The sequence below is a fragment of the Semicossyphus pulcher genome, unplaced genomic scaffold, assembly GCF_022749685.1.
Source record: "Semicossyphus pulcher isolate SPU_LCO1_2020_fin unplaced genomic scaffold, fSemPul1.0.p SCAF_11, whole genome shotgun sequence".
Lineage (NCBI taxonomy): Eukaryota > Metazoa > Chordata > Actinopteri > Labriformes > Labridae > Semicossyphus > Semicossyphus pulcher.
The window spans coordinates 26931003-26991950 of record NW_027211615.1 but is presented as its reverse complement, the minus strand read 5'-3'; the positions used below and the strand labels follow the sequence as shown (position 1 = coordinate 26991950).

Below are 60948 nucleotides of genomic sequence, written 5' to 3'. Positions count from 1 at the left end.
GATGTCAATTTAATAGTGTATAAATAAAAAAGTAACAAGGTAAGAATTTCTATTAACTGCTAGGACACATATGTGCATATTTTTCTGATTTGTTACTGACTGACAAATGCCAAAATGTTTGATGAGTTTATTAAGTAACTTTGTGCATGTTTTTTTTATGCATGGTCAGAGTTGAGTAACGTGGTCACCTTGGCATTACACAAGCCTGGTGTTAGATGTTAGATAAGTTCTCTGTTCTGTAACTTAGCCAACTGAGCTAGCCCTCGGTGTGGAGAAGAGGTGTGTCGGTGCTGCTGTGGATTCAATGGTCTCCTCGTCCAGGGTCCGTCTGATTTGGCGTCATTTTGTAAATAATAGAATGGGAGACATGGCTTCTAAAGCCCAGATGCCGACTCCAGAGACTGCCCTACCCGGCCGGACTGATAGCAGCATCAAAGTCTCCGGTAAGACTGGCTGAGCCAGGGATAGCGTTAGCATGTTAGCGTTAGCTTCCGTAGCAAGATCATGTAACATGACACAACCAAGTTAAATAACAACCCGATATCATTAGCTTGGTGGTTTATTTGAGGCTCTTGTTGTCTTTAGCTAGCGTTCGCTGTATTTCGTTGCTTACATGAGACGGAATATTCAGTTACGAAGTCGTACATAAGTTTTAAAGAAACGTCGATATAGCCACTAGCACCTGCTGTTGCTATCTTCACTGATGTGCTACTATCGCGCATGCGCATGTCTAAATATTGACAAATTCACAGCCTGCAGCAGACGCGGATGTTGTGGTGCATAATATCCGTGTCAGAGTCTGACAAAAATCTTAAAATGAACAGAATATTTTAAAGTCATTGATTTTCTTCTTTTAACGCCTTTAATTCACATCTCCGCTCTCTCTACCACAGCATCTGCCTACCCGACATTAATTACTATAGTCTCGTAGCCATTTGATCCTATGTTATCTGTCATTACACAAAGACGTCACAAAGAAATAGTTAGGCTACTACAGTCAGAGGGCCTTTATGTCATTCAAATTACCAATATACATTTTAGAGTTTAGTTTCTTGCTCCAAAATGGTGTTGAAGTGTTTTTTTTACATCCTTGTTAGAATGACACATAATGAAGCAACAATACGTAATGTTTTATTTTTGGAATCTTGCTTTTATCAGTCATATTAGAGCTTTTCTTTTTACAAGTTTAAGTGAAATCAGTCAATTCCAGCTGCAGATTTTTAGAACACAAACAAATATAGACGTGCTGCAAGAGTTTGACTCATGGAATTATTGAAGGCCTGTTTTGTAGGCTTGTGCATCACTTTTTTAGGGTCCCCTGCAAACCTTTTCCATTGTCGTTTGGCTACGTGCATTGAAAAATATTTGCTTTAGATGAACACTGTTTTTCCAAGGACAGACTGGTTTAAGGGGGGTACCAACTCAGTGGATGGTCGGTCAGAACAGATGAGTGAAGGCAGGGAGTTCCAGTCAGATTATTTATTGTTTAACTGGTTTTCTGATGAAAGAAAGGAGTAACAAAGGACATTTTACAATACATTATAGTACCCAAACCATAAATTATTATTATAACATAAAAGTAATTCATCTTCATCACTATTAAAGTATAAATCTAGCATTAAATGATCAATTACTAACACAGGAACTAAATAAACCTCACAAATAAAGCATAAACTGCATAGGATACTTCAAACACATTTTAAGGAAACTTGCATATCAAACACAAACCTGAGGTGAGGGGGCATCCACATGCAGCCAGCCAGTTCCATTGTTCCCAAAGAGCTTGTCACAGGTGAGCTGGCTTCCCTCATTAGTTTTGAAGCTCCGCCCATTCAGGAAGTGGAGAGACAGGTAAAGGAGAGTCAGAGGAGAAGGAGGGGATTTTCCACATGCTTTGCATTGTTTTGCAACGCTGGCACAGTTGTTTCCTTTAGTTTAGTGTGTTGAGTTCTCAGGTCCACCCTAGTATTTGCTGTGAAATATCTGCTTTTATTGTCTGTTGTGAAGCACTCCATCACCTGTATTGAAAAGTTCTATACAAATAAAGTATTATTATAAATCTTGGTACGGAAAAGTTATGAATAGTTACATAAATCTGTCAGGATCAATATTCAAAGCAACAATGAAGTGCATGACAGTGGTGCAATATATTTTTACACATGTCTAACAAACATTTTTAAGGATCTTAATTCAGTAATTATCCATACCTCTGTTGATGTATTTATCTATTCTTAATGGTAACTGTCACTCTTATATGTAAATTGAGTTTTCTGTGTGTTTAAACCAACCGACAGCAGCACTAAGTTGGCTTTCGGGGCAGTTGGCACCAACCTGCCCCCTCTTCAGTACAAGTGGGGGCGCTGAGTCTTGGCACATGATGAATAGATCTGCACTGGCACTGAACAAAAGACACAAGACACACACACACACACACACACACACTGGCCAACCTTTAACATTAAACTGAAACATGACAGTATGAAGAAGGTTGTTCAGAGATGTTTTGACTCGATATTTGAGTTCAGTTTTACAGAAGTACTGAGTTAAATGTTTGAGTGATTGTAAATCTGTATTTTAGATTTAAATGGGAAGAATTTATCCAAAGTGTGTTTTGTATTTTACGTGAGGGGGTTGGACGGGGAAAGGAGGATGTAGGAGTGGAAGGGTTAGGAGGGCGTGGGTCCATTTCAAAAAGACTATTGGTAAAGATGGATGCTGGATGGATGGATGGATGGATGGATGGATGGATGGATGGAGGGGTTCAGACGGAGCGGCAGACACTCTGGAGCATCGCCAAAGCTTCTCGGGAACGCTGCCCAAAATCCAGAGAGACGGAAAAAGAGCGAGGGAGCAGAGAGGGAAGGAAAAGCCATGCCTGCAGTGGAGAGACTTGGCAGGGCTTCCCCTCCTTTGTCTGTCTGGCTCAGGGCTGCAGCGCCAGAGGAAATCAAGAGATGTCCAGGCGTGGTGGTGGAGGTGGTGGTGGAGGTGGTGCTGGTTTATTGGGACAAGCTCTGCCTCGGATCCGAAAACAAGGGAGGAAAAGTTCTTTCAAACGGCTGAAAACTCGGCGTCTGAAAAGGCTTTGGGAACCAAAAAACAAAACAAGCGGTCTTCTCTTTTTGAGCGATATTCGCCATTGGAGTAATTGGACCTCAGCGTGTTTTCGGAGACAAATTCGACCTTTATACTTGGATAAGTCGACCTGTAATTTTAATTGCATTCATTTGTTGTTTTCGGAGAGTCAGACAGCGTCTCTGAACTGGACGAGGACGGACATCAGAGAGTCTAATAGCAGCCAGATGAAGGCCAACTCAGCGCAGGGCAAGAGGTTTGTGTGTTGCTTGACTACATGGAGTATTCTTTAAGTGTTTTGGGAAAGTGTTTTGTTTATTAATCTTGATATACAAGTTAAAAATGCTGAGAATTGTCTGGTATGTGCCTTTGTTTATGTGATGAGTTGTTTGGTCTGGAAAGTGACCCTGAGGATGTGAAGCAGGCCGAGCCAGGCCAGAGGACCTGCGTGAAGACCAGAGCATTGGTCTCCATGTTGTTTGATCTCTTGAATGTCTTTAAGCAGGTCACTTGGCTGCTGCTGAGTTGGAGCCATTTGGATTCAAGATGCAGAACTGGGATGATAGATGATTGTGTGTTTAAACGTTGACAAAACAATCTCATTTTATGTTCCATAAACGTTCTGGAGCTTTTAATCGCATCACATGATCTCAAAAAGAGTTTGCCCAGTTGTCTTTGAAGTGTAGGTGATTTTACTTTAAAAGCAGTATTTGGCTGCCCTCTTAAGTTGAAACATCATTGTTGTTTCACCCAAGACCACACCCAGGTTAAACATTCATAATTAATAGAAGACAGATTCAATTAAAGGGTTTATTTTATGTTTTATGTGCAGCACATTATATTTATTTGGTGTTAAGTTCATCTTCCACATTGGCTAAAAAGTTGAGATATAAACTTTTCTTAACTTGGAAACAGCAAGTTGACAAAACAGTCCGACCAGAAGGTGTTTGTAGTTTATAGATGAATATATCATAAATAAAGTGACCAAAGAATCAATTGATATTTGATGTTTGATGAGGTTGGTGCAAACAAAGTTAAAATTGGATTTGGTATAGTTTGCTGTCTTTTAGTTATGTAACTTTGTGAAGAGTCTGGATGTTTGACCAAGATCATAAATGTGAAATCACCAAGGTGTCCAAGGTGCTTTCCTTAAATCGCTTGTTTTATCCACCTAACAGTCATATACACAACAAAGAGAAAAAAGCATCTGTTCCATTAGAGAAGCTGGAACGAGCCAGTGTTTGGCTTTTGGGTTGAAACACTTTCCTCCCATCTAATACTTAATTATTGAGATTTCAGCTCTTTTTTAACCAATGCTTTGTTCACCTTTACATTTCCACTGTCCCAACTTCAGCCCCAGTGGCATACAAACATGGTGTTGTAGGTGTTAAAAGAGTAGGTTTCCGTTTTAAAATGTGTCTTATTTGCCACTTAAATGTAGTAACAGCTGAAACATGTAATAATCAATACATTTTTTTCATGCCAAATCAGGCTGATTGGTATCAGAGGTGTTATTAAGTTTGATCTCGTAGCTCCTGGTTGGGGTCAGAGGTAAACAGTTAAGTCCTATTCTGATGTTTCCTGGTTTTTATTGGTCCTAGTGGACATTTATCCTCTGCCTTTTAATGAAGAAGTTAATGTCACCTTCTCCAGTGCAGATGTGTTCAGACATCCAGCAGCTGCTCTGTTAATTAGCAGGTGTTCTTGTTGCTGTAAATCATTTTTATTGCAGTATGTTGTGGTGGAAAGTGTCATTTTCACAGAATATTTGGAGGCTGATGAATATCAGGAGAGATATTATGCTAATTGGTATCAAGTCTGTTTATAAAACATTAAGTTGTTTCTTGGCACCATAAAGTGTTTGCTAAAAACAGCAGCTCAGTGGAAGCCAAAAAACAAAAAACCTTTTGGTCGTCTGTTTTGATTCTTTCCAGCTGAAGTCCCTGTAACAGTTTGTTCACTGAGCTGCAGCTGGTGAATCTAAAGTGTTTTTAAGTGGACATACTCATTTCTTTGTCTTCATTATGTAGCACAGAGGCAGAGAAAAAGTAGAAGTGGAAAACGATTAATTATAGTGTTGTGACCGAATAAAAGACAATTGACCTTTTCAATAATTATAATTTTGATGACAAACCAATCCAGACAGTCATTTATTCAGTGAAAAATACCAACCATTAGCTTAACACGGCTTCTGCTTCTTTCTTTGATACTGTAAATTTAACAGTTTTGAATACCAACAAGAACACAAAATGTAGTTTTAAGACGTGGTGAAATAGCATGGAATCATTAGAGCTGTTGTTTTCATTGCTAAACAACCACCATGGTGGGTGAAAATCTGTTTTACTATCACTTTATTCTCCTGAACGAGCTGCAAGTTACGTTAGCTTACGTTTGCGGACTTCCTTCATCACTGTCTGATGTATTCAGAAGTGTTTCCAGAATTTCTCAGGGTTATACTTTGTTTGAAACATTTGGGATATTGTTAGTAAACAACTCTTCAAAATATACTTTACTTTATTTCTTTATGTCAGACATATAGGTCCATGTCAGCATTAAAAACACAATACACAAAAGACAAAGATAACAACAGAGGGATAAAGACTGGAATAAAATCATTACAGTTTCTGTGTTGATGTGGACAAAGGTCCAAATCAAACATCAGTCTAGTCTATGTTAGACATTTTTATAAATTGTTACCTGTTATACATTTTAAAGTAACAATCTCTAAGATTTCAATTTTTGTGCTCTTGAGCGCCTCTCATTGGCGGTAATGGGTAAATGTGAGAGCATTCTTCCCTATTTCACAAGATGTCTATGGCTGGCTACCTTTGTCATGGTTCTAGGAGAACTCTTGATTTTCCTCGCTTTCCTTTTTAGACTGTTTGCTTCATCTGAGCGTCGAGTTTGTTTGTTCTTCTTTGGATTTTCACTTCTTGTTGAAGTTGTATCTGTAGTCATCCATCTTTTCTTTGTTTGTTCAGTCCAACTAGATTACCGTTTCCTCGCAATGCTTACAGAAACCGAAACAGCAGCCGCTTAGCTCCGCCTACCCTCTCTGACAGACCAACCACTGCTGGGTGATGGAAAACTCATCACTAACTGGGCGCCACTTGTGATTTTTTGCCACGAATGTCGCCACCGACACCCAGTCCATAAAAATATGATATACTGCAAACACAAAGGCTTTCATCAGTGGGCCATAAGCTCAATCACAATTGTGTTACCTCATTCGGTGAAAGATAGAGACTTAACAGACATTTATTTACATGAAAATCTTTGAGATTATACCTTTAAAGACATGACTTTGGACTCTGTTAAAAACAGTCAAGTCATTGTGAAGTATTATAAAAGAGTTGACTGAGACATCAATTATTATCTTTATAAAAATGGAAATAATAACAGTCTCAACCTGCTGTTGATCACCAGATCCACAAATTGAATCTTCCATGGTGGGGCAGAACTTTTACTTGTGACAGATTATTTATATTCCACAGATGAGGTGAAATCAGGTGAAGCTTGTGTTGTGAACCTCACATCTCCTCCACCTGTTAAACGACTCACTGTGCAGTGTTATCAGGGTTCAGGCCGACGCTCCTCCATCCATCTACCTTTGTCACAGCCGTTACAAAGACACACAGAGGGACCCCAGTGAATGAATGTCTGTTTGTGTGTGATCCCATCAGCAGAGCTCTTTGTTGTTTACACAGTGGCCCCATAACCTTGACGGGCGTTTAGGGGAGACTGTGAGAGACATAACAGATGAGGTAGACCTATTGATCAACAGAGAAAGAGGAAGAGAGAGAGAGGGATAAAAACCTGGAGGGAAAGAGAGGCTTAGTCTGAGCGGTTTGCAGTGTTGTCACTTAGATATTCATCGTTAAATCTGTTGTATCAGAAAACACAAGCATTAACGTAGTAATGAAACCAGTGGTCGTTAATTGAGCATCCTGTTGTTTCGCCTTGCAACGGTCGACATCGTATTGACTGACATCTTGTTTGTTATACTCTTTGGCTTTTAAGTCACTTATTGTTAAATTGCTAAAATCATCACTATTTGTCTTAAAACTTAACCTAGTATCATGGATAACGTTAGCTGGGAAAGTTGTTTGGCAAGCTAGCCAAGAAACATAAGCACTGAGATATGCTAGCTACAACGTAAACTAGCAAGCAAGCATGGGTTAGACTAAGGTTAGCTAGCTGTTACTCGGCTAAGCTGTATGGATCTGGTGTTAGTTGCGATAGCCAAACTACCAGACAATCAGACCCCTCTGGATGAATAAGCTAAAGTCATCAACTGTCTATAAGTATTTTGCTACCATGGCTATCTTGTGCGCATTAGCCAGCAAGCTAACAAACCACACGAAGGTCTCTCATGGATTGTAAGCCTCAGATCTTTTTCTGATTGACACCAAAAGTGATCTTAAAGGAGAATTAATATTGGACTTACATTTTTTTAATTTGTTTAACAAAAGAATTACTGTTTCCCTGTTTATTCTGGATGTAAATAAACACAGTTAGCTGTTTGCTAACTTGCTAACCTTAACTTTAGCTACTTTGTGACTTGATAATGTGAGTTTCCTGCCTCCCAAAAATACGTGTGATGCATTAAATATCCTACAAAATAAAATTGGTATAATTTTCATACCAACTTGATCCATAATGTAACTATTAGCCATCATTGGTGTAATGTGGGAGATACATTTGTTTTAAAGTCTTCCTTCTATGCGTCTCCTTCTTGAGTTGTCAGGCTCAGTCAGTCTCTCTAGTGGGCTGAACTGACTCAGATTCAGTTTTTACTTAAACTTATTTACAATGCAAACTTTCATCTCTATTCATGCAGTGCTAAAGTGCTAGCTAGAAGCCTACCTGTAGCTTTAGTTTAAACATTAAACACACCATTTGATGTCCTTTTACAAGGGTGCTTAGATAAATGAATGAACACACTATGTGGTATCGTATAATACATGTATTGATGTTAATAAAAGCCTATACACATGATGCAGTAAACAACATCTCCCCTCATGTATTAAATATAACTAATCCTGTGCACCACACATTAGCATCAATATTTTCCGCAGCACAAACTTACAGTAGAGGACGTGTGCTTGCAAAAAGCCATTACTTACAATATATATTTATGTACCCAGCAATTTTACAGATCCCATGTCTGAAAGGGTCTAATCAGTCCACGTCTTCTAAGTGCAATGTGCATTAAGTACTATTTCCTGCACCCCGCCGTCCTACATCATACACAGGCAGACACACTTACTCTACTAATGGCTCAGAGTGATCGATCCAGTCAAAACCTCATAGACACACACACACACACAAAACACACACACGCACAAACATGCAGCCTGTGGTGACGTATTAACCTCAACCACCACTTTAATTACACACACAGATGTCAATCAGGAGCTTCAGAGGTTTGTGAAAGGCGAAGTTAAAGACCCTTTTAAAATATCAAAGGTGTAGGGCAGGCTATAATTCAGCATTTTTATTGCGTGCACCGTGTCACCAGGAAAATAAAACCCTCTAAGCAGGGATTCCCACTGTTTTCTAACTAACACTAACATTAATCTTCAAGGGGAAGAGGAAATGTGGCGACATGGAGTGTTTACTTTTAGTGGTTACACCTGCAGCGCTCATAGGGCCTGAGGTTGTGTGTGCCGACAGGAAGTAGGAAGCAATGAGCTTTAGCTTCCAAAGTTACTGTCACCGAGCTGATCACGCTGATTACATTTGAGCACTGTTAGAAATGACAGATGACACACGGTAAACTTACCCACAAGTTTATTTGTACGTATTTTTTAAGGAAACGTGTCACTCCAACTGAACTAGCTCTACTTTTTCATGCAGGTGTCAGAGTCGATGAACCAAGCGTGATTAAAGTAGGAGAGGGGTTTTGTTTTGTAACAGGAAAATAGACTTAAAAGTCCCAAATAAAAACACGCTGCATCTATCTGGCATAAGTTCCTGTATTTTTTTTAAATCGCAAAAAATATCGCAGAACAAAAAGTTATCGCAATGTCACTTTTTTCTAATATCGTGCAGCCTTACTCATAGTTTCACATACCTAGTTTTATTTTATTACACATCCATGTCATTAATCCACCCTTTACTTTGTATACTCGGCCCTGTAATTAGGGCTGAACCATTTTGAAAAAACATCTAATTGCGGTTTTTATGTCATTATTCTCCTTGTCAGTGATTATGGTGTGATTTTTGCAGGAATCTGTACGAAGCGAAGACATTTGATACTTTCATCTGTGTATGATGTGTAGGCCAGAGCATCTCTGCAAAACACAATATTTAAATTAAAATGGTATTAGTATAAGGGCTGCACGGTAGCCCAGTGGTTAGCGCTGTCGCCTCACAGCTAGAAGGTTCCTAGTTCGAACTCGGGTCTGGACGACGTGGGCCTCGCACTGAAACGTATTCACTCTTTCTTGCCTGTATTTTCACCTGATCTTTGAGGCCCAGGCCCAAGCTTTTATATGTTTGTGACGACCAAAATGCAGAGCTTTTTTTTTTAATGACCAAATGAACTGGCTTTTAATTGACTATTAGTTTTTGTTTGAGGAAATGTGGCAATTCATTTTCAGAAAATGACTCGTAGGCAGTCTGAAAACACACGAACCAGTCGGAGAAAGAACACCAACATCGGCACCTTTACAACGTTCCAATCACCAGCTGGGCATATTTTACATTATAAATACTTGGATTAATACTGACAAGCTAAAGTTATATTTTGAATTCATCTTAATGCACTGAACAATTTCCTTTTTTGCATAGCGGCCCGCACAACCTTCATGAAGCTCAAACACTTCAGTCCTGCATCCCTTCAACAGCAACCTTGACTATTGTGTCTGAAGCCCATTGAAGCGCTCTGTTTCTCTAACAAACTCTTAATTTATTCATAACTCGATGATGTTAACAAGTACACGGCTTCCTTGAGATGTCCCGCGTGTTGTGAGGCGTGCGCAGAAGGCTGTCAGCAGCAGAACAATAAGCACAACGCTGATGGTCGTGATGATGGGCAGTCATAAAAACCATGATGGCAATCAGAGGAGCTGCTTGAGAGGCTCAGAGAGAGAGAGAGAGAGAGAGAGAGAGAGAGAGAAAGAGGGGGAGAGAAAGCAGGGGGAAATAAATGGAAAGGAGAGACATGGGTGGAGGGGGGAGATGTAAAAGGAGGAAGATAAGAAAAGGGGGGAGCAAGAGGAGGATGAAGAACCAGGCAATCAGAGAAGGAGAGACGCAGGAGGAGAAGAGGGTGGGGGGAGGTTACTTTGTAGATTTAATTGCAAAGCAGTTGAGGCAATCTTTTCTATGTGTGTGTGTGTGTGTGTGTGTGTGTGTGTGTGTGTGTGTGTGTGTGTGTGGAGACTCTCCAATATCCCCCAGCCAGACATTAGCTGCACTGTTTCATTCATCACTGTCAGGTCTGGAGCTCCAGGGTGGAGGAGAAAGGGGGGATTCCTGGACGTTCAGGCCCGGGTTGGAGCTTCCTTGCAGGGCAGGGCAGCGATGTGGGGTCCAGGTTTGGGCAAATTTCCAGCAAGTAGGGAGAAAGACAGAAGCAGGAAGTCAATGATATCTCTGACGTTGATTATAAAGATGTTTTGTTGTATGGTAGTTATAATGTGATTTTAATAGTGTGAATCAAATCAGATCGATATTTTAGCCCTACCTGCAATGGCGGTGGGTCGATCTAAATTTCGGGAACTATTGTTTAGATTGTCATAAAATTTGGTACAACCTTTCATCACTCCCAGACGATGAATCCTACTAAATTTTACTCCATGAGGTTGACAATTGGCGGTTCAGAGTATCTTGACAACTTATGGTTGGATTGTAGTGAATTTCTTTTGTAGTGAGACGTTCGAGGCCTCTTGGCGATACATTTGCATGACCATGAAATACCAGACTACCATGATGTTTTTGTTTTCTAAGTAAAATGTCTTGGCAACTAAAAAATGTCTCTTTATTAGTGGTTTGTAATAACTTTCATTGAGTTTTTATCGAGTGCTATCATCAGATAAATATTTCACTTTGTTCACTACTGTCCAACCAGGGCAGCTGTGGCTCAGAGGTAGAGGGGGACGTCCTCCAATCAGAAGGTCGGCATTTAGATCCGTCCATCTATACCGCTTATCCTGTTCAGGGTTGCCGGGGACCTGGAGCCTCTCCCAGCTCTCATTGGGCGAGAGGCGGGGTTTCACCTGGACTGATCAGCAGTCAATCACAGGGCTGACACATAAGTGCCCGATCAGACAGAACGCGTTTTAGAAGCTGGGGGCTTTTTTGTCATTGTTTTCAGTGAGAGGCTTTTTGCGCGCCGCTCTGTGTGCCTCGTGTTTTTGAGGAAACGTTTTTTCTCATTGTCCAATCGGATGAAAGGCGAGGCGGGCCTTCTGTCAGTTTACAATAATAGCGGTTAGGTTAATGACAGCTATGATTCGGTGGTTGCCTTAACAGTAGAAAAAAAGGCCTTTTAACCGTAGGCTTCAACAAAAAAGGCAGTGCGGTGAGCCTTGCGTTTTACAGCCTGCAAATCGGCTCTGTCTGATCGGGCCCAAAGGCCTTTTTTTCCGCCTCTAGCTCCGCCGTCATGCAGCCTTTGCCATTTTACATTGGACCAAGCAACGCCAGCGTAACACCGCCCCAGTGTGTGTTTTTACTCAGCTTTCCAGTGTTGCTGAAGCAAAACGTGTGCATGCTTCAAATATACACACGCAGACGCCGCTTCGCCTCTGTTACACCTCTGTTACAACCTCAGAGGTGGAACGACTTCGCCCCACCATTCTGCCTCCGTGCGTTTTACATAGAAGATGGAACGTAACAGGCGTTATAATCCCGCCTTGAACTGCCGGTGTATAAGGGTCTATAGAGACAGACAACCTTTCAACCTAACGAGCATGTCAAGGAGAAAACCCACGCGCGCACGGGGAGAACATGCAAACTCGACACAGAAGGGCCCCCTACGTCCAAACCAGGATGCGAACCAGGAACCTTCTGGCTCACCGTTTAGATCCTGCATGTCTAAAATACTGATCTCCAAAGTGCTCCCAAAGGCACGGCCTATGGTGTGTAAACATGTGTGAAGGATTAGTTTATCAGTTGCACTTTAATTGCTGAAGGGGCGCTGGATTAGCTCTGCAGTTAAAGCACGTGCTACATGTATAGAGGCTACAGTCCTGCATGCAGCGACCCCAGGTTCATCTCCAACCCTCGGAGTGAGCAACTTAAAGATGCTACTCAAGGAAATTTGCCAGTTACCATTTACAGGACCTGTTTCAGTCGTCTGTGTCGCACACCTGATCGAACAGACAGTTTTACTCGTCCTATATTTTATGTGCAACTTAAAGCTTATTTAGAAAACTCTTGTCATTGCATATTTATCTCTCTGGTCAGCGACCTTAATGACATCCCTCCTCCTCCTGTGTCCTCTTGACTCTCAGTACGTTTCAGTTTTCGTGTTTTATACTTTGAGGTTTTTGAAATCTTTGTACGTAAACTTGTTCTTTCTGCTGCCGTAATGGTTTTCATTGTGCTTGTGGTGAACAATGGAAGAAAGAAAACAAGTGAAGAAGTAAAAAAAGATAAAACAGCCACAAAAAGACAGTGACGCAGGAGCCTGACTCTGCATTTTATCCCCATCAGTCAGCGCTGTGTGCCGGCTGACGCAAACAATGTTCCCTGGTTCATCTTTGGAGAGGCAAAATACAGTCTTTGTGCAACAATTTATCCTCTTTTATAGGCAGAAATGCAATGTCTTTAAGTGATGGAGTATAGCGACTTAATATGGCAAATAAATAAACGCAACATTTTTTAGTTTAACCTTTTATTTTGTGTTTTTTATCATCTGCGGTTTCACTCGAGGAGATTAAACCGGGATGAAGGACGTGATGAAAGGACAGGAAGGCGAAACAAGAGTGTATCGAGTGCTGATTGGCTGATTCTGGAGCAACTCTTCATGCCTCACACACACACACACACACACACACACACGCAGGCCTGAGCTGAAATAGAGCAGCACTAATGGAGAGTGTGTGTGTGTGTGCTGCAGATGTCACCATGGATAGAGGCCTGCTCTCTGATCAGGCTTATTATTGTGACAGGATTCAGGGGGCTGTGGAGGAGACTGGGAGGCACGCTGGTTACTCACACACACACACACACACACACACACACAGACGCACACAATCGCACACACACTTGTACCTAAAATGAAGTGGCTAGCTGTTTTGATGTGAAGTGTCCTGAAGTGCTTTCCAACCTCTTTCGCTGCTCTTTACCGCCAAAATAAAAGCAAATTAGTTTCCAGTACAAACAGTCAGAAACTGGCTTTATATAGTCGGTTATAAAGTACAAATTTTGCTCTCTAAACCACCTAAAACAAGACTTTTTTTCCCTGTATTTAAACAACAACATAAGTGTCAGTTGTGCAGCGTGCGAAACAGGATATTTTCACTTTTTACACGCCACATCCTCAATATTTTCGCAGCTTTTTAGTCGGCTGAAAAAGTGCGAATGCAAGGTTAAGCAATGCTGTGAAAATACAAGAATCCTTGAAGTCACATACACAAACACACACACAGACGCACACACGTGCTCTTGCATGCGACCTCACACAAGAATATGAATTCAATTAATCAACAAGAAGCGTTGTTATCATTCCCAGAGAGATAAAGGCGACCGCGAGAACCGACATTTCAAAGGAGAGCAGCGCGGAATAATTACTCTCCAGAAAAATACCTCCGTATATACAGAGTGTGTGTGTGTGTGTGTGTGTGTGTGTGTGTGCGAAGGAAAAGATAACTGTAGAATATTAATGAATGTTTTTGTGGAGGTATTCATTTTCTACCTTTCTTCCTCGTGTTTGTGAAATTACTTATCCGTCGTCGTCGCCTCGTCTGAGGTTGTTAGGGTATTTGTGCTTTTAATATATTTTACTTTATTTATGAGGCCGGCGTACGACAAAACTGTATCAGGGAGAGCTTGAAAGCTGAAGAAGAAGCTGACTGTTCCCAAAGGGATTTCAGCTCCATGGTTATAGTTTCTCTGGCACTTGTGGGAAGCGTTACGGAGACAGCAAAATAACTAATTAAGAATAAACTTGTCAGAAAAATGAACACTTGATAAGAACTAACTATAATGACCATGTTTGAGGAAAATGTATTTTTGTCGTTTATTTAGATTTTATAGTTTGACTCATGTCCCATCTGTTAACATGAAGGAGGCGGGCTTTATGACCTGTACTGCAGCCAGTCAGCAGGGGGCGACAGAGAGGGTTTTAGGGAGACAAAAGCATTTTATATTTAAGCAACATCACACGAGAGGGAGGGATATTCAGTCCAACATCACGACCTCAAGTGTGATATTACTTTTACAACAGTTATACAAGCAGCAAATAGTAGTAAACAGCAACAATCAACAACAGATTATTTTTTGTTCCACAACTTAACTGAAACTGAACTTTTGTTGCTAAGCAACACAAACATCCTCCTGCACTCTGTGTCTACAGGTTACCACAGATCAGCTGTTTTTTATTACATTTATCTGTATGTTTTAATTTATTATCAACCAGTGAAATAAGAGTCTGCTGTGTGATTCAGAGGTACCAGCTTGATCAATGTAGACATACACGGTCTGGTGTAACGTAAATTAACAGTATTCAGAACACCGGGCTGAGGCGGAGAGATACACACAAGCTGTGTCCCAATCCAGCGGCTGCAGCCTTCGGAGGCCGTATTTGAAGGCCGGTTGCGTCACAGAAGGGCGTCGAAGGCTGTCCCAATTCGAAGGCTCCTTCAGCGCCCTCCGTTACCCCGGCCGCAAAGGATCCATCGGGTGCATCCTTCGCGGCCCACCGTATCCCGAGATGCATTGCGCCCTAATTCAAATGAAATGGCAGACTTTTAAACGGCAGAGGAATACACTTTAAAATGCAACAGTTTTTGGTTTCAACTCAATCAAATAGCAAGTGTTACACATGTTTAAGAAAATGAAAGGAGCCTTGAAACAAATAATCTTTAAAATAAGAGGTTAACTTACTCAACTTTAGTTATGCTAGCTAGTTAGCCCGCTAGCTACCTGTTGCTAGGCGACAGGAGCAACGTTTGGTGGCGTAAGGGTAGACCAGAACGTCTCAGTTCAGTTCGGCTTTAACGTCTACGCAGGCTGTGAATGGAGCATCCTCTGTGGACCGCCTCCTTCGAAGGCTGCAGCCCGTGGACTGGGACACAGCTACAGTGAAAAGTTCCAGTGATGTTGTTCTGGACTGCCTCTTGTCCAATCAGATTACTTGGTCGGAACTAACTGTTGTATAATTTTGATTAAACAAATATGTTAAATAGTGCACTTTCAGATGTTTTGATTAAGTTGAATTTTGAGCTTTTGACAGAGGCAGGCTAGCTGTTTCCCTCTGCTACCAGTCTTTATGCTAAGCTAGGCTAACCACCTCCTGTTCCAAGCTCTATAGTAAATGCATACATGAGACATGAGAGTGGTATTGATAGAAAGAAAGCAAATATATCTCTTTAACTATCATTTTAGCTTCATACGTTTCTGTCAGTTCCTCCCTAAAACAGGCAATGTAAATCTTCTGACTTTTTTAAAAACCACCGTCTCTCTCTCGTTGTCCAAATCCCTTTGATCTTTTTATAGGTACCAAATCTCATACCAAACTTTTGCAACCTCTGTGTTAATGTGCTTGTATATGCAATATTTAAAGCCCAGTGAGACTGAATTACCAGACAAAATCTAATAAGTTTTCTCCATGCAGCACCAGCCGAAGTTTAACCCACAAACTCTGCAAAGGACTCTCAAAAAAATGCTCAAAAATAATATTTTAAATGTAAGTGTTCAACAGATTTACTGCAGCAGAACAGATCCAAACTCAAACTTGGATGCTGCTGCTGCTGCTTCGGTGGAAAGCTGAGCACAATGGAGTCTTTTTTCAGAGTCAAAACAAATCCTCAGAAAGCTGCAGAGCCTCGAAAAATTCTCCCTGAAGAAATTCAAATGAACCAGCAAATATCGATCAAAACATTGTGGTTTCAGCAGCTCTGATTCGGCTCTTCACAGAGAAATAAACTGTACAGGTGTGTGTCAGCAGAAATGTGTGTTCATTTCAGAGCATACTGTACAGGTTTAATCTGCATCCTCTGCCTCCGTCTTTTGTTTTATCCTTAATCATACTCTCCACGCACACACACGCACACACACGCACACACAGAGCTGTTAGACTCATTAGTATTCTGTCTGGACGTATTGTCTTTCCCCACTGACATTTACATTTAAATTGTTTATCTCTCGTTTTATGCGTGTGCGTCTGTGTGTGCGTGTGTGTGAAGCAAGTAATGAACATGCCTCCGCTGGTCCCTGAAGGCAGCCATTACGAACACACACAGAGGATGATGTGGGAGGAGGAAGGAGGAGGAGGAGGAGGAGGAGAAGTGTTTGTAGGAGAATTAAGAAGCAGGATCTTCATTTTCTTGTTATAGTCATGGAGATGTACAAGTTCTTGAAAGCTGCTGATGTTTTGTGGCGAGGCCTTGTTTATGACTTACTTTAAATTCAGTCACTTTCATGCCAAAATCATGAATTCCAGGTCGTGGGTGTTAAATTTAAAGTACCTTTTTAGTGTGTTAGAGCTGTACTTTGATGATGGGACTCCTCAACTGAAAGACCTCTCACTCAAATGTAACTACTTTTTATTATATACTGTATAATTCTTTGTTTTAAGTTAAAGTGATAATCTCAAAGATCACAGTTTCTTTCTCTTTGGCGGCACCTGTGGCGATAAACGGTAATTGCAGGAGCACACTTCCCAGATATCCAGACAGTGCTGCATGTGTGACGTCCACGGTTGGCTCCGGTTGTAACTCTTGATTTTCCTGGCTGACGGTCGCTTTCCTTTTCAGACTGTTTGCTTCATCTGAGCGTCGAGTTTGTTTCTTTTTCTTTGGATTTTCACTTCTTGTTGAAGTTGTATCTGTAGTCATCCATCTGTTCTTTGTTTGTTCAGCCATAGTAGATTACTGTTTACTCGCAACACTTGGAGAGAGCGGAAAAGCAGCCGCTTAGCTCCGCCTACCCTCTCTGGCAGACCAACCACTGCTGGCTGATGGAAAACGCGTCACTAACTGGGCGCCGCTTGGGATTGTTTCCCCAAAAGTCGCCACAGACACCCATAGGCTCAATCACCATTGTGTTACCTCATTCAGCGATAGATAGTGACTTAACAGACATTTATTTCGCTGACCGCCGTGGTCAGCCCTGCACATGGGTCTGTATATGACTGACTGACTGATTGACTGAGTGAGTGACGGTACTTTCAGAGCCATAGAGAGAGAGAGTAGCGACATTGCAATGGTGGATCATGGAGCATATTGGACCTCCACTGACGCGACTCTCCGTCTACACGGCTCTGGATACTTTGTTCGGGGAGTAGGCGGGGCTGCTCCTCAGCTGCTCGTCCGCTGTCCTCACCTACGTCCGCAGCGCGCACCTGCTATCAAACACGTTGTCATCGGCCTCATGAGGACAGTCCTTGTAACACATTGCCCACAAAAGCGCACATTGACCTGATGTGGTCAGCCACATACCTGGTTTTGACCTAGTCTTGTTTATATAGCATCTTTACAGCAATGAAAGTAGATTCAAATCAAGATGAAATAATGTCATGTATATCATCTATTGGTATGAAACATGCTAGATAAAAACGTAAATATCTTTAATGTGAATGTGAGTGTGAAAGGTTGTCTGTCTCTGTGTGTCAGCTCTGTGATTGACTGCCGATCAGTCCAGGTGTAACCCCGCCTCTCGACCAGCTGGGATAGGGTCCAGCCCCCCTGAACAGGATAAGCAGTATAGATAATGGATGGATGGATGAAAGCTCTTGTTATGAACTATTAGTTACATCTATTAGAAACTTGCCAGTATGACTGTAAGGAACTGAAGCTAAGTGGTTGTGAGTCATTTCCTCCCCAACAACACCAAAGCAGGATGGGAAACGGCTGCAGCGCTCCAAGATGTTCTGCCAGTTTGTCTCCGTCTTCCTGCAAAAATAAAAAGCTTCTCATGTAATCAGACAAACAAAAGTGACTCACAGAGAGTCAGATGATGTTTGTGTGCAGGATTCAATAATCTGAGTGCAGTAAATATACGACACTGAATCTATACTGCGAGTAAAGATGGAGTCGGCCTCACTAAACCAGGCTTTACTGTGTGTTAGACGGCTGCTGATTGGTTGGCTGTCTCCATCTGGCTGCTTTTGTCTATAGGCATGCTGCCCCACACAACAATTACGCTGCCATGCATGAAGATGGTGTGTGTGTGTTTGTGTGTGTGTGTGTGTGTGTAAGAAGAAAGGGGAGGGCGTAAGGAGAGGAGGGGGGGGATCCAGATGTTGGGTTCATTCTCATTCTACCCCATCCCATTTATTTTAATCCATCTCCCTCCCCCACAGCATTGTATAGCCAGCCATCTGTACACACACACACACACACACACGCACACGCACACGCACACGCACACACACACACACACACACACACACACACACACGCACACAGCCTCCAGCTCAGCCAGGTGGTTGGGTGGCCTCAAATGTGTCCTCGTGCACCTCTGGCTCCGTGTTGATTGGAGTGAAAGCAGCTCGTATGAAATTAAGCAGAGCTGCTGTTAAAGTGGGTCACTGAGTGTGTGTGTGTGTGTGTGTGTGTGTGTGTAAGGATTGCAGTAGTGTATTTTTTTGTTTTTCAGCTGTGGAGTCTTATGAAAATTTGATGTGCAATATCTTGTACATGTGGCGAGCTGTTCGAGATGTAGGACATTTTCTAAACTGAGAGTAAGGGGAGAAATTAGACGCAGAGACGCCTTGATGCTGTTTCACAAGATTTTGCTCTGTAAAAACTCGACTTTTACACAATTTAAAACATATATAGTCGCAAAATACTCACAAAATGTTCCTTGTCAGTGTTTTTTCCGCCGTTTTGTCGTCTGGTGCTGATCCAGTATACCCAGTAAACGACACTTCTCTCACATCCTCCGTCCTTCTGGCAGTTTTTCACCCATTGCTGAAAAATGAGGTGTTAATATTTTCATGCACTGCACATGCCATTTCCCTTATTTGATTCTAATGTTGACATCTGTCTCTCTCTGTCTCTCGCAGCCAAGCATGATGTGAACGGCAACCAGACTCTTCCTCCTTTTCCAGACGGGACAGAAATGGTCATGTTCGGTAAGCATATCTTTGCCTTTAGTTGGTGAAGGCCTTTTATACGATCTAATGCACTGAAGAGGACAGTGCCTTATCAGTAACTCGGCCAGCAATATCTCTCATGGACATAAATAATTTGGTGTTCGCTTGTGTATATTTTAAGTCTTTTCCCACATAAAATTAGCAGTTGCTGTAGCTAAAGTAACAATCTCAAACTTTTTCATGTAAATAAATGTCTGTTAAGTCTCTATCTGTCGCCGAATGAGGTAACACAATGGTGATTGAGCCTATGGCCCACTGATGAAAGCCTTTGCATTTGCAGTATTACAGGCTGGGTGTCTGTGACACCCAGTTAGTGACGTGTTTTCCATCAGCCAGCAGTATTTGGTCTGCCAGAGAGGGTAGGCGGAGCTAAGCGGCTGCTTTTCCGCTCTCTGCAAGTGTTGCGAGTAAACAGTAATCTACTATGGCTGAACAAACAAAGAGAAGATGGATGACTACAGATACAACTTCAAAATCCGAAGAAGAACAAACAAACTCGATGCTCAGATGAAGCAAACAGTCTGAAAAGGAAAGCGACCGTCAGCCAGGAAAATCAAGAGTTAGAAGCGTGACAAAGGGAGCGTAGTTGCTCCATATATGATGTGACAAGTAAATCAATTAAGCCAAATCCATATATTGTTGTCCAAACATTGGCTACCGCTGACGTCTATATAAACTATTTTTAAATGTCCTCATGATATTATCTATTTAAGCTGTAGCCTGTGGCACTGTCCATGGTGCTGAAACAGCTTTAAAGAGCTGCTATATAGCTTTGAGAATAGTGGTTTACAAGTGGAAAACAATTTAATCAAATACAATGTAATAAATATGTATGCTAACTAGGGCTGTGATGGTACAGGTTTTTTCTAAGTGCAGTGAAATACTAACTACCGTGTACGGTTTGGCGGTTGACTGCTGCCCCTGGCCGAGGCAGCATCAACACCCGTTTTTTCTTTTAACTTTACCACCATCTATGAAGCCAACACAAGTTTTTCCTGTCACTCACTGCTGTGTTCATTTATCCTTCTTACTTACCGTGCTTGCGTGCTGTGGCTCCACGTGCGTGTGTTAGCGCTGATCATTCACCTTCCTCCTCCCGTCGCTGAGGTTCAGTTTAACGTTTTCTTTCATTTCTCGGGAGTGTCTTACTGCTGCATCTCCTGATTTCTGTTGTGCAAACATCATTCTTAAACTTAAACTTTAATGAAGACTTCAAACTAATATGCCAATCGATTGTAAAATATAGCATCTAATTATTTGTCTTTGTACTGGTTTATGTGTGTCGTTGCAGATGTTATGTGTTTGGTTTCTCTTCTTGAAGGTATGGGCTGCTTCTGGGGAGCGGAGAGGAAGTTCTGGAGACAAAAGGGGGTTTATTCCACCCAGGTGGGCTACGCAGGCGGATTGACAGTTAACCCCACCTACAGGGAAGTCTGCACAGGTAATTTTTGCATACCATCACACACTCGCACGTGGTGCACTGGGCAGCGTGTTGTCTACTGAGAGTTAATAGATTGTGGAAAACAGGACTCACATAAACAGAAGAGTGAATAATTTCCCTCAGGCCCCATTATACTGGGGCAGGGATGAGGGTGCTATTGATGCCTGACCACTCTGAGCAGCACAACAGTGTGTGTGTGTGTGTGTGTGTGTGTGTATTTCTGTGTGATGTGTGTCCAGACCTCCTGTTGATTCCCCAATCCATCCAGTACAAACTGAATCCATCGTTAGGCCTGCATCACCACCTGTCTCTTTCCTGTCTAAGTTTTTACTCTTTTAGACACTTCAACTAACAATGATCTGTCAAACAGTGAAAAGAGAGGTTGATTCATGGATATTTTCCCTCCTGATTATGCACATACAGCTGTACAACTCAGCTCTAATAAAGTGTGAAGATGTAACGTGAGAACAAAAAGGATACCTGAAAAGACTCAACTGGTTGTAGAAAGAGTCTGCAGCCGCGCTAGCGCCTTTAAGAAGCGGTGGATCACTTCAAGATGGTAACACCAATTTTGCAAATGTGACAGCAAAGATTTCACATATTTTTTAAGCCAAACCATGATCATTTACCAAACCTAATGAGGTAGTTTTAGCGTTTTAGTTTTTAAAATGGCCTCAGTTCAGTTAAATTCAGGAACATGTCATGGTTTGCGTCAAAATAAACACTGCCTGGCCAAAAACAAAGTCACACACACTCATACTTCATTTGATTACGTCACGCATTCACCGTGGCATCGTTTTGATAAGCTTATGCAACATAACAACATTTATTTCCATCCAGAGTTACATTCATTTTTCGCCAAGATCTCGTTTTGATGATGGGAGAGTCGTAAAGTCTGACAGCTCCCTAAAAGTGAAGCCAAACCCTCTCTATCGCCCCCTGCTGACTGGCTGCAGTATAGCTCATAAAGCCCGCCTCCTCCATGTTAACAGATGGGACATGTGTCAAACTATAAAATCAAAATACAAGCCAAATAAATGTTTCTCAAACATGGTTTCTGTCATTATAGTTAGTTCTTATCATGCTGATTTACGTCCAAGTGTTCATTTGGCTGACAAGTTTATTTTTAATTAGTTATTTGATGCTGTCAAAAGGATGATTGACAGCTCTGTTGACCAATACGGCTCCTGCAGCCGATCTGTTCCGGATTAGCAGAGTAGAGGACGAACGGCGAGAGGAGACGTAACTAAAACAATCACTACAGTCATTGAAGTTTCCATACCTGTGAACGTTAACCTCAGACCAACACAAGAAGCTGTTCTGCTGTTAAACACACCGGCGTGCGGGATCCTTGCTGTTTTTTTGGTAAGTTTAGTGTTTGTTTGGGTTAGAGGAAGTGGCTACGGCGGCGCCACCCGCCGATCTCTACTGCGCAGTCTCTGGCTCCAAATGACGTCACCATCGCAAGATGGCAGCGACTATCACAGGGGGGCTGTTTTGGCATCACTTTCATACAATGGGAGCAGATGGAGACGCGTCGTCCATCTATACATACAGTCATTGGTACAAACATGAGCTTTCCAAATCTAGGGTTATGATTTAGAATTGGCTGACGCAGTTTCAACAGCGAAATGCTCACCTGCTCACCTGCTGATGTTAGACATGTACATGTTTACCATGTTTACTTTCTTAGTTTAGCTTGTTAGCAGACATTTGTTAATACGCACTGAACACAAAGTGCAGCCGCTAGTTTTTATAGGTATTTGTTGTCTTAAAGCAAAGTCTGTGATAATTTAAAGTTTGATCCTATTATATATTATAACTAGTACATTTCATAAGCTTATCTTATCTTATCTTCTCAGTTTTAGTTGCATTACTTCCAGGAAGCATCCAGTGTTCTTGCATTTTCTCGGAGATCTGTTAAACAGGCTAAAACACCTGCTGAATATATTAGAAGTGCTTGAAAACACCAGTCGATCTGTTTTGTTGTATTGTCAGCAGAGGACAAACATTTCACAAAGCTCACAGCTCAATTTGTTGGCTGTGTTTGGAGTCATGGTTGAATATGCAGTGCACACAAATCACACTTTCCAACATGGCTCCGATGTTCTGCACATTTGTTTCTGTGACTTCCCTCAAGATGTAAAAACAATGAGCTCAAAAGATTTCTGTGGTGCGGGCGTTTATTGATCCGTGAAAGCACAACTGAAATGTACAAAACATTCTCACAAAGAAAAATAATTACACAACATACATAAACAATATATCTCTAATTTAACTCTACTGTTTAAATTAAATACTTGCGGCTTACAAAGATGCTCTACAGTAGCAACCTCACAGCCGTCACGTGAACATAATCAATATGATAATAACGTTATACAATAACCAAATCAAAACACTTCCTACCTCATTCACCATCAAGTAACAAATTCTGTTGAAAACTCCACTTCTTCAGGACACAGAACAACAAAGTAAAACTTGCTCTGGATCTCTGGAACGATGCTCTTACGCTTCAGCTCAGCATGCCTGTGTCTACAAAAAAAACACTCCCCGACCCTGTGATGACGGCGAACACAAGTTCCGCTCTATTTTAATATCCATCCATCCATCCACTATCTATACCGCTTATCCTGTTCAGGGTGGCGGGGAGCTGGAGCCAATCCCAGCTGTCATTGGGCGAAGGGTGGGGTTACACCCTGGACTGGTCGCCAGTCAATCACAGGGCTGACACATAGAGACAGACAACCATTCACACTCACACCTATGGGCAATTTTAGAGTCACCAATTAACCTTACAAGCATGTCCTTGGACTGAGGGAGGAAGCCGGAGACCCCTGAGAACCCACGCATGCACGAGGAGAACATGCAAACTCCACACAGAAACCGGGGTTTGAACCAGTGACCTTCTAGCTGTGAGGCAACAGCGCTAACCACTGCACCACCGTGCACCCCCCTATTTCAATATATATGGGTAATATATATATTATAACTATTTATTTCTTTATTCCTTGTATCTATTAACAAAATTCTTATTTATTAAAACGTAAACTATTTTTGTATTTATATAAAATTATTAAATGAACTAAAATGGTTTAACTGCTTCTGCTGTAATTGTTATAAGACCAACAGTCTGTAGTTTTACATTTTATGTAGAAATATATCTTTAAACTTTGTACATTTTCTAATATGTATTACAGCATTTATAACCTAAGCTAAACTGCTAATTTATATATAAATAAAAACAGCAACATGAGAAGCACAAAACCCAGAATTCAACAAGAAATCACAGGCTGAACACCACAAGAGACCAACTGTTTAATACAAGATGCTTTCAAACACATGTATTCTGAATAACCAGTGAATTTAAAATAATTGAATACACATTTTGCCGATCAATATTACTTTTTCTTCATATTCCTACATTCCTATGTCATTTAATGTGTTGGATGTATCCTAAACAAGCCTGCTGATGAAGAGAAGGTGTCTTTAAATGCTGAATTTTTCTGCTGTCTCTGTTTCCAAAGCAATAATGTTTAACTAAACATAAACCCGGTTTGAGCTGTTGGATGTGTTGTGTTTACACTAGCGCGATAACTTGGCAGAGCACTTAAAAAGAAGTCTTGGATAAATGAACTGCACACCTTTCCCTCTCTAAGAGAGACAGAAAAAACGAGATGATCTGCATATTCATTGTTGGTTAAATATTTACACTCAGATCAGTGTGGGTTTGAAATGTGCTGATTAAACTTCCTGTATGACTCGATTTAAAAACACTCCCACTCTCTTCATTATTTCTTCTCGTTTGCTCTTCCTGTGTGTTAATTGTTACTTGTTGTCACAGCCTCTACAATCAATGTGTTATTCTTTACTGTTACTCGAGGAACAACTAGAAAACAATGACTGCGGCTCAAAGAACATCTGGTGTATGACTCACATTTAAACGCAGGGACCCGACAACTTGAAAGGAAATATAAAGAAGAAAAATACGAACAATAGCTGCTAAAAAAATAAAGTCAATCAGTTCATCGTTTTACAGGTTAATCATAAAGACATTAATGAATTTATGTTACATAAGTTGTGTTCTTTCTGCAGCATTCTGCAAACGCCTGCAGGGAGAGAAACGACATTCGTAGATAAATTCAACGGACATGCACCGTCATGATCACCATTGCAGCCGCCACTTTTACAACGATCAACGTTAGCGCACCGGTAGCTTTATTCATTTTACCCTGACTTTAACAGGCTACAGGTGCGGCGTAAGACCAGCACATTATTGCTCAGGCGTATCGTCTCCTTTTTCTCTTGTGTGCCCTCTTCTGAATCGGCAAAAAACATCACTCTGCATCTGAGCAGAGCAATTTTTTAGAAATGCTGTGAACTCAATTTAGACTAAACAAGTTCATGTAACTAACTGTAATCAATTACTACAACTTACAGAGTTCCAAAAATTTGTAAGTACCACAATAATCATCTTTGAGTTACTGCTAATCCATTGGGACGAGTTGCGTCAAATTCCTTTGAGGATTGAGTTAAAGGTGTAATCAGTAGGATCGATCAACAACACATCCAAACTGGGCCCCTCCTCCTGTGCTCTTGGTCACCAGGAGCTCACTCTCACTCTCTCGTGCAAGAACACGCCCACCCTGCCGAGCTAACACCAACAGCACCATGGTTACCTTTGTAACCGCCGGTTACTGTTGCGCTAGTTCGCTAACCGCCAGTTAGCTTGTCCTACCAGGTCTGAGGCACCTACCTGTCCAACAGAAAGAAGGCCAATTTTGCATCGCTCTTTCGCCATGTTTGCCGGTCTGAATGGGGCCCAGCTGCTTATTTGAGCCACTCCCACACTCCCCTGTACGCTGTGATTGGCTCAGGGAACCACAACAGCGCCCCTCCTGAAACGCCCTGTGCAAAGCACAACAACAGAATAGATGCAGAGGGAAGGGTCTCACAGGGGTCTGCACACACTCACCAACACACATGTATAGAGGCCCATAAGTGATGATTTGTCATGCGAGATGTGTGGAAGTGGGCGGGGCATCGGCACAGTCTTTTGACCTCATGTAGATAATACTACAACCTTTGCTTTGTGTTAATAAATCGGTCAAATGAGGACAACGCAGTAAGCGGCTGCAGCTGTGATTCTTGGATATCTATGTGTGAGTCAAGAAGTGGAGCCCTGTTCAGGAGGTTTGAAACTTTGGAACTGGCCAGAGCTGTTTATTTTTCTATGAAAATCCTACTTATTATACCTTTAAGTTAACTTACTCCTTTTATTAAGATGTTTTACAGTGATAGGAGCGCCGGGGACACAGCAGGTATCCTTGAAAATTCTTCAAACAAAGTCCTTGGTTGTATTCAAAGAAGCCATCAGAACAGTCCTTAGACGGGATTTGATGATGTAACATCCTCAAAATTCAGCGATTTAAGGACGCTTCATTGACTAAAGGAAGCATCCACTGTCTTCAGTCCTATTGCATTATGGGATCTATAGACCTTTTGTGGTAAACGATCGATCTCACAGTCTGTTTAGATAGTAAAATAATGTAAATGTAGGATAATTGTACAGTTAAATGTATATTACGTGGGTCGCAGCTCTCTGCAGCTTCATTCCAACCACTTCTTTATTTCCCATCTTGTCCAAGATGAATTTATTCCTGCGAGATTGCCCCGGCGAGGCATTAATTTAATATCGACCGCTGCTTTGTCTCTGTTCGCCAATATCTACCGTAGGAATCCATAACTCCTGATATTAAAAAAGTAATAAGGCACAGAGAGAGAGAAAGAGAGAGATAGGAGTGGAGGTAGAATGAGAGATGGGAGGAAGATGAGGTGCAGCGTAATGGGTCACACTCATTACCACCACCAGCTGCTATCTTTCTGTCTGAGGAAGGATCGTTTGTTATGGTTGAACGTTATTATCAGCTCTGGATTAATAGGGACTTTTCAAGGACGAAAACTGTATTTGGTCGTTTTAGCTGTAAATTGTTGAATTCCTAGAAACTTTTTTACATTTATGTCTGTGCCCAATGGTCACCCACCTTGGTAATGGAATCAACCCATGTATTCACACCATTTGAGGGAATCAGATAAAGCCCCAGCTAGCCATCTGCTAGCCTCTGATTGATTGGTTAGCTAGCAAGATGGCTGAAGGAGAGAAGAGCTCAGAAAATGTTTCTGATGAAGACCTCGTGGTAAAAAATTAACAGCATTTCTGTTATTTGACAGCAAAGAGACAACTGTAAGTGACAGCTAATTTGCTCTCACATATGACCTCACAGATGTTGTGTTTTTGTGTTTTGCAGGTCGGACCGGTCACACGGAGGTGGTGAGAGTTGTTTTCCATCCAGAGAAGATCAACTTGGCCAAGCTGCTCAAGGTTTTCTGGGAGAGTCATAACCCGACTCAAGGTACAAACTCATCCTTAAACATATTAATAACAGAACACCTAAAGGAGAACACATTGTGTTGTTAACGTGTTGATTTTTCTCATGAAAATTCTAATTTAAACATGCCAATCATTAAACTAAACATGTTAGCTACTAATTGTGCTTTACGTTAGCTTATTAGCATTAATAGTTTTCCTAAAACACTGTTGTCCTTAGTATATTTATATGCTACCATTGGCATGTGATAAAACAACTATCGGATGTTAGCATAAATAAAATGTAGCATGTAGCATTTCTTATGTCTAGGGCAACTGAAGAAGAATTTTATGCTAGCCTTTTTTAAACATGCTACTCAACACCACTCAAGCATGTTTTATTGCTTCCACACTACCTCTGTCATGTTAACATGTTGACATTTATCATGTAACTTCTAGCTTGTTAACATTTCAGTGTGCTAATCATGAAATTTTACAGCATGTTAGCTACTAATGTCAGCCTCAGCAGCAACTAACTGTGCTTTATATTGAATGCTAACATTAGCCTGTTAGCATTAATAGTTTTCTTAAAACACTGTTGTCATTTGCATATGCCAACATTGGCATGGTAATAAAACAACTATCGGATGTTAACATGCTTGAAATGTAGCATGTGACATTTCTCATGTCTTGGGCAACTGAAGAAGATTTTTATGCTAACCTATTTAAACGTGCTACTCAACAGTTAGCATGTTTTTTGCATCCCCTCAACTCTTTCATGTTAACATGTTGATGTTTATCATCTAACTTCTAGCTTATTAACATTTGAATATGCTTATCATGAAATTTTACAACATGTTAGCATGCTAATGTCAGCCAAAGCCATAGCCTAAACTCAACTGTGCTTACACTGAATGCTAACATTAGCTTGTAAGCAAGCAATGATTAACAGTCTTCTTAAAACCCTGTTGTCATTAGCACATTTATATGCTAACCTAACCTTAGCATGTTAATGCAGTATATTGTTAGCAGTATGATAACATGCTGGAAATTAAGCATGTAACATTTTATGTGTCTGTGAAGAGTGAAGAGTTATATGTTGAAGTATTAAGTCGGTGCTAAGTGCTGTGTCAGAGGCAACTGAGGATGGAACAGATTTTTATGCTAACCTTTTTAAAATGCTATTCGACATTTAGCATGTTAGGTTGCTAACATACTAACACTATCTTGTTGTTGTTTAACATTTAACTTGCATGTTAACATTGTGACATGCTCATTTAGAAAATTAAAGGATGTAAGAATGCTAATCTCAGCTAGCATGATAAGGACTCATTTAATTCCGTCATTAATGTGAGTCTCAGAGTCCCTTCACTTTGCACTATATTGAAAGAGGACACTAGATTCATCAGTATTTATCCTCTAGGGATCATAAATGTCTGTAACACAACTCTTTCTCTTTGACCAAAGTCTGGGACTGACAGACTGACTGACACAAGTTGCCATCTTTAGAGCCAAAACACTCGATTGGCTCAGACCTTGGAGCTAACCAAACATTGTGTTTGACAGGCTGACGAGCTGACATTGAAATGATGAAAGGATACATGATGAAATGATCAGCTCACAGTCAAAAACAGCCTTTAGTTCTGCCAAGACAGACGAGTTTTATTTTTGGAAATGCTGTCAGCTGTTGTTTTCAGATGATTTGATGTCGCATCTGCCAAGAACGGAGGAAGAAGGCTGAAATCATCCGCTGAAATTCTGTTTTTTTTTCTCTGTGTGTGTGTGTGTTCAGGGATGCGTCAGGGGAACGATGTTGGGACTACATACCGCTCTGCCATTTACACCTACACTAAGCAGCATTTTGAGGAAACGTTAGCCTCCAAAGATGAATACCAGAAGGTACACAAATCTATTAATCAGTCCACCTTTAATTCTCCATCATCAGTCATCTCTCTTCATATGTGTCTCCTCTCCCCCTCCTTTCTTCCTCTTCTTTGTCACTTCCTCTTTTTTTCCTACTTGACTACATTTCCCACAATGCCCCTCCATCTCTCTGCATTCGAATCGGTCTCAGAAACATTCACAGACATTTTTTAGCGTCGTTAGATGAATACTGAAATATGATAAATGTGTGTGCATGTAACATTTACCATACATGTCCACATGCTTTTAAATTCAACAGACACACACACACACGTTCACACACTCTCTCTCCTGCTGAGACTTCTGCACCACTATCCCACCAACAGGGCTTGTTGCCATGGAAACTGACGAGGAGGAGGTTACTCTATTGTATTATTTCTTTTCTTTTCAAGTGAAGGCTGGTCTTCATTCAAGTCGCCCTTTTCTCTCATTCTTCTCCTTCTTTATTCCTCGTTTATTTAACTAAAACCTTCTTAATTTAAGCGGGATTTGTCTCTTAAAGTCCCTCTGCTCTTTGTTTAAACCTCTCCACCTCCATCACGGCTGAAGTCCAGCCTCTAAATAAATCTAACACTGTATTTATGATGTAATAGAAACACTCGCTGATGTGGTTCCTGGATTTCAGCACTCAATTTGATATGCAAACGGAAAGCAGTTTTGTGTAGACAAGAGCATTTGGAAGTGATGCCCTTACTTTTAATTTATCGTCTCAAATAAGTAAAATATACACATTTGTCAAACAATAGACTGACAATGCTATATTCTAATAAAGCACCACTGCAACACTGAAACTGTACTCATGAGTAAAACCCTTTTCAGACTTTGGATATGTAACATCGCTGGATTTATCCTGTGTTAAAGTTAAGGTGTTTTAGCAGTCAGATATAGGTGTCTATAACATTTAATCTTCCTCATGGCTCTATTACGTGATGATACATTTACAGAAAAGCTACGCCCACATTAATGTATTTTCATTAAAAAGACAGCGTTTAAAGCAAAAATCATCTCAGCCTTTATTCGATAGGACAGTGGATCGCCTCGGAAACATGGGAAGAGTGGGGATCACATGCAGCAAAGAGCTGAGGGTCGGACTTGAACACGGGGCCGATGCATTGAGGACTGATCCTCTGTATATGGGGCGCGCACCTCATCGACTGAGCTTAAATGGTGGCATCATTTGTTTTTGTCCTATACATTTAAACACATTCATGGAGTTTTCCAACTAAAAGAGTTTCCAAAAGGGGTTTAATAATGCTTAAAGAGAAGGTATTTTGCTGTTTCACATTTTAAAGTTTAACCTTGCAAACATCTCCATGTGGTGTTCTTCATGTGCTACAAGACATATCAGGGACAACATCAGCAGTCATCTCCATGGCTGGGCCTGTCTGTTTTTAAACTGCAGTGTACCAAGGACAGGCTGAACAACACGTTTTCAGATTGGCAGGTTTGAGACGTCACAAACCTAAGGAGCCAATCCCGTTAATGGACGTGGTGACGCTATGCATATCATCATGTGCAACCTATGGCGACCACTTCAGCTGTAACGTCATTGTAATTTTGCAAACTCACTACTAACGTTAACGTTACTGCTAATTACTACATTTCAAGCTAGCTTAGTTTCAACAAGTTGCCATTAAACGACGGCAGACGTGTTTTGTTTTTTGCGACAGAGGGGGCGGTTGGAAATGTGCATAGTGGGCGGGGCCTATGCAGATACAGGAATTTTTAATGAGGGAGAAGGAGGAGATGCCTTGGGGGGAAATTAAGGTAATTAAACGTATTTTGCAGAAAAAAACATATCAGACACAATTTATTATTTCAAGCAGAGCATTTTATATGTCTTAAAACATGACTGGAGCTGCTCTTTAAGACATATAAATAATGTTACAATGTTGGATGTCCAGACTAAACGTGGGTGAAGTTTCAAATCTGTACGTAAAAGTATGTTGGAGTAATCCCCAGGCTTCTCAGCTCAGTCTGCAGGCTGCTGCAAACTCCAGGTTTCACAACGTTATTTCTACACGATACACTTTGTGACGTCACACAGCTTCGGAGAGCTGGCCAATCAGAAGAAAGCGGGCTTGTAGGGGCGTGGTTTGGAAGCTAGGCGTAGATGTAGCAAAAGTTATGTGTTTTAAACTTAAATGTGTAAGTGTGGATGTAGCCAAAGCGTCAGTTGCTAGCGCGATGTCTGTCACCTGGGAGTGGTGCGATAAAAATGTGATGATAGCATGAAAGACGACGACATTTGTGTTTGATTTTTAGTCTAATAATAAACCTTCTTGTTGTAGTTAATGCAGTGATTATTTTTTTAGGATCTGGAGCATTTCATATGAATGAAATTATAGTGAAGTATTGATGGTTGCTCTATTACAGTGGATACTAGTTATATTTCTATTTTCTAACCTTCTGCTTATCGACTGATCTGCTCTGAGAAGCTCTTGATCTTTTAGGACTATAGTGATTGAGTCGATAGAAAGATTCTCCTCTTCTAACCACCTCATCTCTCTATCAATCTCTCTAGATTTTGTTTCCTCTCTCAATTTTTTCTCACCAGATTGTCTCCCCCCACCCTCTCCCATCTGTGTGTGTGTGTGTGTGTGTGTGTGTGTGTGTGTGTGTGTGAGTGAGAGAGAGGGAGCAGTTGGCCTATAGCAAACACACTGCATGCCAAACCATCTGGGCTTTAAATCTGTCCTCCACAGAAATCGCTTTAGTTGCAAAACTAATGCACAAACACACGAGCACACACATATGCATACATTGAAATCATGTTTTGACTCGGTTGTTTTAATGTCCGTAAACATATATGTGATTTATGTTGCGTTTAAGTGCCAAAAAACTCAATAATTCAGTGTTTTTTTCCCCCTCTCTGTTGAGTAAAGATGCATCGTTTCTTCCGTACGTTGAGTTTGCATGCATGTTCTCGGCGCCATCTTTAAAATATTGATGAATTTGTGCCCCTTTAATTCTTGGGTGGAGTCTTTTTTTTCTGTTGGCGAAGCTTTTTGTTAGCTGCTGTTCTTCTTTTTGTCCCTGCAGCCAGGCTAGCTATGGAAGCTAATGCTAACTAGCTAACTAGCTTCTTCTCCCTCGTTCTAATAAACGTAAAACTCAAAATGCGTCACAGGAAGGAGGGTTTTCCAAGGACAGGCCTGCAAGAATTTGTCCAATAATTTCTTGCACTACATCTGCGGCTACATTTTAAACATGCAAATATAAAAACATGTAGATATAAGAGGGTAGAAAATGATACACAGATGAAAAAAGAGAACAGTTTGGGCAGGAAGTGGTGCTAAAACGAGAGAATAGTCGGCTTAATTTGACTGTCAGGGTGTTGACTGTGTTCGCTTTGCTGCCTGGCTTGATTGCATTGTTCACACACAGAGTGATTGGGGAATTTGGTGTGTGTGTTTCTGTTTGTGTGTGTGTGTGTGTGTGTGTGTAAGGTACAACAGCACTGCAGAAAATTACCTTGCAGGCGGCTGGCGGTCGTCTGCAGCATGAAAGGAGCCTCCCTTTTCTTCCCCTGCCTCCTACCCATCATTAGGGTGTGCACTGCGTCTAAAATGGCAGGTGGAAGTGTGAGTGTGTGTGTGTGTGTTTTTGTGTGTGCGTGTTGTTGCATGCTTGCTTTATGTAATAATGTGTGCTCGCTCAGTGGGTGCAAGCATGGGTGCTGAAGCAGTTTGTACTCATTGTTCTGGCATCTCTTCCCCTCTTGATGCTCGTCTCAGCTACATTTTCTGTCATAAATCTCCTTCTAAACACAAGCTGCTTTTCTTTCCTCCTTCTTCTCTTTCTTTGTCTCTGAATCCCTCCTTTTTCTGCGTTTTGAACATGCCAGCTTCACCTGTTTTCATTCCAAATTTTTTCACTCCTCTCTCTGCGTCTCGTGGGTGCTTATCAGTATTGTTCACATTTGCCTGCTTTACCAGAGCAGTCAAGGTATTTGCATTTCAAATGAGAAATCTACTTCTCTGACATGCAAATTAATGGATGTGAATTATGCATTTATAGCAGGCTGCTAACACAGCGGCAGGACCAGCCTAAACAAACGCACGGGAGCGCTGAGGAGGCAGGCAGGGCGGTTGAGGATGCAACAAGAGTGACGGAAAACGCTGCCATTTTGGGCGTCACAGGTTGTGTTGCATTCGATTTAAAAGCTCAGATATGTAATTTAAAGCTCTTTAAAGCCAATATTTTGTGCAGATATTTATTATTCTAAAGTAGTGGACCTACAGGAAATTATTTGGAGCTCATCGCTGTATGCTTGAAAACTGTCTCGACTGGAGATTCCCATCGCTGACAGTAGATTCAAAGTGTCAAAACACGTCAAAACGTCAAGTTCATTTAGTTGAACATGCAGGCTACTCTCTAAAAAATGATCAGCCCTAACACAACTTTCAAATTTGAGCATGCTTTCCAAGACTAGAAGATGATCTTACTGGCTTTTGCCTTTATTAAACAGGACAGTGGATAGAGTCTGACATGTGGGAAGAGGCAGTGGGCATGAGCTAAGGGCCGAGGGTCGGAGTCTAACCCGATTTGCTGCGTCAAGGACTGTGTCCCTAAACGTCGGGCACGCGCCCCAACTGCTGAGCTAATCCGGCACCCAAATGTGTGTGTTCGTAGTCCTCATATTCCTTATATCTGAAAAGAGCTGCAGACACCTGAAAGTGTATCTTCAAAAACCTTAATTCCAGCTTTACTCTGACTAATCCGACATGCAACATATGTAACCAGCAAATGGCAAGTCGTAGCCTCCACCGTCAGTGAGAAAGAAAGCAAACACAGGATTCATTGAAAGCAGCGTTTCTTTGTGGAGCTCAGATGCTTTTGCCTTTTTGCTTTTGGCTGGAAGGTAAAACTGTGTCCTACTTTTTCCTGCAACTAGAAAATCACTCAGAAACAAATTGGTGCATTAATCTTAAAGTTCAACTGTAATTCAAAGGCTGCTGAATGCTTCAACTTTGCAACAGTTTACAATGTGATTAGTCTGCAAATTTCTACAGATTAGGTCGACTTATTGTGTTACTTTTACTACAAGTGTGCAATATATTGTGTATCCTCTGGCTATTTACTTCCCCTTGTTGTACAAGAGTCAAGTCAAAATCCCCCCGGAGCGGGCGCTGCCATCTTGCTCATCTGTATCCAGAGTGTGTGCAGTAGAGATCGGCTGGTGGAGCCGCAGTCTTGACGTCCCGCCCCTTCCTCTACCCGACACACACCTTTACCTTGTGTCCTTGCCGTGTTGGAGCCCTCAGGTGGGCTCAGTCTGCAGCAGAGCAGCTTCTTGTGTCAGTCTGAAGCAGATATTCACACTTATGGAAAGTTCACTGACTGTAGTGTTAGTGACGTCTCCTCTCGCCGTTCCTCCTCTACTCTGCTGCTCAGGAACAGAACGCTGCAGGAGCCCCATTTGTCAACAGAGCTGTCAATCATGAGGCCACACCCCCTTTTTATAGCATCAAATAACTAATTAAAAATAAACTTGTCAGAAAAATGAACACTTGGACATAAATCAGCATGATAAGAACTAACTATAATGACAGAAACCATGTTTGATGTTATAGTTTGACTCATGTCCCATCTGTTAACATGGAGGAGGCGGGCTTTATGAGCTATACTGCAGCCAGTCAGCAGAGGGCGATAGAGAGGGTTTAGCTTTGTTGACTTTCTTTCTTTGCCTTGTCCTATTTCTTATCTCCCCGTGTGTTTGAAAGGTACAACATATAAATAAATGTGCTTACTGTATGGAAAACTCTTCTCTGCAGTCTGAGTCATAACGAGTATAATGAATATATATATATAATATATAATGAATAATGAGTGGAGACTCCCGTTCTGACTCTTCGGCTGGGTTGTAAATTGTTGTGTCAGAACATGAAGTGATGAATCAAACAGCAGGAAGCAAACAGACTGTCCATTAAGAAGCTTAAACTTGCCAACGTTACATCTTCTGCGTCTCTTTAGTATCTTCTGTTTAAAAGCCTCTCAGAGCCTCCGGGTTTGTTTGCTGACATCTTCTTTAACGGCCTCCGAGTGCTGACGTCAATGAAGTTGATGGTTTTCAAACAATTACCCCTCACTAACTATTAGAGGCAGCAATGTGTGAAATTACCCAGCACCACTTTGAGTCTGAATGTTGTTTTTGGACTAAAAATAAACTTTAAGTATTTCCCGGAGGAGATCTTTTCCACTTGTAGTGCAGCGTCTGCAAAATGACAGCGTCATACTTTTCCAAAATACTTTTTTACTGCTGTTCTTTTCCATCTCTGTTCTTTCTGTCACGTAATGTAGAGATTTATAGATCGGGATGTGCAGCACTGGCATTATAATTAGTTTTTAATATGCTACCCTGCTTGTTATGACAATATAAAGTTTGCCTGTTTGACAATTTCACCGTCTTTTAATGATTAGAAATCAGAAAAGGGTTCAAGCTGAAACCATCGACAACAGTTGGAGCTAAGGTTTACATGAATATGTACAATAACAAGGAAACAGAACTCACACAATTGTAGTTCTTCAGGAAAAGTATCACAACTGAAATGTTAACCTCAACGCCGAACAGGAAGTACAACAAAAGATATGTCCACCTCTTTATATGCAATTTCAATTTGCACATAAAAAAGTGGCTTCTGCGCCAATGGGGACAAAAACATCACAAGAAACAAACATCCTTTACAATGTCAAGTTGAACCCTCTTTTTCTAAGATGGTATAATGGCTCATGACTTCAGCATTTATGCTACAAACTGCTGATCTTCATATATTCGCTTAACAATAGTTAAAATGTTACAAATTTATCAGACGCTTTTGTCCAAAGCGGCGTACACCTGAGAGTTAATACAGCACAAGCATCAAGACAAAGTCAGTAAGTGCCAACAAACACCAACAGTGCGATCGGACACAGGTGCCGACCGGCAGAGCAAAGGGCGTAACATCAACAACATCAGCAATTCATCATCATCATCAACATCATCAATATCATTAAGGTCAGAGGTGTTCATAAAGAGCTGCGTCTTTAGCTTCTTCTTAAAGGTGAAAGGGACTCTGCAGACCGAGTGGTGTTTTGTAACTCGTTCCACCACCGGGGGGACGACTGAGGAGAAGAGTCTAGTTAGAGACTTAGGGCCCTGTTGTGATGGGAGTACCAGGCGCCTCTCATTGGCAGAGTGGGCGGGACGGAGTGTAGACCTGGATGAGGGCGTTGAGGTAGGCAGGAGACGTTTTTGTTGCTGTTTTGTAAGCGAGCAACAGGGTTTAGAATTTGATGCGAGCGGTGACTGTGAGCCAGTGGAGGGATATGTGCTGTATTGGGTTGATTGAAGACCAGTCGCGCTGCTGCGTTCTGGATCATCTGCAGAGGTGAATGTGCCTGCAGGAAGGCCTGCCAGGAGGGAGTTGCAGTAGTTGCAATAGCGTTTGAACACATGGTTAAATTCTCAAGACTTTTTTTGCTGATAATGTGGCAATTGGGTGAAACAAAGCACATGTTCACAAAAGTAAAACAAAAACGATTTAAAGGTGTAATAAGTAGGATTTTTTCCTGCATTTTGTCAACAACACATTCAAACTGGGCCCCTCCTCCTGGACTCTTCGTCACCAGAAGCTCACTCTCACTCTCTCATGCGAAGACACGCCCATCCCGCTGAGCTAGCACCGACAGCATCACAGTTACCGTTGCGCTAGCATGCTAACGGCCCGGGTAGCTTGTCCTACCCGATTTGAGGCACCTACCTGTCCAACAGAAAGAAGGCCAACTCTGCATCACTCTTTCGCCATGTTCGCCGGTCTGAATGGGGCCCAGTTGCTAATTTGAACCACTCCCACGCTCACCTATACGCTGTGATTGGCTCAGGGAACTACAACAGCGCCCCTCCTGAAAACGTCCCGTGCAAAGCAAAACAACAGAATAGATGCAGAGGGAAGGGTCTCACAGGGGTCTGCACACACTCACCAACACACATGTACAGAGGCCCATAAGTGATGATTTATATTATATTATATTTGTAAAAGTCTATGTTCTATTTTTCTAGAAAAATCCTACTTATTACATTAAAGGCCAAATAAAGCTGGGACAACTAAGATAGCTAAAACAGCTGTCTTAATTAGCAGAAAGAAATAGATTTCTACCATCTCAAGCTTCTTTAATACAAAAGAACCTACAAATAATGGACCAACTGAAACATTGGGAGAAATTTAAAAAGTCTGTCATGTGTACCCGATACATAGCTGAGAGCTTTCTGTTGTCTGATGTGTCAGAAGCTTCGTGTTTGTGTCCCTTTCTGGGTTTCAGGAGCCGTCATGTCGGGAGGAAGAACAGCATGTTTTTAGATAAAAGGCTTAGCATGTAAATGCCAAACTAAATTTAACTCTTCCACCCTTCATAATATGATCAAATAAGCAGTCAACATGTATGCAGCGCATGCTTAAAAAAACTAAGCCGCTCAGCTCCTGTAGGAATTAAAGTTTCATAACTGTGTGTCTTTTCAAGCTCGCTGAGTTTCTTTGTCTTTTAATTTACCCACACGCCATCTGGATGAGTAATTTTTGTCACAAGGAGGAGAGGGTGTCATCACCAACTGAGTCTGACTGTAAATGTGTGTGTGTGTGTGTGTATTGTCTGTTTGTACCAGTACCTGAAGCTCAGTACTTGTTTTGCATGAGCACATGAGGCTTATTTCTTCCTTTTCCTGAGATGCTAAGAAGGACTTTACAGAACGAGGCCTTGACAAGATTAGTTCAGATGAAAGTCAAATAATTATTGTGGTGAATCCTCGTTTAAAAGAGACAAACTATACAACTATAAACAGAAAAAAGTGCATAAAAAAACAGAATACAGTGTATATGTTTAAATATAATCCAAAAAAAATGCCTTGTTGGTTGTCAACATTAAAGAAATCAAATATAAATTAATTTCCCAACATACTCCCTCTATTTTTTCCACTTTTCTTGGCTTATTACTTCATTGTTCTTTGTTCTTGGACACCAAAAGAAATCCATGAAGTTTCCATCCTATTGTCTCTATTCTTTTATTGTCTTTCTGTCCTTTCTACTACCACATCTCCATTTGTTTTTCCCAGTGTATATCCTTGTTAATTTAAAAAATGTTCTGTCTTTTTGCTGCTGCTTTCAGGGACTCACAGAGGAAGGTTTCGGTCCGATCACAACAGAAATAGCTGAAGACCAGACCTTCTACTACGCTGAGGATTACCACCAACAGTACCTGAATAAAAACCCTGATGGATACTGTGGTCTGGCGGGGACGGGAGTCTCCTGTCCAATAGGGATCAAGTCTAAGGCCTAGATAGCCAATGACAGCCAGGAATAAACCTCAGACTGTTCAGTAAGGATGCAAAGATGAAGTGATTTTATGAACAGCTTTGGGTTTTAAATATATAAACATACTTTAGATCTTTTATGTATTGATTTCACAAACCTAGCTGCTCTATCTCTCTTACACAGAATGAATTGAGGCTGGTAAAGGCTGTCAGTCAACTCTGCTCTCTGCAGTAAACAGTAATCGTGGCCTCAGAGCTTATGCATATTACATGCGATATAAAAGTGATGCAATACGTCACTTTTCTAAAAGGCTACACTCTTTGACTCATGCATTTGAATTTCACATGTTAGATGCATGAAAGTGCATACAATCTAATGCACACCTGTAGGAGCGGTGTGTAGAATGACCAGAATAAAGTCCAGAGAAAAAGATCTCACATTTGACTGATTATAACAATCAGTAAAAGGCTGTACAATTAGATTTTCTTTTAGATTTAGAGAGTTTTTCTTTTTCACGCAACTACAGATAAAATGTATTTTTGTTGCTCAGACATTTATTTTAATAATGATTTTTTAAGAGAAGTTGATTTAAAACTTATGCAGTTTATTGCTTTCTTAAAGTCTGTCGATTAATCAAAATAAAACATACATTTAAAAGCAGAAGTCCCAACGTATCTTTTGTTTCCTGACTTCTAAGTGCTGTTTAAACTAGGTCAAAACCTCGCATGTGGCTGACCGCATCAGGTCAATGTGCGCTTTTGTGGGCAATGTGTTACAAGGACTGTCCTTATGAGGATGATGGCAACGTGTCTGAAAGCAGGTGGGTGCTGTGGACGTAGGTGAGGACAGCGGGCGAGCAGCGGAGGAGCTGGCACTATAATTTCCTTTGGGATTAATAAAGTTCTATCTTATCTTATAATGGTAGCATAATAGTCGTTATTCCAACCTAGTTGATTTTAGCCAACAATAAATGAACAAATGTAAAGGAGCAAAGCTAACGTGTACAACTAATTTTATATGTTATGGATATGGATAACTTTAGCTGGTTGAGTTTTGTTAGGTAAGCTTGCCAACTAACATATCCAGTCAAATTGCTAGCCAAAACCTTAATGAATAAAATGTCTATGGTTAGCCTGCTAGCTTAGCTTTGCTGCATTGATCTATTGTTGGGTGCTTAATAACTTAAGTTGGTAAGTAATTAAAGAATGGCAAGCTAGCCAATTTATCAGCTCTGGAATTGGATAAATAAGATGATGTAATCCATTCGAGACCGTATTTTGCCATGTTAGCTAGCTAGCAATTTGTCGATCTAAGCAAGCAAGCTAGCGTTAGCTCCCGAAATTGAATGAGGGTACCATGAAAAATGTAATGCCCTGTCAATGTTCATTCTATTGATCCTCTAATGTAATTGTTGGTCATGCTACCATTTGTCTGTTGTTTGACATTGGTGGACTCCATGCTAGCTTACGTTAGCTTGTGTTGTGGGACATAGTTGGTGCTCACATCACATCCTTTAGATTTTCATGGCAAACCATTCCTGGGTTTTACAAAGAAACTAATCTACATGCTGTCAGTTGCTAAGCTCTCATTTTGCAAAATTGTGTAAAAATCTCTTGACACTTTGCCAGTACAAATCCATTAATCCATGTATATTATTTTACATAGTACAAAGTACTTTTGATACAGTGTATGAGATCTCTAGCATCATTTTCACCATCTCTCATTCCAGCATGTTACAAAAACAAGCATCAATTATTGAATTAAAATGTTTAATTATGGATTAAAAACTCAAAAAGTCTGCTTAATGTCATGGGTTTGCTGCTGCAGATCAAAGTGTTACTCCATTACTACTTTAACTATATTTAACGTTATTTTATTTATATTTTCTTTTACTGAATTTTTAGCAGACATGGTTAAAATTAGATTAGATTCATCAGAGATTTATTTTGATAAAAAACGTATCCATATGTCTGTGTTTGCTTTTTTTGTGCTTTGCTGTGTGTGTTGTGTTTCAGGGCAGGATTTTGCTTGACCTCTTTCCTCTGATCTTTGCCAGCAGTGATGTTCCAGTCCGTGACTCATCTGTCATCGCAGTTAATCGTACATTGTACATGTGTGTTTGTACAGTGTATGGTGTGTTCTGATGGTACACCGTGCAAACACACACACACACACACCAGCAGGAAGAGACTGTTTGGTGCCAGGCCCTCCAAAACTTGGCATTACCTCTACAGAGTTGAAAAAAAAAGCAAGAGAGGGAAGAGATCAGTCTCTTTGGAAATGGCAGAGCGCCATCTTGGATCTCTGCTTGGTTGGATTGCCTCCATGAATCAGGCTGCAGGACCACAACTCAACCAGGTTTTTGAAAGCAAAATCTGATTTTTGTGGATGAAGTTTATGAACGCTTAGATTTTTTGTAAATAGTAAATATATTTAAATTTGTCTGTTTTTGTACAATTTTACAAAGAAAAGGTCAGAGTTGCTTATTTTTATTGGTCAAGGTGAAAAAAACACCCCCCTCATAATTCACACTTGGGTACAATCCTGGTAACAACCAAATTGTGTCCATTGGTATTAATGTGGTTCAATTTGTAATCTCTTGTAGGTTTAATTTCATATTGGCAAATTGTCGTATTTAGGTTAAAATGATCACTGGAGAACTTATTTTTTAGAAAAATCTGCATTACTCAAAGTATGATACCAAAGTATTGTATTAGTATCTTTGCCAAAACAAATGTATTGTATAGAAACTAATGTGGACAACATTATCTAGAAACTAGTGTATACTTTGGAGGCTTTGTGTTCGGAGCCACAGAAACCTGCTGCATTTTTTTGAAGAATCTGAAAAATATTGTACACTTCTGGCCAAAAGGTGAGTGAATTTTATCTTCAATCCAAGGGTACAAAACGAAAAAATAGGCACTTAAAATCTCCCCAATGCTCTAAATCTCAATCCAGCACTTGTTTTAGAATTTGCCTCCATTTAACACTTCCTGAATTTGCCCCTGGTTACAACACAAGGTTATACTGCCATCATGTGGTTTATTTTAGGTTGGGCACATGGCCCAAGCCCACTGAAGTAAACGGGAATAAACTATTCTCAGATATCATGATGTTAATGTTCTACTTTTAATTCTGAATCTATAGCAGTCAGTCTGTATCAATTATCCTCCCTTTCTGTAGCTGCAAGTATTCCAAGAGATACTACATAGAAAAAGAGATACAAATTGATAGATCTAGATAAAAAGTAGATACATATATACAAGAGATACCTACATGATTGTTTGTGCAATGTAGAATAAGAGAATGTGTGTCATACAAAACAGAAAAAAATATTTTCTAGCACAAAAAATGTATAAAAACTGCACAGCACTTGGGGAAATACTGTACAATATCTGAGGGTCATCCAACAACATATATGTATTATTTGTTCCCCACAAAAACAAACAGCTGAGTTTTGGTGATTATTCAGTCACATTTTAAACTATTAGAAAATAATTTAAAAATTATGAAAAATTGTTTCTTAAGGGGTTACTGGTCGTTTATTTTGAAAGGTCTTACCGGAAGTTGGATGTTTCGCCGGTTAAAGTAACGGTTATGCGATAAAGTTTTAAATCTCAGCCCCAGTGTTTAACTTTAGTACAGCTAAAATATTTTTAGGGGAAATTGTCTAAATTTAACGCCCGTTTCATCAATTGTGACGCAAAATATGTGCTATGACCGTGACAGTTACGATTCCCACTAATGACGGCAAAGGAAGTCCTCCCTTAACGGTTAATCCCCCCCCCCTCAGCTTCATGTAAAGTAGGCTAACTGACGTTATGTTTAACAAAAAAATAACTAAAATTATCCCCAATCGAGTGTAGGTTTTATGGGTCGGGTTGTGGTTGTGGTTAGGCTGGCCCAGATAACTTATGCAAACCATGCAAGCTCAACAAAAAGTCTTGACCTGTTTAATTTACAAAAAGACTTTGTCAGTTTGTTCAGTGACCTAAATTGCTAAAGTCTGGTGTTAGCCGACTTGGACTTGAGGGGCAGAGCGTGCCCTTTTGTGATGCTAATGTAGTTTGTCATTTAGTTTGTAATACTTTTACACTATGAAGATATTTCCAGGCTCCTTAAAGACTTTTTATATTACCTGACAGAAAAATCCATATTAGGTCATCAACCTCTTTTCATATTTACTTTTGATTTTTTTCATACCTAATTTGCAGGATAACGTTAGAAAACTGGAAAATAAGCTAACGTTAGTTGGTTGATGTTATGTAGGGACGCATAATATAGTTTTGTTTGCCCTTTTTTCTGATTGCCGATTTCAATACCGATATATTAAGCGCATGTTTTTTTCCACCTGATTGCAGAGAACATCAAGTCTCCCCTGTAGTGGAATTGATATGACGCTCACTATTGTTGTGGTCCACTGGCGGATTCAGAAATAACGTAATACAGTATAGGGCTTTTTAAAATGTACACATTAACTGGGCAATATAAGAAAAGTACTTACACTTATGTTATGTACAAAATGCCATATTTATTTGGTGTCGCATGCAGTGCTTAATTAATGTTATAGTTAATGTCGTAGCATGACGTCAAGCTTTTTAAGGGAATCATTGAGCAGTTAGGCAGAATTTAAACGTTGTTTTAATTTGTGTTAAGAAAATATCAGATGCTCCTTAATATTATGCTACACCTTGCTAAATCTAACACACATCTAATAATTTATATTAATTTAATTGTCCATTACTTGATTTATTTAAAATTTTGAAAATGTGCTCATGTACAGGAAGTTGGAAGATACCAGATCAGCTGGAGGTTGCTGGGGTTGTGGTAGATAATCCAGACAATAGAGAAAGAAAAAGACGAACCATCTTCGTTCAAGTGGAAAAATAATTCATTCAGACCTGATCGTTTTGTTCTTGTGGGGGATGTCAAACGACCTACAGGAAGTAACAGGTTTTAAATTGTATGTTCCTCGTTCACAAACATGTTGATGCTAGCTGTTAGCTTTGTCATTCAAATGCCATAATAGAAGGAAGCTGAAGAAGCCTAACTTGGACATGACGCAAATCTCACCGGCAAATGTTCTCATGTAGAAAGAGGAATTATTAAGGGGAGAAAGCTGAAGTTTTATTGTTTTTTTTATTACATCACTTCATCTATCATATTTTCTGCTTCTTTAATATACCAATTGTTTTTTCTCATCTGGGTGTTTCTGCTGTTTCTAAAAAGCAGGAACATGCAACTAAAATCTGTTCATGCTCTACGGCAAATTGGTGGGTCTTTCAACCAACACACTAACATAGACCAGTTCATTGTCATTTAATTAGGTTTAAAAGGATTAGTTTGTTAGTTTTTAACAGCATACTCCAGTCTTAGCCAATCTCTACTTTGTTGAAACCTCTAGGATGCCAACTATTAATCTGTTAACAGCTCAACTGGTACAGTTAGTCAATATTAAGGTAAAAGTCCAGGTTCAGCTTTTCAGATCTATCAGTCCATATACTCCCAGTAACCTGCCAAGAAGTGTTATATCAAGGCAGAGTTAGTCATTCTTCATTAAAATTAAGCCTTACCCGTTGCACTGTGGCCTTTTTAAACTATGTGTACCTAATTCTGCAGCAGTGACGCTCATATAAAGACAAACCGAGTATAGACGGTATCATCTAAAGATGTCTGCTGTAATACCCATAGACAGAACATACCAGAAGACATGCATGGACTCAAACCAGTGTTTCCCACTCACTTCTGGGATCCAAGGGGACAGACTGGACCCGCTGGCCTTTTGGAGTGAGCCAATGGTGGACAAGCCTCACTCATACCTCTCCTCTCCTCAGAGCCCTGACGATGCTGGGCCATCCTGTTCTTGTGAGTGCGATATCTCAAGTAAGCCTGGAGGGAATATCTTAAAATTTAGTAATGTGGTTCTTTTGGACTCAAGGATGAACCAAATAGAGTTTGGTAGTTGAAGGTCAAAGGTCAAGGTTTGTTCAGCAGTTTCAGATGTGGCACAGACAATCACAGAGAAACAGAGAGTGATCTCCAGTATTATGTCCCTCATGTGAATGATTGTGATGCAATTTTCCCTCTTCAATGTACTCGTACTTCTGCCAGTGTTTAGTTTGAGAGCCGTGTGTTCTTTCCAATATTTTTAATCTACAAATACATCCCCCACCCTCCACAGTTACTCATTCTGTGGGAAACACATGGGTGGATTTAAACTGCAGCTTGACTTGACAGTGGAGGCATCCAAAAGAGGACGATTGTAGTTTTATTTTGGTTGGCAGTAGAGTGAATAATTTAAGGATTTATTTAATACATTACACTTCCTCGTAGTGGCTATATCCATATTTAGTTCAGTTCTCCTTTTTACTAGAAAGCAGTAGAGCCTTGGATTACTTTTTCTCCTGCATCGTAAACTGTCTACAACAACCACTGGCACATGTTCTCTTCTGCTCTTTAGGTCACGTTCTTACAGTTCATCCATTGACAGGCTCCAGAACATCCTTATGAGGGGCTTCATCAGCAAATTGATCCGATCCACAAGTTTCTACAGGAGCAGAATGGACTGCTGACTCTACTGGGAACAGGTCAGTGAACACAACACAATCCTGTTAAACGCTGCTTAAAAATATCTTTCTGATTAACTGCCATTATTGTTTGAATGTTATAAAATCAATGTTAAAAATGCATCAAACTGAGCTCCTGTTTTTGACTAAAAGGAGCGTGTATCTTTGCAAAGAGATGTCTAGATAGTGGTTACTTCCTGTGAGTGGTTTAGTAAGGGCTGCATGATGAGTAAATGTTTACCTTGATGAAAGGGAGTATTTGCAACATGCACCAAAATGTATTTTTAATCAAAACCTAACAGATGATTGTATTTGTAGTTGCCTTGTAGCTCACCCAAATATCCCCTTTCCCACCAAAATTAGCTTGTTGACGCAGGTTTTTTCAGACCCGGGAAGACCCGCTAATAAATGCAGATTGTCTCTTTTCCCATTGTCAGTGAAGTATACACCTGTCGGTCTCTTTTCTGCTGCATTACCGTCTAATGTCACAAACGCACCCGAAACAGGGTAAGTAAACAGTGAAGATGTTACAGTGGTTAGGTCTTTATTGTATCTATTCCTCATTCAGTCTGTTTATCAAACTCGGCGCCGGCAAATTTGGAATAAAGTTTTTCCAGCGCAGCTTGGACGGAGACAGGCGGAATTGTAGCTGTGCTCGTCATAGCATCTCAGTGGAAAGGGGGCGGAGATTAGCGTATCGACACAGGTTTTGTGTTACCAACATTGCCGATCAGAGCCAAGGCGATAATTACCCGGGTCTACTGCAGAGTCATTTGACCCGGGTCTGAATGCTGATTGTAACCTTTCCCTTTAAGCAAAAAAGGTGTTAGCGGGTTTTTTGACAAGTGGGAAAGAGGCTAAAGATTATTGTGATTTCAAGATTCGCTGTGTGTGTATGTGTGTCTACTTCATTTAGTCTGACCCAACCCATTAAACACTTGTTTGCCAGCTGACATAAACAATTGTGAAACATACACAATTTCCAAGAGCCTCATTCCTAAAGTGACTGTCTAAAACCCAAAGACAATATACAACTGTAAATGACAAAGAAAACAACAAAACCTTACATTTAAGAAGCTAAACCAACCAATGTTGACATATTTTCATATGACATATTAGTTTGAAAAATAACTCTAAGGATTAATCTATTAAATATTTAGAAATAAATGTTCTTGCATCATTGCATATATGGTTTGCCAATTATGCAAGTCTTTTTATATTCTCAATCAACTGCATATGTAGGCTTACAAATGTGTTAAAAGATCCGTCTTTCTTCGACACTTTTATAACCTTTAAACGTGTTTACAGTTTTACCTTTAATGTGCACTGCACATAGTTTGATCTCAAGGAAACAATAATGCCCTTGTGATCTCTGGAGAAACTTTCATGGCTAAATTCAGTGGATCAGTGCCAACATCCAGGCCAGTCATGCTACTACATCAAGAACAAAACTTGTTTTTTAACACTGGAATTAAGAATTTTCAGCTGCTCATGTTCAACAAGCGTCTTCTTTTTCCCCCTGAATATGTCAAGTTTCTAAATCAAAACTAAACAAAACTTCTTTCAGGCTGAGACATTATCAACTTTGAAAGTGCAAACAGGACGTGGAGCCAACTGCCAAGAAAGCAGCAACGCTGTGACTTTGTTTTCATACTTCTTTTATCTGTTGTTGTTGTTGTTGCTGTTGCTAGCTTCAAAATGAAAGCTAACACCAGCTCTCTGATTGTGACACTGATACAATCATTGCAAAGAATACTCCTCCGACCTTTACAAACACAACTGAAAGAAAATAGGTCAATATGAGGCAATTTTTGGTAATAATTGAATCAAAGTTTGCAGTAATGTGGTGTGTCAACCCACTGCAGATGACTTCATGTCTTAAGTGAGACTGGAGCTGTTGCTAACGGTGAGCACATACACAACCTGAACAAACTTTAGCACCTCTCTGCTAAAGGGCTAAAAACCGGAGCCTGAAGAGGCCGAACAGCTACGTCAACATCTGGACATCGCAATGATCAAAGAGGGGGATTTGGAGGACTCGCTTTTTGTACACTATGAGAGAAAAAGGACGGTGCTTTCAAATTAAAAGCTTTGCATGTAGTCCGTATGTTCAGTGGGTTACTGTGATGTAGTGATGTAATGCTGGTGCAGATTCAGTGTATCACCTGTGTTTTGTATATTTACAGCAGCAATACACAAAGATGTTCATTCCTACACAAGTATTTCAATTTTAATGATCAACATCACAAAACTGTTTACAGTGCGGGGGAGGAAAGTTTCAAACAGCCGTCCAGGCTTCTGTAGTCCACTCAGGTTTGACATTTCTGTAGTGGTTGTTGAACATAATTTTTAACCTCTTTTAAACACGGAACATTGACAGCTTGTTCACTCTGATCATAAACATTTAACTAGTGTGAATAATCAGTTACACATCAGTTGTACACAGGAAGTGAAATTGAGGCCACAGAAAGAATTAAATTCAGATAGAAACTTTGCACGACGGCTAAACAAATGTTGCACGCAGGCTAAACAAGCCCAATGAGGATGGATTGTACAACTTCATTGAGGTCGAGATCGACCCGGATAATGGAACAGAGTTTCCTGAGTGAAAAATGGAACAAGAACGTTCTTTGGCTTTGCTCACCCATTAACTGATATTTAATAAAATAAAAAACTAACCGATTATTCTAGAAGATAATCAACACATTTATAAACAGTGAAAATAATATTTATTTGTAGCCCGATGATACACTGTAGTAATAACGGGTTATAACGGGGGCCATCATAGGCAGTGAAATGCAATCACAAGATAGACAGCCTGTGTCCACTAACGGTGTTTTTTGCACCGGCAGCACTCACAACCTCAATTTCAGAGCAGCTTAACAGCTCTTATACCCAATTCCCACCAAAATGAGTGCTTTGATGCAGGTTTTTCAGACCCAAGAAGACCCGCTAATATTACTCATTCAGTCTGTTCATCAAATGTGGCGCCGACAAATTTGGAACGATGTTCGAGCGCTGAAAGAACGGAGACGGGCGGAATTTGTAGCTGAGGTGACGAGGAGTCGCAGAAGTTTCCGAGCATCGTGCCGGAAAGGGGGCGGAGATTAGCATCTAGACAATAATCACCCGGGTCTACCACGGGTGTTAGTGGGTGTTGGCGGTTTTTTGGCCAGTGGAAAGCAGCTACTAGGTTACGAAAGTTGTTTGGCGGCACTTCTGCTCCCCTTCGTTGTGACCGTTAGGTCTGTTTTTAATCGCTCTTTTACAAAACACAAAAACAGCAGAAAGGAACCTCTACACCTGGAAATTGTATCCTCGAAAAATGTAAAAGATCAGCTTCTCTTTCGCCATTGTTTTGGCAAAGTTAATATCAGACTACCCGCCTCTCGACCAATACCCACCCTTTCTTGATTTTGATTGGTCGGTGAGAGAGAGGTGACTGTCGGGCGTTTTTGTACTTCGGACTCTGAGCGCTCAAAACTCTGAACTGCATTGCTATTGTTTAGAAAAGAGGCGCCGTTAGTGGACACAGGCCCAAATGACACATCATCTGAGTTACTCAAATCCTGATTTGAAAAAATCCTCTTTAACAAAAAAAGCTTTATTACATTCAAGTAATTGGTAATATAAAAAAACATATGTACATTATATTTACTAATCAAAGCATTAAGCTGAAGTAAATTTACATCTTTATAAACGATTTCACATCAAGCAGCAGCTACATAATATAAAGGGAAAAATAACATCTTCCTGTCAATCCACTTTAATGCCCCGCACACCCACACAGGCGTTTGCAGTTCTTTCAGCTCTCTTGCTGCACGGTTTGTTGCACCTATTTCTGGCGGGATGTTTTTGCGGGGGCAGTGAAAATATGAAAGCAAGTTTTATGTGACACATTTTTGAGCACATATCAGTCTGGATTTCATATTGATATAGTGCTAGTATTTTATGTGCTTTAAATCACAGGCACTTTAGCTGCAATAGAAGACTATTAGAAGCTTTGATCTGCATGTCAATGGAGGAAATATTTCTGCAGACAGACAAATAACATGACAACGAAATCGAAATTGTATTTAAAACTTATGTTATCTATAAAAATACATGTAATTTGTGCTTTGACATAGTATGGATTTGTGCATCTACAGAGTGAAACATGTGCACCAAAAAAGGTCCAGATAAACCATGAGTTGCTGCAGCATTGCTTTTGTCAGTATTGCTCTATCCACCACATTCAGAGAGTCAGTCTTATCTGCCACACGTGGAACACATGTGTGGGCGAACCAGTGGTTCTGTATCTGTGTGGCTGAGGCATGATAGTAAATACAGCTTGCGCACCCTGGGAGATAATTTTAATGACCACCTAAGAGAAAAAAATATCATTTATCTATAATAGGCAAAGTAATGGTTCTAGTTCCGGATGTCGTAGGCGTTGTTGCTGTTCCAAAACCAAAGTCAGCCTTGATCAGTCTCTTCTGAAGACACGTGGGACAGAAGGTGGATATGTACGCGTCTTTAAACCCCGAGTTACAGAAGCAGTACACCAGCGGGTCCAGCAGGCAGTCGATGTAAGACAACACCATGAGGCTGTCGTAGACCTGAACCGCCACGTCCTCCTCGTCCTGCCATTTCTTCAGCCTGAAGCTCAGCAGCACCACCCGAGCTACGGTGCAGGGCAGGAAGCAGATGGAGAAGACGACGACGACGGACATGACCACCCACACGGCTCGGCGCAGCTTGGCCTTTTCGCCCACCGTCTTCTTCCTCAGCCGGTTCACGATGCGCACGGTGCAGTACACGAGGATGATGAAGGGGATGATGATCTGGGTGAAGAAGACCACCTTGGAGAAAGAAGAAGTGACAATACAGAGTTCATCCTCCACAGCAAGATTTCTCATTTCTAACCCCTGTTTTATAAATGTAACTTGTCTGCAGTCACGTGAAGCCAAAAATAACACAAACGTGACTCACACTGTAAACTTTAACTACAAGCTCTTCATTCATTTACAAGAAGGCCTGAACATTAAAGAGGCCTGAGATCCTGAATCAATTTCTAACCTGGATTCAAACCCAGAAACACTAAACTTGTAAGACGCTTGAATTATTGTTTGTCACATAAAGTTTGCAGGGAGCTTCTGTAAGCTTTCTTTTTGTTTAAGCTCAGATATTTATCACGTAATCAATTACACAATCCAATCATTGAAAAATGACACGGCAGATATCCGTCTGTTTACTCCAAGCTTTAGCTGGGGAGATAAGGCTCGCCAAATCAGTGACATCTTTTAAATCTCTTCTTAAAACTCACTTTTATAGACTTGCTTTTATGTGATGTCGTCTTCTTATTGGCTTTTATTTATCTTTTCATCTTTTTATTTGCTTTTAGTTCTTTTATGTCCTTTTATTGTTTTATCATTATTCATCATTATCTTATTTCTCTTTTTGCTTCATTTCCTCTCTTTTATCTTGTTTAGCTTTTTTATTTCTATTTATTGTTTCTACTTTGTTCCCTCGGTCTCAGGTCTGGCCACGTTGTGTGGGTTCTCCTATTGTTGGGTTCTGTGCTTTGCTTGTTCTTGTGATCTCCTGGTTTTATGATTTACTTGTTTTCCTGTTTTGCTTTGCTTCGTTGTCAAAGCACTTGTTTTAAACTCTTGTTTTTAAAGGTGCTTTATAAATAAAGTTATTATTATTATTAATATTATGCTCGGGCCAAGTATTCACCGCAGCGGGTGGTTTGCGGTTCTCTGTTTTTGGGAGGTTTAGAACAGGCTGATCTATTTTGGGTTGCAGGTGTTGAGCGTGGGGGCGGACGAAGCTTAGCCCTGTAATAATCAGTGACCGAATGAATTGAATTTTTTCAGATAGCAGGACTTGTTTTCTAACCTCAGACGACCTAAACAGACAGGGCTGCACTATGCTGATTTTCACAAGCACCGTTGCTGTGCAGATAAGCCAGGCAGATGTTAATCCAAGTGTGTTCGGCCACGCCTCCTCTGTCTAAACTGCACAGTGAGCTCTTTTATGTTTTCTTATTGTTATAGTTAAATTATTGTGCATACTTAATGAGAACCTCAACTTTGATGTTGTTTTTGATTTTTTAAATAATTTTAAACAAATCCTTTAAGAACTGAGAATATGTAACCACCCTAACTATAAGGGCCGCCGCTTTCTGTCAGTTCGCTTTCTGAAAATTAATATCCATACCAACATATGTCTTGTTTTGTCTGAGGGTTTTGATGCTGTCACAGAAGAATAACTGTCAAACTTCACAGTGAAATTGTTCCTATTTCACACTAATTTTCTGTTGATCTGATTACCATCAATCGACCGACCATGTGTAAGACAGAGGATGATAGACACTGCGATGGCAAAGGCAAGTTAAGTTTGTTGATGGTGTCTGTGGCTGTCACCAAGGGAACTTGAAAACATCTGTTGGAGCAGACTGTAACCACCTTTAAAGGAAGTCTCTTTGTAGGCATGAGGCTATGTAAATAACTACTTCTGAGTAATTGCTTGAAACGGTTCGCTTTGTCAGGGTTGGTTCCCTAATTTTATCTAAGGCTTCTGTTTATGCTTCAATTGTAAAAAAATTGATTGACTGGTTTCCACAGCTATGCTAATGCAAACTACATCAAGAATCTAAACAGTACCTCTCTGAAGGTGTCCGTCACATCGTGATAGAAAGTCTCGACTTCTCGGCCGTGGCTGTTGCAGCACTCGAACGTCTGCATCATGGTGGGGACGGTGAGGGGCAGCAGGAGCAGCCAGATGATGATGGAGATTTGAGGAGACTTCTTCAGCACTTTGACAAAGTTCCTCCTCCCGAGGTGCACCACGTTGAAGTAGCGGTCGATGGACAGGGTAATGAGGAAGGCGATACTCGCCCCGCGGTTGAGGAACAGCATGGAGAGCATCAGCTTGCACGCCACCGTGTTTCTGCTGCGCCTCATGCCATGATGGTAATGGTAGGCCTTGGCAGGAAGACAGGCCACCAGCAGGAAATCAGCAACCACAATATTAAACAGGAAGATGCTTTTGTTCTTCCAGAACTTGAACCTAAAGAGGAAGTCATTGACAGAACTGTCATTCTCAAAAGTTTTTTTTAAGCATAAAGAAGCAGAAGTACAGAAATAGTTAATTACGCTGATGATGTTCTTACATTTCACACCAAACATCTACAGAATCAACGACAAATTCATGCATCTGTTAGTGCAGTGATATGATTCTTTAATTTATTTCTTCAGTATCTCATTATTGCAACTGCCTTCCTTGTTGCACTGTATATATTACAGTGGTGGAAAAATACAATGTTGCCAAAGAAAACACTGCCTCTCTGCTCGCTGGCCGAAGTGGGCCTGCTGGAAGCCCTCTCATTACTGTCAGTGATACTCCTAATCCGCAGCACAGTATGTTCCACATCCAGCATGTTGATGACTTTATATTGCTCAATCTGCACTCTGGGAAAGTATCAGTGATTCAGCAATTCTCAAATAATGTCACTTTTTTAAGAAAAATTGCTACACATGATTTCTGATTTCAGAGCAGCGTCAGACATTTTCAGTGAAGTTTTGAATCACTGCTGCATTTCGAATCGTTTAATCAACTGAGGTATTTAAATCTTTTACTAAACTAAAACTAGAACTTTGCTACAGTTTTGAGATCATCCCTAATACACTAATCACAAACAGATTTCCAAACAGGATGTAAACACTGTCAATTTCTCCCTCTGCTCACTGGAATAAACCGAGATCTACTTGGATTTCTTCCTGTAAACAGTCATGAATATACAGTGGTAGTGAAGAACGATTATTCATTGATTCTAGACACACCACTGTGACCATCTTAACATTGGCATAACCACTGCTTTTGTCCAGCTTGTCATCCAGGTTATAGAATCACTGGCACTAATAGGTGAAAGGTAACCTCTCCCAACTTTCTTGTGAAATCTGTTTTTGATTCACTCCGAGAAGCTTCAATTCCAGCTGGCTGATGAGTCATTCAGAAATCAATCAAGTTTTTTTGGATCAGTGCGACTTTGCAAGTTGAAAGTCGTCCCTGTCCTTGAGACTTTACCTTACCTCTCGACGACCTTTCTAATCTACATTTCCTTTTAAGAAGAAAACCGGGAAATGATAGCGATAGAAAGATAGCGTTTCTTCATACCTGAAGATGAAGACGTAGAGGACCGACAGGTTGAGAGGCAGACCCAGCACGAACTCTCCAATCATCAGCCAGGACAGGGTCTCGTAGGTGAGTTGGTTAGGTACTTTGCAGTGGTCAATTGTTGAATTTGTAGACATGTTTTTTTGAATGTTCATTACACTGCTGGATGCAGAACCGTTTCGACTGCAGTGAAAGACGTTCCAGTCAAAAAAAGTCATCAAAGGAATGAAGGTTAAAGGTGTCTCCAGGCAGGCATGACAAAGTTAAGTCCTTGGTTACGGAGGTGGTCGTAGCTCCTACTCACCCAGAATCCTCTCCCTTCAGGCACTGAGTCCCCTTCTCGCCGTGATCTGTCAAATTCAACGCTCCCCTCCTGAGAGCTTTACAGTGATTCTGGAGCAAGACTTGGCCGGCCGTGCCAGAACATGCTGAGGAAACGCGCACTGTAAACACTGCTTACACTGAAAGCAAGTCTGTATAGTGACTTGAGTGTAGAGAAGAGAAAGCACGCCCAGCCTCCGCGAGTTTGTTTCCCCTTTATGTGTGAGGCTGACACCGATGCTTCAGAGGGGAAGAATTTATAGTCAGCTGGAGGTGTGGTTTAAAGGAAGGGGCTTATCTGACACACAAACACAGCATGAAAGATGCTGGTTTCAGCTTTCAAGCTTAAATTGGCTCGATGCAAAACCTTTTCTGATGTTTTGATTTCTTACTTAATGCTGCGATAAGATCAAATAACCGCCCCCGTATAGTTTCTGTATTACACAGAGAGAGGTGGCTGGAAACTTGAAGGTGTTTTCGAGCAGGATGGGGGGAAATGCTTGTGAAATTCCTCAGGTGGCTGTCCATGCGAAACCATCATGCCTGCACATGTCTAGCTTTATGTTTGGATGCAAGCACGATAGGAGTGTGAAAACATGGTCCTTCAAAGTAGCATGACATATCAAGTTTTCCTGGCAAAAGACCAATTATGTTATACCTGTGGGAGGACGTTCAGTACAGTAAGACCTGAGAACAAAGGCATTGTATCGGATATACTGCATGTAGATACTCCCAAAGGCTTGGATTTCAGGGGGGATGCAGGGGACAATATGAAGAACAGGTGCTTTTGTTCCTCTTAATGATATGAAAGAAGCAGAGGACTTTTATTTTGACGAACGGCACTCATGCAGATGCAGAAAAGGCTCAAATTTGTGCTCACCAAAATGCAGGAAATTCACCAGAAATGTCCGTGGTTAAAGTTGTTGGTTGCGCAAAGGGCGATTATAACTAAGTAAAGGACCTGTTTAGTAGAACATAACCACCATGTCTCATAACCATTCCTAAATAGATTGTTAGTTAGCATGTTAGCTGCTAGCCTAAAGAAAGCAGAGGGATTCCGTCTATGGATCAGAGGAACATCGTATAATGTGTATGTTCAGTCTCCTTGGTGGTTTGTCCTGCACACTCTGTATTAATAACCCCAACGCTTTTGCCCTTAGCATTGCCGTTAGCAGGCGTAGACAGTCACATGTATATTCTAAAGACTCAATATATATTTTGTTTTTTTAGGTTACATAAAACATTTTCTTTCATTTACAGAACGGAACCATTTTCTGTACCCCAAAATTCACATTTGGGGGTTTGTCCTGCACATTCAGTATCATTAACCCGAACGCTTTTGCCGTTAGCATTGCCATTAGCAGGCGTAGACAGTAACATATTTTTTGAAGGCTTTTTCAGAGTGCTAACAATTTTACATGGAATATTGTCTTTCATCTCCAGAACTGAACCATTGTCTGTCCCACCAAAATTCCTATTTAGGTAATTAAATTAATATAATCAATGTGTGATGACGAGCCGTTGTGATGCACGAGATTGAGCCCTTAAACAGCTGCAGGAATATGAGCTGATACTCATGCTTGTCTGTAGCCAACTGAAGGAATTCAAGCTTACAGAAATCTGGATCATTACTTCTGGACAGAATTTTTTACATGTTTTGAAGAATAATTGGAGGAAAAATACTGTTACACATTTCAGTGGAAGTATTACCACACGTCATTTTTTAATTCCTCTTTCAAACGTGTTCAATGGGCAGTATGAGAAATGCGTGCAGCCAACAGTGGTGAGGTAACGTCTCAACCCTCCCTGCTGTCATAGGTTCAAAATTCCCTGTTACATCTTTGTCAGACTTCATGTCTTATTCACATATACATTTGATGAACGTTACTGACGGCACGCTTGGGATTTAAGTTCAACTTGGGGCTTGTGACAGGGTTGGATTAGCTTTTAAACATCTTGTTCCACTGAAGTCAAACATTAACCTCACCCCTCTGCCTCCTCGCTGCCGTTTTCTCTGAAAAGCAACAAACAGTAACACCCAACGAGCAGCATACTAATGATTTAACAGTGAAGACATCAACTTACTTACAAAGTGGAGCCTGCTAGCATGACAATGCTTACCACTTTGTCCCGTCTCAGGCGTGATGTAATATTGCATGTAAGAGCAATGCAACATGAGTGCTGCAACAGAACACGTCTGAACACAGTCAGTGCGGTTAGACACGGAGACGGTTCGCCTCTGACCACAACAGTGCTTCTTTTGATCCGTCATAGTCTCTGCAACATTTCTTGTCTGACAGAGACATTATAATGACGAGGATGAATTCAACTACACACCAAATATCCTAAAACACCTTTACTGGAAAACTTTACTGACCTCAAATGTCTAAAAAGACTAGACCTACTTTATATCATTTATTATTGTCCCAGATATCTCACACGGCCGGCTGTAGCCACGATGGTTCCCTAGGTCAGATAAGGATTTGGTGCCACATAAATAGCCATTATTTTGAAGCAGTTCAATGCACTCTGCGTGTTAATCAAATTGCAAGTACATGCTTTAATCAGTTTGAACTATGTACCTTAAAACCTTACTTCAGAACCGATACATTTAATGACTTGAGTTTGGAAAAAATAAGTATATTCAAGTAGCATTTAGGACTTTTGCCATTACAGAACAAAGGGTCCTAACTATATTTAAGACTTGCGAGCCTAACTTTAGGACAGCATATAACCTGTCCTACATTTAAACGTCAGTTCAACTAGCTTAATCTCTGTTTACAGCTTCTACATAGAAATGTAAACTCTGTAGACGGGGACGTGGATTTCCGGGATGGCAAGTGTTCTGGTTTGTACTACGCTTGTCGTCTGAGTAATATTGACCAATCACGTATCAGCAGGCTGTGGCATATGCAGAAAAAACAGGAGAGCAAAAGCAGGTGGAACGTAATCCACCATTAAACGGCATAGACCCCAACCGTAAAGACCAACCCATCGACATGGGGACACCACATACAGACATAACTGCCTCGGTCACCTCAGCCCACTGTTTCTCCTTCATCTGTTGCTTGAATTTGTCCGAAAATTAAACCAAATAAAACATATTTTCTCTCCTCCACTGCCTCAAAACACCTACCTCGTCTTGTTTAAAATTAAAGGCCCTTCTGTTCTCTCAACGTTCATGCTGTATCCTAATCTAACCATTAACCTCCGCTTCCTGCAGTTTAATTCAGATAGTCTCTCACACATACCTTCAAGACTGAACTACATGATTGTCGATAGGGATCATTACAATAAGACAACCTAAGTTCGGACTTAGAAGATGGGACAGAGCATTAAACTTACGACTTGTTTCTGTAAAGGAAAAATAGAATTCATCCCAACATTGACTTTTGAGAAAAGACAGGCAGTTAGGATTTCCTTCTGTAATACGCCACCAGTAGTTTATTGTAATATTAAAACGTGTTTCCTTCACTTACACACATTCTCAGGTACAGTTCATGCAGTGTAACGTCTGCTCTCTTCACCTCTCTTCATCTGCAGATGCCTCTCTCCCTGTTTCATCTGTCTGTCTGCATCACATATTCTATGGGATCATACGAGTAAGACCCATCAGCTAAAAGCAGAACCTACTATCATGATAAATCATCGGTTAGTAAAGTTACATCACAGGCTAACTTCTCTGTTGGCAAAAAAATGAGTAGCAGTCGAGCGAGGCAGAGCGAGATGTTGTCAGTCTGGCCGTATGTTTACATTTAACAAAGCATTCAGGGCTACATTCATATTACCTCTGCCTTTATGCCTGTGTTTCCAAAAATGTTTCATTGGGTCACCTGTTCTCTGGGGAACCACAGGAAACACCAGATGATACATCAGAGACTGTGGAAAGAAGTTGGCTAACAGTTCGTGTTAGCTAACGTTTCTGTGGCTATTTCAACAGACCGAAATGACATAAGTTGAACAGACGTTATATAACCAAAAGGTGAATACAACTTTAGCACATTTCCTCCTTAGTCAACATGAAGTTCATCAGATAGAGAAGACAACTCCTCTCACGATCACACGCTAGTTCACGATTGCATCAAACTCATCTTTTGTTGTTGTTTGATTGAGACCCCCTGCAGCAGAATTTCTTTTTTCTTAACTTTGCCAAAAAATGAGATTACAAAAGATCAACATATAATTCTCTGCAAGAAAAGAATGTGTCAAGGCAGCGAGTGGAAAAAAACTGATCCTCAGTAGAGATATGCTATCAGAAAATAATGTGGTGCACACTTCCCATGCAAAGAGTAACAAACAAAACTAGACCCAGCGAGCGCTGCGGTGGAACTGCTTTATAAAAACACATTTAAAAGTAGATTTTTCTTATGTCAAAAAAGCTCCAAATTAGTTCTCTTTTGTGTAAAATGTCTCAGGGAAATTGGTGTTTTGTGGTTGTGGTTCAAAATAACCTGAACATTTTGAATTATTAAGCAAACTGACCCTTAAACACCTAAAACCTGACCCCTCGTACTCTTCTCTATAACAAGCAGTGTTGTGACCAAGTCAACTTTGCTCGAGTCTCAAGTCATTTGGTCCAAGTCTCAAGCAAGTCTTGTGTCATTTTTTCTTGGGCAATTCAAGTCAAGTCAAGTCACATTTTTTCCACCCAAGATCCAGCACTCTTACCTGTAGTATCCGGTCTTTATAAAGAGAAAAGACAAGGTGTTAGTAGCCCGTCTAATAATGATATTATTGGCCAATTTATATAACCTGTTCAGAAAGTATAACAATGAATTGTATCTGTATTATCTTGGCACAGACGCAGCCGTGATGACGGTCTGGTCTGAGACGTATTGAGTAGTAACGACTACGACTGATGAGGATTCTATTTGGGGCTTTGATGTCGCATGTTGCCATAGCGAGGAGTATGACTGACAGCCATTCATCCAATCATGACAATCACATAGCGGGGAGCTTTTATAGTCGTACAATCATGATTCCCAGTTTGCGCTGCGTACATACTTGATAGTTAGACAGAAACTTGACAACATTGAATTTTATCATTTTATATTTAACAGCTAACATTCAGACTTATGTCATCATGCCTCAAGTAAAGTCTCAAGTCATTAACTTGCAAGTCCAAGTCGAGTCTCAAGCCATTTATTTTTTGTCAAGTCGCAAGTCATCAAAACAGTGACTCGAGACGACTCGAGTCCAAGTCACCAAGTCTCAAGTCCACATCTCTGATAACAAGCCTATTGTAGTGACTATCCAGTGTGCCAATGTTCTACCTTTAGTCACTTGTATCAGTGTGTGAGCAGTATCCGATGACAGCCCACAATGACACTAACTGTGGGTGATGTTCCTGTTTATTGCAAAGATGATGCAACAGACAGAAAGATAACCGTTTGATGAGATGAATACTTTATGTGGCTGTGATCCTGCGCTCAGTTTACGTGGTAAATTATGGTAAGAACCGTGTGTTCCCTCCACCCATGCCCAACTAACTTCCAATTCACCTGTGATCTTTAAACACCTGACCTATTAACCCAACACAATACACACTCTAGTGGTCAACATAAACCATTCTACCAATATTTATACACAACTATTTACAGCATTAGACAACAATGAACACATGCTTAATTGGCTCCTACACCTACCGTTTCAATGTATGACATTGTAGGGTGTTGCTGTGTCTACCCTCTCTGTTCACTATGTTTACATTTCTAGCTTTCAACTGAACATGTGATTACGCTTTGGATTTCTCTTTTCTGTTGCTTATCGGTGAAATTGTTGATGGCCTCTTGGACCAAAGTTAGTCTGTTTTAAGCATACCAGTTTGATTGCATTGCTTTAGACAGAATCTCTACTTTATTACGTGATTTTTACACACAATTGCCATATTATTATACCTATTCGTGTCTTGAAATATCCTTGACCATTTCGTGATACTCTGAACCACGTCAACCCCCTTTAAGTTTTAATCTCGAAGCGAGGACTAGTCGACTTGGAAGATCTGCATTCAACCGAGCCGTTGTGATGCCCGAGATTAGGCCTTTAAACGGCAGCAGGAATATGAGCTGAGGAATCTTTCCATGTATTGAAGAATAATTGGAGGAAAAATACTGTTTTTACTGCAACCACCAGTTTAGTGGAAGTATTACCACACGTCATGTTTTAAGTCACATCCTCTTTCAAACGTGTTCAATGGGCAGTATGAGAAATACGTGCAGTCAACAGTGGTGAGGTAACGTCTCAACCCTCCCTGCTGTCATAGATTTAAAATTCCCTGTTACATCTTTGTCAGACTTCATGTCTTAATCACATATACATTTGATGAACGTTATTGACGGCACTCTTGGGATTTAAGTTCAACTTCCTTCTTACATTGAACCATGTAGGTGTTTGCGTGCAGAAGCTTGTGCATATCCTTGATCATTTCATGATACTTTGAACCACGTCAACCCCCTTAAAGTTGTAATCTGGAAGATCTCGGTTTCGTTCTCTTTGGCGGCACCTGTGGTGATAAACGGTAATTGCGGGAGCACACTTCCCAGATATCCAGACAGTGTTGCATGTGTGACGTTCACGGTTGGCTCCGGTTGTAACTCTTGATTTTCCTGGCTGACGGTCGCTTTCCTTTTTAAGGCCCGATCAGACAGAACGCGTTTTCCCGCTCTGTGCGCCTCATGTTTTTGAGGAAACGCTCTCAGCGCCTCGAGTTGAAAAAGCGCCTGAACGTCGCTTCAATCACCATTGTGTTACTTCATTCGGCGATAGATAGTGACTAAACAGACATTTATTTAAATTAAACTCTTCAAGATTATTACTTAAAAGACAGAAAAACAGTTCTGTGGCCTTTCACACCTCAAGGTGGGTATGTTGTTCTAATACCACAAACTTCTTGTCACATTCAGACAATTTCGCTTTGTTGTGCATGTGCTCAAAAAAAGCTGGTGTTTGCACACAGCCCTGGCTCTGTAAATTGGGAAACAGCCTATTAGCAACAGGTTGCATTTTTCCGTGCATGCTTTCCTCTACCTCTTGCCGGCTCCTCTTCCTCTTTTCTACGTCCTTGCTCACGAGGAACGGAGCTACGCCATGGTAGCCCCTAATGAGGCTAACTTAACTAACTTCCTTGGACGAGCATGTCTATGAATTTGGGCGGCAGAGTTTCTGCAGGAGCACTGAACAAGACGTTTATTGTTCGACTGTTTGAGATCAGTTATCAGCACTATTACACAAGAATCGTGTACCCCAAAAATGGACAGTCATGATAGTGCAGATATAAGTTCATCCTGAGCTATTGAGTTCTGTCTTTACGCACAATAAAAATCCTGAACATGAAGCACCAGCTCAGATCATTAGTGTAGTTTACATTCCAGTGGAGCTCTTAGCGTGCTAATACGGCGCTTTGCAGGCACGAGAAGCACCTTGCATGGGAACTGCTTTACATAATGCTCACAGTTAGCACACTAGCATGCTTTCACAACTGGTGTGAAGACAGCGTGCTCTATGTGCAAAAGAGAACTATGCAGACTGAGCTGTTG

The 60948-nt window shown here is 40.7% G+C and overlaps 2 protein-coding genes across 3 annotated transcripts; one reads left to right on the top strand and one right to left on the bottom strand.

Annotated features, from left to right (window-relative positions):
- The first annotated feature begins 258 nt into the window (after window positions 1–258).
- msraa (methionine sulfoxide reductase Aa) lies at window positions 259–39014 on the top strand. Of its 2 annotated transcripts, none has more exons than XM_069656273.1 (6): window positions 259–443; window positions 19259–19327; window positions 20670–20789; window positions 27095–27199; window positions 28946–29052; window positions 38218–39014. In XM_069656273.1, the coding sequence occupies exons 1-6, from the start codon at window positions 305–307 to the stop codon at window positions 38386–38388; spliced, it is 711 nt and encodes a 236-aa protein (XP_069512374.1). In that variant the 5' UTR covers window positions 259–304; the 3' UTR covers window positions 38389–39014. The 2 variants fall into 2 exon arrangements, with proteins under 2 accessions (XP_069512374.1, XP_069512383.1); XM_069656282.1 differs by lacking the exon at window positions 259–443 and adding an exon at window positions 2992–3331 and having other exon boundaries at window positions 38218–39013.
- Window positions 39015–47197: 8183 nt separating this feature from the next.
- On the bottom strand, window positions 47198–53628 carry LOC138585465 (12-(S)-hydroxy-5,8,10,14-eicosatetraenoic acid receptor-like). The gene is made up of 3 exons (XM_069657808.1): window positions 53093–53628; window positions 51580–51985; window positions 47198–49770 (listed from the first exon to the last, which is right to left on the bottom strand). The coding sequence occupies exons 1-3, from the start codon at window positions 53308–53310 to the stop codon at window positions 49309–49311; spliced, it is 1086 nt and encodes a 361-aa protein (XP_069513909.1). The 5' UTR covers window positions 53311–53628; the 3' UTR covers window positions 47198–49308.
- Between the last annotated feature and the right edge of the window lie 7320 nt (window positions 53629–60948).

Bases quoted from the DNA above. Each gene is read 5' to 3' on its own strand.
- LOC138585465 (XM_069657808.1), bottom strand. From the start codon at position 53,310: ATGACTTTTTTTGACTGGAACGTCTTTCACTGCAGTCGAAACGGTTCT. The intron at 51,986-53,092 runs GTATGAAGAAAC...CTTCCTCTTTAG, and splicing joins CTCTACGTCTTCATCTTCAG to GTTCAAGTTCTGGAAGAACA. The intron at 49,771-51,579 runs GTACTGTTTAGA...TCTTTCTCCAAG, and splicing joins TGACGGACACCTTCAGAGAG to GTGGTCTTCTTCACCCAGAT.
- msraa (XM_069656273.1), top strand. From the start codon at position 305: ATGGTCTCCTCGTCCAGGGTCCGTCTGATTTGGCGTCATTTTGTAAAT. The intron at 444-19,258 runs GTAAGACTGGCT...TGTCTCTCGCAG, and splicing joins TAGCAGCATCAAAGTCTCCG to CCAAGCATGATGTGAACGGC. The intron at 20,790-27,094 runs GTAATTTTTGCA...TGTGTTTTGCAG, and splicing joins CTACAGGGAAGTCTGCACAG to GTCGGACCGGTCACACGGAG.